The sequence below is a fragment of the Oncorhynchus keta genome, chromosome 34, assembly GCF_023373465.1.
Source record: "Oncorhynchus keta strain PuntledgeMale-10-30-2019 chromosome 34, Oket_V2, whole genome shotgun sequence".
Taxonomy (NCBI): domain Eukaryota; kingdom Metazoa; phylum Chordata; class Actinopteri; order Salmoniformes; family Salmonidae; genus Oncorhynchus; species Oncorhynchus keta.
This window is the reverse complement of record NC_068454.1, coordinates 42,823,354-42,880,286: the sequence shown is the minus strand read 5'-3', so window position 1 is coordinate 42,880,286 and position 56,933 is coordinate 42,823,354. Positions and strand designations below refer to the sequence as shown.

General features: G+C 42.0%; 2 protein-coding genes across 13 annotated transcripts; one reads left to right on the top strand and one right to left on the bottom strand.

Moving 5' to 3' along the window:
- Positions 1-4,881: 4,881 nt before the first annotated feature.
- LOC118367176 (TRAF3-interacting protein 1-like) lies at positions 4,882-42,228 on the bottom strand. Of its 11 annotated transcripts, none has more exons than XM_035750290.2 (18): positions 41,971-42,227; positions 36,860-36,928; positions 30,012-30,173; positions 28,223-28,351; positions 26,610-27,008; positions 26,312-26,386; positions 23,315-23,335; positions 22,619-22,642; positions 22,291-22,314; positions 22,057-22,135; positions 21,940-21,957; positions 21,665-21,749; positions 19,840-19,926; positions 19,380-19,500; positions 17,679-17,715; positions 17,200-17,276; positions 6,744-6,967; positions 4,882-6,214 (listed from the first exon to the last, which is right to left on the bottom strand). In XM_035750290.2, the coding sequence occupies exons 1-18, from the start codon at positions 42,091-42,093 to the stop codon at positions 6,049-6,051; spliced, it is 1,920 nt and encodes a 639-aa protein (XP_035606183.1). In that variant the 5' UTR covers positions 42,094-42,227; the 3' UTR covers positions 4,882-6,048. The 11 variants fall into 11 exon arrangements, with proteins under 11 accessions (XP_035606183.1, XP_035606184.1, XP_035606196.1 ...); XM_035750291.2 differs by having other exon boundaries at positions 21,940-21,954; XM_035750303.2 differs by lacking the exon at positions 30,012-30,173 and having other exon boundaries at positions 41,971-42,228.
- A 1,411-nt stretch (positions 42,229-43,639) lies between these two features.
- LOC118367174 (anterior gradient protein 3-like) lies at positions 43,640-48,729 on the top strand. 2 transcript variants are annotated; one of them, XM_035750289.2, is made up of 8 exons: positions 43,640-43,785; positions 44,636-44,746; positions 45,103-45,166; positions 45,776-45,828; positions 47,257-47,333; positions 47,546-47,609; positions 47,959-48,042; positions 48,556-48,729. In XM_035750289.2, the coding sequence occupies exons 2-8, from the start codon at positions 44,641-44,643 to the stop codon at positions 48,603-48,605; spliced, it is 498 nt and encodes a 165-aa protein (XP_035606182.1). In that variant the 5' UTR covers positions 43,640-43,785; positions 44,636-44,640; the 3' UTR covers positions 48,606-48,729. The 2 variants fall into 2 exon arrangements, with proteins under 2 accessions (XP_035606182.1, XP_052349888.1); XM_052493928.1 differs by lacking the exon at positions 43,640-43,785 and adding an exon at positions 44,367-44,432.
- The last annotated feature ends 8,204 nt before the right edge of the window (positions 48,730-56,933 follow it).

Sequence of the window (56,933 nt, the reverse complement as noted above, 5' to 3'; positions counted from 1 at the left end):
AGCTCAAAGGCAATGGCATTTGCTATCAAGCCATAAACGTGCATAATATCTAACAAGGGGAGCGAGGGCAGGAAAAATTATGAAACGATGATCCACACTGAATGAATCATCTGTCCGTAGTTTGAGAAGTGCGAACGCGCGTCACCTGCTTCTGATCTGCAGCTTTATTGGTCTAATTATGTTGGTAACCAGTTTATAATAGCAAAAATGCACCCAGGGGGGTTGTGGTATATGGCCAATACGGCTGGATACAGCTGTTAATCGATAGAGAAAGGAGAGGCTAGACGGACATGCCTGGTGCCCAAATCAATGGCGTTTGTTGCGCAGCGAGTCGAGATGAACGGATGTTTCTCTGTCAGTCATCCTTTAGTTTATACTTGTGGCTAGAAACTTCAGCGATAATTTGAAACGTTTCTGCCGAAACTGGGATTTGGGAGTGTTCTGAATCTTTCAGTTTTGATCAGTGATTATAATTTTTTTGTAAGAAAATTTTAAACGTTAATGCCGTAACTTTGGACATTTTCGGCGAAAAAGACAATACATCTTTGCCTACACTACCGAGCAACTTCATACTGCGGCAAGAGGGAGCGAAAGACACTGCCCAGTGTTGTGTTGCAGGTATGCAGCTTAAACTCTCCCCATTGAGCAGTCGTAGACTGTATCATGGTGACATCAATGGTTACTATCAATATTACGAGTTATTTCTTGTGTAGGCTGCTATCCTACTCAAAATAAAATCAAGTGGGATGGAACATTTTGGAGATGGTGACCAATACAAGTTATTTATTCCTCTCCCATAAAAATAAACATCACTTTATTTTACAAGTTTTAACTAGTACCATGCTGCTGTTGCTGCCAGCTGGGTCTGGGAAGGGATCTTCAGGATGACAGCCTGAACCAAATACATTAGTCTTCACACTCGACATGCATCATCAATTTGGGCACCAGGTGTGTCCGTATAGTTTATCCCGATAGAAAGGGCCAAGATTATAAAAGGCCAATATCGGTCGTTCTTTTCCATCCTAATGTTAGCAGAGTATACAGTATACCCCAAACCATACTCAATCTCAGACCCTCCTTGCTTATTGTGTAATACGTTTGAACTCTAATGAAAATAATCAAAAGGACATTCATTTCTTTTATTTAAATATAACCATTTCACTCCACAACAAAAATGATACTCATTTGTGAACTGACACGGACTCAAAATATACATCATTGCTGTGAGTATGAAACAAATAGGACCATTTACACTATAAACGTTCTTAAAAATACATGAAAATACTAAGCGTTCCCTAAATGGGCTTTGCAGGAAATTCAGTAAAAAGTTTCCTTGTACAGTACGCCACTCAGTCTAAGACACTGCATCTCAGTGCAAGGGGAATCACTGCAGTATCTGATTCGAATCCAGCCTGTTTCACATCCGGCAGTGATTGGGAGTCCCATAGGGCGGTGCACAATTGGCCCAGCGTCGTCTGGATTTGGCCGGGGTAGGCCATCATTGTAAATAAGAATTTGTCCTTAAATGACTTGCCTAGTTAAATAAAAGGATATATATATAGATATAATATATATATATATATTATATTCCTTTTGGCAATAATTAAGATTCAATTGCTCAAGCACTATATGTATCCTAATACCATAGCAAATGCTCTTACTAAAGAAATTAGTGTTACTACACAGGTTTAAGAGCACATTATTTTAAAGTGTTAATTATTTTGCAGTACAATGTTAACATGTACATTTGATGTGCTAGCTAATAATACTGATATGAAATGGATTAAAATCTGTATACAGTATTACTTGTTTACACTTGTGTAAGAAGGTAAATAACTATTTAAATGTAATAAATGTGCAGTTTGGTTCTGTATCCAATTGAAGTGACCGTTTTGGCTTCGTAAGTGAAACAAGTTCAGCACGAAAACTGTGTTATTTTCAGCATGGACAAATAAACATGTTAGTGTAAAATGTTGGGTTGTTAGGGACTTAGACTGTGATCCACTTGTTTTTGTTTTTCATCTTCACATTTTCATTCATTAACCATATCGTGTATATTCTAGTGCAATTTCACCAGCATAGTATGGCTTCATCTTATAAATCATTTTATAAATCATTGCTTATTAATCTTCTTTTTATTTTTTTAAAATCTATGTAAATTAAACTCCATAAAACATGTCATATTCACTAGGTGGGGATACGTTTTTCCGAAAACCAATTCATATGAAATAGCAATCATGTTATGAACTGGTCCTTCTGTGGCTCAGTTGGTAGAGCATGGCGCTTGTAACGCCAGGGTTGTGGGTTCGATTCCCGGGACCACCCATACGTAGAATGTATGCACACATGACTGTAAGTCGCTTTGGATAAAAGCGTCAGCTAAATGGCATATATTATTATTATTATAACTCTGAAATAAAAGTAAACTATTTCCCACTAGTGTCTACAAATTGTCATCATAAAAACACGAGTGACAACTTATTCAGTTTTGCTAGATTTAGTCAATAAAAAAAAATATATATATATACACTAAAGGTCAAATGTTTTAGAAAACCTACTCATTCAAAGGTTTTTCTTTAATTTACTATTTTCTACATTGTCAAATAATAGTAGACATCAATACTATGAAATAACACATACGGAATCATGTAGTAACCCAACATTTTTAAACAACTCTAAATATATTTTATATTTCGAGATTCTTCAAATAGCCACCCGTCGCCTTGATGACAGCTTTGCACACTGTTGGCATTCTCTAAACCAGCTTCATGAGGTTTAGAGAATGGAATGAATTTCAATTAACAGGTGTGCCTTCTGAAAAGTTAATGCGTTTGAGCCAATCAGCTGTGTATACAGAAGATAGCCCTATTTGGTAAAATGCCAAGTCTATATCATGGGAAGAACCTCAAATAAGCAAAGAGAAACGACAGTCCATCATGACTAAGAAATGGTCAGTCAATATGGAACATTTCAAGAACTTTAAAAGTTCTTACATTTACATTTACATTTAAGTCATTTAGCAGACGCTCTTATCCAGAGCAAAAATTGGTGCATTCACCTTATGACATCCAGTGGAACAGCCACTCAATAGTGCATCTAAATCTTTTAAGGGGAGAAGGATTACTTTATCCTATCCTAGGTAAAAGAGGTGGGGTTTCAAGACAGTCCAAAACCATCAAGCCCTTCTTACCTCTTACTCTGCTGCGGAGGATAAGTTCATTCGAGTTACCAGCCTCAGAAATTGCAGCCCAAATAAAATGTTTCACAGAGTTCAAGTAACAAGTAACTGAACATCAACTGTTCAGAGGAGACTGTGTGAATTAGGCCTTCATGATTGAAATGCTGCAAAGAAAACACTACTAAAGGACACCAATAAGAAGAGACTTGCTTGGCCAAGAAACACGAGCAATGGACATTAGACCGGTGGAAATTTGTCCTTTGGTCTGGAGTCCAAATTGGAGATTTTTAGTTCCAACTGCCGTGTCAGTGTGAGACTGACACGGATGACCTCAGCATGTGTATTTCTCACCGTAAAGTATGGAGGAGGTGTTATGGTGTGGGGGTTGAAAGGGGTTCACCTAGGGGTCATGATAGGGGCTGTACCAAATGTTAGATGATGTTTTGGTCACTTTTGAATGCTGGCAGTGCTTTCACTCTAGTGGTAGCATGAGAAGTCTACAACCTACACAAGTGGCTCAGGTAGTGCAGCTCATCCAGGATGGCACATCAATGCGAGTTGTGGCAAGAAGGTTTGCTGTGTCTGCCAGCGTAGTGTCCAGAGCATGGAGGCGCTACCAGGAGACAGGACAGTACATCAGGAGACGTGGAGGAGGCCGTAGGAGGGCAACAACCCAGCAGCAGGACCGCTACCTCCGCCTTTGTGCAAGGAGGAGCAGGAGGAGCCCTGCAAAATGACCTCCAGCAGGCCACAAATGTGCATGTCTGCTCAAATGGTCAGAAACAGACTCCATGAGGGTGGTAGTATGAGGACCCGACGTCCACAGGTGGGGGTTGTGCTTGCAGCCGAACACCTTGCAGGACGTTTGGCATTTGCCAGAGAACACCAAGATTGGCAAATTTGCCACTGGCGCCCTGTGCTCTTCACAGATGAAAGCAGGTTCACACTGAGCATGTGACAGACGCGACAGAGTCTGGAGACGCCGTGGAGAACGTTCTGCTGCCTGCAACATCCTCCAGCATGACCGCTTTGGTGGTGGGTCAGTCATGGTGTGGAGTGGCATTTCTTTGGGGGGGCCGCACAGCCCTCCATGTGCTCGCCAGAGGTAGCCTGACTGCCATTAGGTACCGAGATCCTCAGACCCCTCGTGAGACCATAGGCTGGTGCGGTTGGCCCTGGGTTCTTCCTAATGCAAGACAATGCTCGACCTCATGTGGCTGGAGTGTGTCAGCAGTTCCTGCAAGAGGAAGGCATTGATGCTATGGACTGGCCTGCCCGTTTCCCAGACCTGAATCCAATTGAGCACATCTGGGACATCATGTCTCGCTCCCATCCACCAACACACACTGCACCACACACTGTCCGGGAGTTGGCGGATGCTTTAATCCAGGTCTGGGAGGAGATCCCTCAGCAGACCATCTGCCACCTCAGGAGTATGCCCAGGTGTTGTAGGGAGGTCATACAGGCACACGGAGGCCACACACACTACTTAGCCTCATTTTGACTTGTTTTAAGGACATTACATCAAAGTTGGATCAGCCTGTAGTGTGGTTTTCCACTTTAATTTTGAGTGTGACTCCAAATCCAGACCTCCATGGATTGATGAATTTGATTTCCATTGATCATTTTTGTGTGATTTTGTTGTCAGCACATTTAACTATGTAAAGAAAAAAGTATTTAAGAATATTTCATTCATTCAGATCTAGGATGTGTTATTTTAGTGTTCCCTTTATTTTTTTGAGCAGTGTACATGATTCCATAGGTGTTATTTTATAGTTTTGATGTCTTCACTATTATTCTACAATGTAGAAAATGGTTAAAAATAAATAAAAACAACAACCTTGAAAGAGTATGACAGGTCGTGTATGTATGTATATATATAATATTTTTTTTTATCTATGAAAGTGTCATGTTACTTTTAACTTCAACGCTACTCTTTCAATGAGTGGACACAGTTCTACACTAACCCAATTTCTCAAAGCACAGTGGTGTTCGACTAACCTGATCCCAGGCCTGTTTTTGATGTCTTGCTGACCTTGGCCAGAACGCACAAACAGATCTGGGACAAGCATAGTGGTTGACAGAAGGAAGAGTCAAAGGACTGCCATGTCTTATGCTCGTGGCGTCCCTAGCTCCTCAGCAAACCTCAGATCTATTGCTTTGTACAGGCTTTGAAGAAGCTTCAGGTAAACAGAATTGTTAATAGACAGACATGTTAAAAAATGACAGTCAAACAACTGTCAAATGTTAGAGGCAGATTATGGTAGAGAAATGTACATTCAATTCTCTGGCAACAGCTCTGGTGGACATTCCTGCAGTCAGCATGCCAATTGCACGCTCCCTTAAAAGTAGAGACAATTGTGGCATTGTGTTGTGTGACAACCCTGCACATTTTAAATTGGCTTTTTATTGTCCACAGCACAAGGTGCACCTGTGTAATAATCATGCTGTTTAATCAGCCTCTTGATATGCCACACCTGTAAGCTGGATGGAGAAATGGAGGAGAAAAGAAGAAATGCACACTAACAGGGATCTAAACAAATTTGTGCATAACATTTGAGAGAACCAAGCTATTAGTTCATATGGATATTTTAATTTAATGAAACATGGGATTCAACACTATACATGTTGCGTTTATATTTTTGTTCAGTGTAGTGTGTGTCAATCACCTTAAAGTGGATGGAGCATGAGGGGGGTTGAATTCGAACCCTCTCTCCCCGAACCAGTCAGTCAGTGTGGGTGTGTGTGTGTAAAAGTGCAGTTGAGGCCTCCATTTCGGACTTCACCAGACTAAGTAAGAACCAGGCTCACCCTGAATGCTCGGTCCTTTTTTAAGGGCGATAATCCTTTATTTAGACCTTGGCTCCCCCTCATATTCGCGAGGAGAAGTTAATGCTGGTTACCATCTTCTGGATCTTGTCCTCATTCTTCAGGATGTTGGACTTGACGGCGCAGATCTTGTCCTGCTGCTCCTTGATCAACTGTTCAAGCTCGGCTAGCTCGGCCTTCAGAGGCTCCACCGCGCTGTCCGTCACTCTGGAAAAGATGTACACACACCAAAATATAAATGTATGCCAAGTCGTGTATGTGTGAGAATGTGTGTGTTGGTGGTCTTACAGATGTGTTGCTGCATCAGGGCCTGTGTGTGCTCCATGTTTTCCTACCTCCAGGCTTTAGTGCAGTGCTCTCCAACCCTGTTCCTGAAGAGCTACCCTCCTGTAGGTTTTCGCTCCAACCCCAGCTGAATCTAACCCGATTCAGCTTATCCACCAATTCATTCTTAGAATCAGGTATCTAGATTAGGATTGGAGCAAAAACCTACAGGATGGTAGCTCTCCAGGAACAGGGTTGGAGTACCCTGCTTTAGTGTGTGTTTGTGTAAGATGTGTGTGTGTGTGTGTGTATAATATAATAATAATAATATATGCCATTTAGCAGACGCTTTTATCCAAAGCGACTTACAGTCATGTGTGCATACATTCTACGTATGGGTGGTCCCGGGAATCGAACCCACTACCCTGGCGTTACAAGCGCCATGCTCTACCAACTGTGTAGCCCATCAAACCTCTGTTCATGCAGCAGGGCCTGCCCATGCTCCTTGTTCTCCCTCCTCCAGGTGTGCAGCTCGTTCTGCATGGCGTCCATGTCCTCCTGGATGTAATCCATGATCTTGCCTAGGGGCAAGGCGCTGCGGCACACCGTCTGGATGGACGAGCGCAGCCGCTCAATCTCCTTAGACACCAGGTCCCGCTCCTTCTTCCTGGACACCTCCGACACCAGGCTCTGGGTCTGGAGAGAAGGAGGGATGATGGATAGATGGAGGGATAGAAAGAAGGGGTAGATAGATGGATGGAGTAGGAGAGAAGCCAAGAAAGATTGTTACAATATAGAAAACTGTATTTTGTATGTTTGTGCTTTTCTAATGAATCATTTTCATGCTTGTGCAAGTGACTGATTGAACAAATCCTCACAATCAGTATCTGCAATTTGGCAGTACACCCAGACCCTTGATTTAAGAACAAACGATCTCTCAGTTTCAAGTTCTCAGAATGAAGCTTAATGATGAATTAATTGAATGATGAATAAAGAAATCATGCCTCGTGATAACTAACGGTACTTGGTCTGTCACATGCAGGAACCAGTGATAATGGATTCATTTAAGATTGACTTAAGAGTGTCCCTGTGTACATGAATGATTGATTCTGCCTGCAGAGCTTTCCAGTGGGGGTCTGCGAGGATAACCGGTAGCGCATTTTATGAAGCGTGACGGAAATTTCCATCTAACCAAAAGACCCGCCCAGACCAGATCCTTACTGTGAGCTGCCCTGGAGGAGACACATTCCCCGCGAGCAATTGAGGGACATGTCTTCTGATTTCAGTAAGTCAATTTAAATGAATTTGTAAAAAAAAAATGCTTTTATTATCCAAATTTCAATCTACAGCAAATCTACAGCAATCTATAAGCACATTTCTATCCTGTTATTATCCCAATTTCAATCAGCTTAACAGTTTCCACTCTCACACAACGTTCACATCTACATTTGACTACACTCACACAATTCACATTCACTTTGTGCTGTCACTTGGAGGAGGGTACCACTAGTCCTACGTCAAGTAACAGCACAAAGTGAATGTGAATTGTGTGAGTGTAGTGAACGTGAAAGCTTTGTGAGAGTGGAAACAATTAAGATAATTGAACATTGGGACAATAGCAGGATAGAAATACTCCTATTAAGCAGATTTAAATTTGGATAATAAAAGCTTGAAATTTGGATATTAAGAAATATTAGCTAAGTGGTTGAAATTTGGATAATATGTACTGAGTTAATGTGTGAAAGTATGTGTGTTATTCTATATGCATAGACTATAGAGTCTATACAAAACAGCATTTATAACTATATAAACTATTGATATGGATGCTATAGGGACGGATAGACACTGTAGAGACTATGGCGACTGTAGAGACTATAGAGGAACCATGGCGGTGATACATATGACAGAAGAAGGTTAGAGCTAATCTTATAGAGAAGGGCAAGTAACGGTACCATGAAAAGCCCCACTGACGTGTCTACATGGGCTGCAGCCACTACTGGTAGCATATGGTGTTATTATATATGTATGTGATACATATGGTGCTGAGATGCACATGGGGTAATTAGGGAGATTACCGAGTGTGTTTGGGAATAGTACTAAGTGAATGTGGATGTGAGAGTTGTGGGAGTGTGGAAAGTACGTGTTAAACGGATTGAAATTTGGATAATAAGATACATTATTACGATTAAGTACCGAGTGAATAAGAGCTGTCAGGAGACTGGCTCCGGTGTGAAAGAGGTAATATAGAAGATTACCGAGTGTGTGTCTGAATGGATAACCCAGCCAGTTCTGTGAGCTGAGTATTTTGATCTATAACGTTATCTACAGTTAATATAAACTCAGCAAAAAAAGAAACGTCCTCTCCCTGTCATCTACGTTTATTTTCAGCAAACTCATTTTGGATATATATCGACAGAATTAATCGAACAAAAAGGACCATTTGTGATGTTTATGGGACATATTGGAGTGCCAACAAAAGAAGCTCGTCAAAGGTAAGGCATGAATTATATTTTTATTTCTGTGTTTTGTGTCACGCCTGCAGGGTTGAAATATGCTTTCTCTCTTTGTTTACGGAGGTGCTATCCTCAGATAATACCATTGTCTGCTTTCGCCGAAAAGCCTTTTTGAAATCTGACATGGCTGGATTCACAACAAGTGTAGCTTTAATTTGGTATCTTACATGTGTGATTTCATGATAGTTTGATTTCTATAGTAATTTATTTGAATTTGGCGCTCTGCATTTTCCCTAGCTTTTGGCCAGGTGGGACGCTAGCGTCCCACATATCCCAGAGAGGTTAACGACCATCCCACAGGTGCATGTTCAATAATTGTTTATGGTTCATTGAACAAGCATGGGAAACAGTGTTTAAACCCTTTACAATGAAGATCTGTGATGTTATTTGGATTTTTACAAATGATCTGTGAAAGACAGGGTCCTGAAAAAAGGGACTTTTCTTTTATTGACGAGTTTATATGTATAGGAAGTGGCGGCAAGCTAGTCTTCAGAGAAGGCTAGAGTGAGGGCAGGAGGCCCCACTGACAATTGTTGGCATTTATAAAGAGAAGTGTCTACGTGGTCTGAAAACCACTGAAGATACATATGGTAAATACCGAAGAAGTGTCTCTGTGTGTCTGCAGCCATTACTAATAGCACAGTATTATTTTATATGTATAGGATGTTGTGGCAAAAGAACCGTTGAAGATACATATGGCATAGGATGTAACGATAGTCTACGTGGTCTGAGAACCACTGATAATCGCACAAGGTGTTACTGTAGGCATTTTGAGTCGTTGAAGATGCACATGAGTGGTGTGATGTCTGTAGGGATTCACGTTGATCTGTAACATTATATAGGGAATCTGTGTATGTGAGAGATATGAAAGGAGAACGTACTATTCCCGAATATGCTGTTAAAGAGAACAACTAGTGTAAATATCTAAACCCCTGAAAGAATAGAACACTAGTCTAAAGGAGGAATTGGTGAAGTATACTGGGTTACTAGAGATTTGATCAAGTAACAATGGAGAAAAATAATAAACAACTTGCACACCCACATGTAGGAGTACGTAAGTGGTGCAAAAAGTATTTTGAGAAATGGTCAGAGTGGTCCCTCTATGGATCATTTGATAAAGAAAAGTTTAAAGCATTGTAGGACTGTCTAAAGGGTCTGGGAAATAGAGTCTCAGACAAAGATTGGCGTATATCCACTTTTGGTAAAGGTACAGGACTTGACTTACCCCTAACCAATAAAACTATAAATAGAAACAATGAATTAATGTTGAACATGATTATGTTAACTAAACTTAAGGCTACAATTTAATGATATCCCAAATTATGACGTTCTAAATCAAATTTGTGAGTAGGAAAAAACGGAAACTGCCTATTTCCCTGTCTATGTTGTCTCAGGTGCCAGTCTTATTATGGGCAGAGTGCACCATCTACAGGGGACTGATACAGTGCCAGTCCAGTGATTGCGAAAGTGATCCCAGAAAGAAACTAGTTGAGCGCTACCTCCAAAGTTTCTCTTCCCTTCTGAATTGGCCGATGCATTTGATAAATTCAGAGCATTACATGTTAATCTTAAAATAGACTTTTAATACATTTCAGTACAAGGTCACACATGTGTTGTGATGTGCTGCAAAGCAACTCTTCATAGCTTTTGGATGTCTGTAATAATGCTAAAATTCTCTACCAAATGTGAATGCACACACTCCTCAACTCTACTTAAACCGAATCACATAAAAAGTATCAAATGTACAGAGCCAGTTGCAGGGCTGCATTTAGTGGTTTAGGATTTCAAGGCTAAAAATGTTAGGCAGGAATTATATAAACCTAGGCTGTGTATATAAATATCAAACGCGTGGCTGAATTATGCTGGCTAATGTGGGGGGACTGGCTGGTGAAGGCCTCTTTATGGTATGTGGCTAGGAAGTCCTGCTCTGCCCCAGTCACCCCTCAGCCCCAGGATGGGAGGGGGGTGGAGGGCCTCCCCTTGGCACAGTGAGGGCCAGGGACGTTTACTCAGCTGGGTCTGCATGCTGGTGTGTGTGGCACTGCAGGCGCGTACACACGCACACTAAATGGCACCCACCCACACTCCTGTGGAATTAAAACCCCTTGTTTATTTTAGTAACAGGCTGTGGCAGTGAAGTTATTTTACTACAGTATTCGGTAACAACTACTACAATTATGTCCCTTTCAAGTTCAACTCTTGGGCCAATGTGTCATTCTGGCCTCGAGATTGAAACACCTGCTTTCACGGGTCTGTAAAAAAAAAATCACATTCCCGCTACATGACAGTGTAAACTAACCAATAACGTCCCCTTCAAAACAGACCAACCATCATAGACTCAGGTATTAGGCCAGATAGGTGGGCAAAACTTCACGTTAAGCGCCACTAATCCAACTTTCATTACGAGCTAGCTTCTTATCATTTCGCTTATAAAAACAAGCCAACTCAATAATTACAGTTTAGAAACACGCTAAACTACATAGAACTAAACTGTAAAAAAAGGTCAACTGTCTTCCTTTCCTTCAGGAAGCCAGCAAAAATGTCTGACAAGCTGCCTCACCCCCCTCCCTTCGCTCTGTGGTTTGCAAAGTGTGCGAGGATTGAAATGTCTAATCGTCGTCTGCAATGTGGGTGGCTTTCCCCCTCGACCCTGTGAACACTGTGGCTACACAAACACGCCGCGGCTCAGTCAGTCCGCTGGCCACGGTGGAGCGCTGCGGAAGCTCCGACGGGCTCCGCGCTGTTTTCTGTCCTCTTGCACAGCCTCAAACCCTCAGAAAACCAGTAATATAAAGAAAACCCGTCCCTGGTCTGCATGGTGCACTCTGTCCGGCCAAGCATATATCAGCACTTTTTCAGGCTCTACAAGTCCAGCGCACTCCTACTTTCTTCTTTTTCACCCCGACCCAAGAACATGATTTGTTTTGAGTCCGGTGGCTGGAGGAAGGGTGAGGAGGGTGTGGGGGCAAGTTCTTCCATTAGCTCATGAAGTCAGTAACGGAAGCGCCGTTGGCCGTGGAGACCAGTGGAGGCTCCTCGGAGGAGGATGGGGAGGACCATCCTACTCACTGAATTTTATCAACAAAATAGTGGAACATTTTATTTGTTAAAGTTGTCCTTTTTATATAAAACTATGTAAAATATATTTACGTCACCATTTAACCTTTATTTAACAAGGCAAGTCAGTTAAGAACATAGTCTTATTTACAATGACAGCCTACACTGGCCAAACGACACTGGGCCAATTGTGCGCCGCCCTATGGGACTCCCAATCACAGCCAGTTGTGATATAGCCTGGAATCGAACCAGGGTGTCTGTAGTGATGCCTCTAGCACTGAGATGCAGTGCCTTAGACCACTGCGACCACTCGGGAGCACAAATTAAAAACACACTGTTTTGCAATGAAGATCTACAGTAGCCTCAACAGCACTCTGTAGGGTAGTACTATTGTGTAGCCGGAGGACAGATATATTCCGGCCTCCCCTGGGTACATTGAATTCAATACAAAACCATGAGCCTCCTAGGTTCTCACCCCCTTCCATAGACCTACACAGTAACAACTTCCATGAATCTAGTACTAAATGCATAAACTACAGTGCATAACATGGTGAATAGTTGACAAAGAGAGAGAAAAACAATAGTTGGACAGTTTTGAACAAATTAATTTCTTTAAAAATTAAGTAGAAGCAGGACAGAGATATTTAGTTTTTAGTTTTTCCAGTTTCACTTACACTATTAATGATATTAATGTTAGCTAGCTGGCTAAGGCTATCCAACACTTCCAATTCAAGCTAAACTTTACATTTTATAAATGTATTGCCAGCGGGGCCTTCCAGTGTAACTGCTAAACTGCTTTCTGTACACTACTGTGGGATTGTACACATGCATTGGATTGTGGGTTTACTAATGCGTTAGTTCTAGTAGCTATGTTGACTATGTTAACTATGGTGACAACAATGCAGGTTGTGTGTAGCGGTTATGGTATGACGTTTTGGCTTGGAGAGGTATTTTCACCTGATCAGACAGCTGTTGTGTTGTGCACTGAGGTCCACAAGCGAAGGGACAACGTAATAGGAGGAAAGCACGTAGATGTGATGTTTGTATATGGCTGTTATAAAGTGACCTGTGTGTGTGGGTGATAAGGGGTTCATTCCACCAATTCTGTTGCAAAACATTTTTTCAACAGAAGCAAACAGCACGAAATGGGGATGGACTACCGTTTTGCAACATTTTGGACTAATGATTACACCCTAGATCATCGAGAAGCAGGCGAGAGTGTGCAAGGCGGTATTGAACGGGTCACTGTCAGTCACCTTGATTACTCCAATTTGTCTCTCGCCCTGTGCACTTATGTTATAAACGTTCATTTGTAGGCTAGGTTGTAGCAACCTCATGATGGGTATAGGGCAAATTTGAGTATCATGTAGTGGCCTAAACCTATCGATGTTACATTGAACTGGGTGAATGGAATATGAAAGAGTCATCCGATATGCTGTAATAAGGCCATGCTCACACAAAAGAAAGAGGAAATCTTAAAACGGCACCGACCGCAACTGGTGGAGACCCGAGCCAATGGCACCCAGAGACAGCTGAGTGTTGAACATCAATTCCCTTTCTATCGGTATTTCATGCTTTTTCCTAGGAGCCCCTAGTCAATCCATACAGATCAGAGCGTGTCAGGGATATGTCATTAATTGCAATCTTGCTTTTCCTTGCAGAAGAAAGTTCCCTCTGGTTTCGCATAGTAAACGATGCGTTGCTGAGTATATCAATCCAAAACGTGCACTCTTGTGCCAGACTGTTTTACCATGTCTTGTGGAAACTCTTGATGGGCATCTAGTCTCATGCCGGCGACTAAGAGCAGGATCTAAACCCCTCACAGACCTGCTAGGCCTGGCTGGCAGGGCAGGCTGCTGCGCTGCAATGTGGAATTCACCCGAACCCTCTGATGCCTCATTTTCTTAAAGGAGGGAACACATGCAAAGCACATGATTTATTGAGCGGTAATAAGGAGCTGGTGAGAGGCGGTGGGAGAATAACTGGCAACAAAGTAAGGCTTTTGAAAAGAAGAATGGGTTGCCGGCGTGAAACCTGTTAAGAGACCTACCAACCTCTTGGGCGTCTTTAATTACATAATTAATTTACCCACCACTGGACCATTTCAGGGCATTTCAGAGTATTGGCTTCCCGACTGATGTAATAAGCCACTTCATCAACCTCAATTGTGGGTCAGCTGAAATGTCCGGCGACAAACATATAAACTGCACACCGCAGCGGTGTAACAACGTTTCCGTGGTGAATGGCATGACACACTTCGGGTATATGACAAATTCAATTTGCAGTGTCGATCAGGTGAACGTACAGCACGTTTCCTCATATTTTCTGATCATTACTACGGTCCCAATAGTGTCAACTGGATTTCCTCGTCTCGTCTTATTTCCTTCATCCCCACGTTATTAATATAAAAAAAAAATTGACAGATGAACAAGTCTTCTGGCTTCTGCGATAGATTTCAAAACATAGTCGTGTTCAGAACAGAGCAGGCAAAGAAAAGGAGATGAGGAGTTGATGACGTCACTTTAGACCCATCCACCTCCTGGCTACTGGCTCTAAGTTGGAGACAATGCAGGCTACCCAAGGGCCCTGAATTGTGTCCCCAGAGAGGGTTTCAGAGGTAGGCTAAGGAGCTAGGTATTACAGCATGATGATGATTAGTCCAGTATTGTTCAGAGGTTAGGGGGAGAGAAAGACATCATCCAAATGTCCAGCCAGATCATAAAAATAACTAGGAGTCAGTGAGGTGAAGAGTGAGGCTAAGGGTGAAAGGGGTTACAGGATGTTAGGGTCAGTGTGTAGCCCCCTGAGGGGGTCACAGCTGAGCCCCCTGCCCTGAACCCAGGGGTACAGGGGGGAACCCCTACCTCTGAAAAAGACTGGGGACAGGGAAAAGGGCTTGATTCAATTGTTTGACCAAGTGGGCTACACCACAAAGGTTGAAACTGCTAAGACCTCTAGCTTGTAAGGTTATGGGGTTTGACTCGATTGGTGTGATCGAAGCAACTTAAGAAAAATAGGACCTACTACGGTTTTCAGAAACCTTTCCTCATTCCACTGGAATCTCAAAGTGCAGCTCTTGCAAGGGCAATATGGCTAATGGAATGCTGCAGGGTCATTTCATTTACGTTTCCACAAAAAAAGGTGAATGTTTACGAAGACAAGGGCCTGGTGGGTATTGGACTATTTATTCTCCTGCCGATTCTGCCGCAAGTATTCTGGCACTCCTCCTCCGTGACTCTAACTCAACCATCCATGTGTGCCACGGGGTTTATTTATACATTGTAAACTTTCATCAAGGCTAATTTGATGGGGTAAGAAAAGGGAGAGACAGTCCGAAAACATTGTGTGAAAACGCAGCTGCTACGAGGGCCCGATTCTGTCTAAATAAAAAGGCCTCAGAAGTATCTTAGAATAATACACAAGTGTTCTGAAAGGTCATGGGGAAGGTCATACCTATAAACAGAGAATAATTTGCTCTATGGTGCACTTTTTGTGTGGCAGGATACGGCAAAACAATTGATAAAGCATTTAAGAAAGAATCACGTCCTGCTGTAATTCCAGACCTCACACCGGGGGATGGGGTAAGCTCAATGTTTACATGTTTTAACCCTCCATGTTCCTCCGTGATTACAAGAGAGCAATGTCTCTATTACACTGACCGTCAACCCTTTCATGTCAGGAAGGAAGCCATTATAGTCCTTCCTACAGCGGACGAGGCAAGGCCAGTAACGAGGGGGGTAGCACATAGCGTGGCTTGTACAAGTACACCTACCTTCCAATCAGACTGCAGAATGCCCCAGCAATACAGACACCACCCCCCCCAATTAGATGCCCTATAATAAGGGGCCTGGAATCCCAAAGCTCATTCAGTCAACTACGATAACCCTGTGGGCTGTGCTAAAGTTGAACCGGAAACTTATTTGGAAACCAAAGGGAAATCCAGTCTGATTATTTTGAAATTAAAACTACAAGGGGCGCGCAGTGAAATCTGACCTATTGGGGCGGGTGGGGGAGCCGTCCATCAGAAGGCAAGCTGGGAATGGGGGACTTCATCTGAGTTGCTATGAGCTAAATGCGCCTCGGAGCCGGAAGAACGGATGGAGCCTGGCGCACAACTTGCAGATAGGAGCACTCATTCTCCCCGCTCATCAGCAGCTGACCAGGGACAGGCGACATCGTTGGGGAAGAAGGATGGGGTCAGGAAAAGGGGGGCTAGACAGAGCCTTTTAGCATGAAAAACAGGCAAAAACCCGGCATCCATCAGAGTCGGGTGGTCAGCTGGGCAGGGAGAGGAGGGAGCAGCACGCTTGGGCAGAAAAGACCACCCAAAACAGGCAGCGCCGTACAACCCTCACCGCTGGAGCATGAAAAGAGGCCTTCACACCGATTCCCTATCCAAATATTGACTGTGGGAGCCCTCTCTGGCCAATAAACACACTCGGGGGAACAGAAGAGGGGCAGCAATATTGGCGTTACATCAGACTGGAAGTCATGTTCAGAGTAATGAAAAATCGATCAACTATGAAATGTGGAGAGAACAGTTTATGGTTGAATCACAGGGAGAGGTAGGGCAGGAGGCCAAGGTAGAAAAGTGGGATATAGCATGGCCCCAAAAAAGGAAGATTTCTTTTCTGAGGAAGACTTAAATCACACCAGAAAGGAAATGTAATTAAGTTTAGTAGTTTTAGTCAAATCCACGTTATTGCTTTTGTCTCTTTAAAATGATGCAGCTGGTGTAAAATCGGTGCAGCCGATTGAAATCTATTTTCCATTATAATGATCAAATGTAATCATTAGGCATGTGAACTAGACAGAAGAAAATAAAACATACTTTCTCTCAAACTGGTTGTTGAAGACATTGAGCAAGATAAGCCAAATTTGGATGCATTTTTTTGCAACGCTCTCTGAGGCCAAAAACACTTCCAAAACATAAAATGAGAAACAACCACATTAAATTACAACAAAGAGGTGTAGATTTTTTGCTGACTTAATCTTCATTCTTCGCTGATGTAATCCACCCGCATGATGCTGTTTTTCTAGCTCCACTGAGGAGATCAAAATGTTCAATGTTTTTTGCAATTTTGCAAACTTTGTCACTCCATTTGCAAGATTCTTTCTTTAGCTAATAGACTGTATGCTATGGGGTTTTGCAACCCCACATGCGTAAGATACTGAATGTCGAGAAAACAACGGTGTGTGTACGCTCCGTGAGAGGTAGTACAATGTCTAGAATTGAGTCACGGGAGAGGAATGAGAGAGGCAAATACTTGGAACACAGTCGTTCGTTATGCTGTCATTGCATTGCCCTCTAGTGGAGATCAAGATCACTACATCCGTAGGACACCATTGACATTTTACCTGGTCTTGGGACTTTGGAGATGATGGTGATGTTTCAAAGTCTTTCTTGGTTTCAAGGATTTTTTTCACCAGCCCACCTGGGGATGAAAAAAGGTTCATTAGTTTTTCAAAATGTTGGCCATGTTTAACCATCCTTAAAGTGGCAATCTGAGGTACAAATAAGTGGGTAACCCTCCACTGTTTTGGTAAATAGCTGAGGAATGGCGCTTGAGAAATGTGACCACTCAAATTCATTGACAGAGGTAAAGATGCAAGGACTGACCATTCATGAGATCAAACTTGCAGTTTATTTATATGTTATATTTTTCAGGAATCAAATCGGTATATCATTAAATATAAAAGTCTGAAAATGGATATAAACAACTGCAGACTGCTCCTTAAGATACAAACCCTGACCAAAGGTCTAGCAATTTGTACTAGAATTATAAGCACCTACAGTGTCAAATGTGAGTGATTGTTTGGCTTGTAGGATTGCTCACCATGATTATCATCGCCTTGGAGATCCACTGTTGGCTCCTGTGGAAGGACCAAATCGTGAAGAAACCATAAGAAAGATGCTGAATGACCAACACTGCTGCTGCCTTCTCTTGAACAGATACAGTGCAGTATATGCTCGTGGGAACAGCACAACCAAATGCAACCTGAATGACCTAGAGTGCAGTCGGACAGTATTCAGACCCCTTTCCTTTTTACACATTTTGTTACGTTACAGCCTTATTCTAAAATGGATCAAATAAAACAAAATTCCTCACCAATCTACATGCAATAACCCATAATGACAAAGAAAAAACAATTTAGAAATTTGTGCAAATGCATTAAAAATAAAAATAAACACAAATACCATAAGTATTCAGACCCTTTGCTATGAGACCCGAAATTGAGCTCAGGTGCATCCTGTTTCCATTGATCATCCTTGAGATGCTTCTACAACTTGATTGGAGTCCACCTGTGGTAAATTCAATTGATTGGATTTGGAAAGGCACACACCTGTCTATATAAGGTCTCACAGTTGACAGTGCATGTCAGAGCAAAAACCAAGCCATGAGGTTGAATGAATTGTCCGTAGAGCTCCAAGACAGATTGTGTTGCGGCACAGATCTGGGGAAGTGTACCAAAATATTTCTGTAGCATTGAAGGTCCCCAAGAACACAGTGGCCTCAATCACTCTTAAAATGGAAGTTTGGAACCACCAAGACTCTTCCTAGAGCTGGCTAGCTGGCCAAACTGAGCAATCGAGGGGAGAAGGGCCTTGGTCAGGGAGGTGAACAAAAACCCAATGGCCACTCTGACAGAGCTCCAGAGTTCCTCTGTGGACATGGGAGACCTTTCCAGAAAAACAACCATCTCTGCAGCACTCCACCAATCAGTCCTTTATGGTAGTGGCCAGATGGAAGCCACTCCTCAGTAAAAGGCACAGCCTACTTGGAGTTTGCCAAAAGGCACCTAAAGATTCTCTGGTCTGATGAAACCAAGATTGAACTCTGGCTTGAATGCCAAGCGTCACGTCTGGAGGAAAACTGGCACCATTCCTACGGTGAAGCATGGTGGTGGCAGCATCTGTGGGGGATGTTTTTCAGCAGCAGGGACTGGGAGACTAGTCAGGATCGAGGGAGAAATGAACGGAGTAAAGTACAGAGAGATCCTTGATTAAAACCTGCACCAGAGCGCCCAGGACCTCAGACTGGGGCGAAGTATCACCTTCCAACAGGAAAATGACCCTAAGCACACAGCCAAGACAACGCAGGAGTGGCTTCGGGACAAGTCTCTGAATGTCCTTGAGTGGCCCAGCCAGAGCCCAGACTTGAACCCGACCGAACATCTCTGGAGAGACCTGAAAATATCTGTGCAGCAACGCCCCCCATCCAACCAGACAGAGCTTGAGAGGATCTGCAGAGAAGACTGGTAGAAACTCCCCAAATGCACGTGTGCCAAGCTTGTAGCGTCATACCCATGAAGACTTGATGCTGTAATCGCTGCCGAAAGGTGCTTCAACAAAAGTACTGAGTAAATGTGATAGTTTTACATTACTTATAAATTAGCAACAAATTCTAAAAACCTGTTTGGATTTGTCATTATGGGGTAAAAACTATTTAATCCATTTTAGAATAAGGCTGTAGCGTAACAAAATGTGGAAAAAGTTAAGAGGACTGAATACTTTCCAAAGGTATGTGCTCTCTCACCATCTCGGGCATGTCGGGGGGAAGAGGGGCGGCCTCCAACACCACAAACTGTTCATCTTCATCCTCAGAAAGCTTTTTCCCCTCCGTGATGACGGCCGCCGGGGGCTTGGCACTGGTCAGCCTTACACACACACACACACACACACACACACACACACACACACACACACACACACACACACACACACACACACATTTAGAGGAAGGAGGCTATGGAGCAAAGTACAACATTTTCTCAGCCTGGTTCTGTAGGTAAACACTGTGGAACGTAGCAGATAGAAATGTCACAAATAGAGCTGATGTGACTCCTAAATCTACATGTCAGAGAGGCATGTTTGTTCTACGTCATATATTTAGAAAAGCTCCAAAATGCTGTGCACTGCTAAATACAGAGCTTCTATGCTGACTACTGTATAATTCATAGTGACACAGGAAGTAAGAAGGTATGAGGGGAAGTCACCTTTCAGCTGGGGTCACGTCAGTGTAGCTCTCCTGCGTCTTGACCCGAGGAGGGGCGGGCCGGGCGCTGCTGGGCCGAGGTATCCTCCTGTTGGGGAGATAAGACGGTCCACACTAATGACCAGCCAGCCAGTAAAGCAACTCTTTCACCAATAGCCTCATTTACAGTGCTTCTCAAAACTGATCCCGGGGACCCGCTATGTACGCTATATTCTTCACCAATTGATTACCAATAATTAGTCATCTGTTTGGATGGTTAAAGACAACCATTTAACCAAGAGACACTGAGAATCACATCTTCAAATAATCACAAATATTCAAAGACCGGTAGACAGGAACAGGACAGGGTACAAAGTTACTGTATTTAGTTGGAATAATCAAATAAAATAGACCAGAGTCTAATGGCTGCATTTGGTGGTAGTGAGAACCTGAACATACAGAGGTTCCCAGGACGAGAGTTGAGAAACCCTGCTGCTCTACTGGCCCTCAACAGTCGACAACACTCACTCTCATTCAGTCAGTCAGTTATTCCACCATGGGATAGTCACGCGTTTGACGTTACACTGAGAAAATGATAAGTGGGGACTAGCGGAGCAATTTGTTGTGGTGTAAAGAGAGAGTACTCCAGCTGAGTGTTGCGGTTGATCAAGAAGAAAGTGGAGGATTTGCGTCAGTGAATGGAGAGCTGTAGCATGCAAACGCACATTGCTGCAAGTTACACAACTTTTTCGGTCACACAGAGGAAATGGGCATCTCTGCATGTCTGGCAGACATATCAGTGTGGATGACGGATCACCACCTCAAGCTGAACCTCGGCAAGACGGAGCTGCTCTTCCTCCCGGGGAAGGACTGCCCGTTCCATGATCTCGCCATCACGGTTGAGAACTCCATTGTGTCCTCCTCCCAGAGCGCTAAGAACCTTGGCGTGATCCTGGACAACACCCTGTCGTTCTCAACTAACATCAAGGCGGAGTTCCTGTAGGTTCATTCTGTCCGCAGTGGTGCCTCACACAGGAGCGGCGCAGGTCCTCCCAGGCACTTGTCATCTCCCGTCTGGATTACTGCAACTCGCTGTTGGCTGGGCTCCTGCCTGTGCCATTAAACCCCTACAACTCATCCAGAACGCCGCAGCCCGTCTGGTGTTCAACCTTCCCAAGTTCTCTCACGTCACCCCGCTGCTCTCTCCACTGGCTTCCAGTTGAAGCTCGCATCCGCTACAAGACCATGGTGCTTGCCTACGGAGCTGTGAGGGGAACATCAGTACCTCCAGGCTCTGATCAGGCCCTACACCCAAACAAGGGCACTGCGTTCATCCACCTCTGGCCTGCTCGCACCACTGAGGAAGTACAGTTCCCGCTCAGCCCAGTCAAAACTGTTCGCTGCTCTGGCCCCCAAATGGTGGAACAAACTCCCTCACGACAGGACAGCGGAGTCAATCACCACCTTCCGGAGACACCTGAAACCCCACCTCTTTAAGGAATACCTAGGATAGGATAAAGTAATCCTTCTCACCCCCCTTAAAAGATTTAGATGCACTATTGTAAAGTGGCTGTTCCACTGGATGTCATAAGGTGAATGCACCAATTTGTAAGTCGCTCTGGATAAGAGCGTCTGCTAAATGACTTAAATGTAATGTAAATGTAAATGGGCAGAAAGACGGTTCAAAGTTGTGAGGTTACAGGAGAGACCGTTTCCATTGTTGCTAAATGTGCAAATCGAGCAGTGCCCTCAAACCCTGCTAATTTGCTTAGTCAGCTGTCGACACACACACACACACACACACACACACACACACACACACACACACACACACACAGAGTACAGACCTGTGGGCCATGTGGGCTGGCACTGCGTCTGTGGCATCTCCGTTCTCCAGGGGAACCGGCCTCTGTGCCAACGGAGTGTCTCCATCTACAACATGATGCTGACATGAGAACACCCCTTCTAACACGTTTTATTGGAACAGCCGATGAACTTGATGGCAAGAACTAGAAATACTGACGGCTAGGGCTTTTAGAACAGAGACGTATAGAAATGTCCACCTGGACTACTAAATGGGAAAAAATTCCAGCACTGTTGGTGCAGTGAGAAAAATACTCACCTTCACTGTCGAACTCTTCTGGAAAAGAGGAAACAGAACAATTATTTGTATCTATTCATATTATGGTGTAAAAAGAAGAATGAAAGGCCGGAGGGGTTGAGGGGTGCTTGGGGTTACCTTGTTGGGCTCCTGCTTTGGGCCAGCGCCTCTGGCCCTTGGCAGATGAAGGCCGAGGTATTCTGGCTGGACTGTCAGACTGAGGAGAGGAGATGGGAGGGGAAGATGACTGGGTAAGTGTGTCCCATTTCGGATGGAGAGCATGCGTACACACTTATAAACATGCACACATGCAGGGTCATTCGTAGGAAAAGGAGGACACAGGCAAGCCCCTCTTTAAAAATAAGAGGTTACCTGCTTGTATGTGACTTCCGCTGTCTACAAACAGAGAAAGACAGCGTTGAGTAAATATCAATGCAGACCTATCTCCAAACCTTCCACCGAGGGGGGCTACAAAGCAAGTAAAACAGTAGGAAAACCAAGCTGCTATGATTATTATAATGTTTTCCTAGAGCATGGAATGACAAGTTATGCTAAGACAGCCAAACAAACTACTGAAGATGCTCACAGCGCTATGTTAAAGTAGGTGAACCTATATCAGGCAGCCATGTTGCACTAGCGAGTTCTAGACAGTTCTGAATCTGCTAAATAGCTAGAGGCGATAGAGGCAAAGGAAGGATACCTCTTCAGATGCATCTTCAATAGGCTTCGGTGGATAATTCCAGCGGTTGCACAGAAGCACAGAATGAACCATTATCACACTAATAGCAGCATAGAAATAGACTATATTAGCCAGTCTAATATGTTATATTGGCCCACTTTTCTATTTCTATGGATGGCACCCTAGTCCTAACCTATGACCATGTGGTACTACATGGGTTCCATCTTAGCGAAGTCAAATATGTGCCACACAACTAAAGCATATTCATCAGCTCATGGACGTAGCAGTAGCCTATATCCGTCTCAGAAACAACAGCAGTGACCACCTAAAATATGACCACCTAAAATATGTGCCATGGTTAGTCTTCCCAAGTATAAATTAAGTTTCTATTTTGTTTTTATAGCAAATATAGGCTAGCATAGACAAATAATGATGGAATTCTACTGAAATGCTGGAGTTGAAAACGGAAGATAAATAGACTGGAAACTCTCACAAACCAAGCGTGTGCTAAATATAACTAATCTCTCAATGACTGCAGAGCGCTGCAGATGACAGCTGTCTTGGTCAAAGTTGCAGAAAAAAAATGAATGTGTTCTATCCTAGCAACAAGCAAGGAGTAAGGGCCCTTGAAGTGAAATGAAGCGAGCGAGCAAATTAGCATCTATGCTAACACAAATGCATTCAGAGCAACTACATTACTATTAGGCATGTAGCTACCTCCTGTTCATCATCTTCAGCCTTGGGGTTGAAGGTGAGAGTATAAATGCATTAAGGCCATGACACACACACGGTGATGGGGCAAGGTTATAAATGGGAGCATAAACAAGGAATTAACATAAGGGTCGTTGCTAAGGCCAAAACAAAAGTGAACAAATTCTTATTCTAAAATGAAAGTAAAACATATAGCTGCAATAAACTATGTCTAAACAATTCAAAGTGTTGTGGCCACCTTTGATTGAATTTTTTAAATCAAACTTTAATGAACCATTTCATTCATTTAATTTGTCCTTAGTTTACTTGCGTAATAAGCCGTTGCTTGCTTCATGCTTTATTTTTACATTTTATCGATTGGCGTCACTCCATAGGACATTATATCACACCGATGGACAATATACAACAGGCAGTCAAATTAACTGAAAGGTCGCTAGTTCAAATCCCTGAGCCGACTAGGTGAACAAGCTGTCAGATGTGCCCTTGAGCAAGGCACTTAACCCCAATTGCTCCTGTAAGTCACTCTGGATGAGATAATAAATGACTCAAATGTATAAAAAAAAATATATATATATATATAAATAAAAATGGACTCCTGTATAGTTATTTTTCATCACTACCTCCCAGGGTCAGGAAAGGGTAATTTGCACACCTAGTGCCTTCCGTGGATGTGGTAGCCGTTTCTTAGGCTCCCTACCCAGAATCAAACCCTGTTTCCCCGTTACCCGTGGTCACCATTGTATGCACAGAAAGTACCACTGAAAGCTGACAGGGCAGACATTTGAATTACATGTCAGTACGTCACCAGTCGAGGCTATAAAGTCACCAAAAGCGTCTGTGGTGCCTGAGAGTAGCCAACATTGATTTTGGGTTTGACCCATGCGCACCGAGGGGGAGGCCCTGACAGCTGATGCAGTGGGAGCCATAGGAGCCGAGGCACGGCTTGATAGGTGTTCCGTTTGAGGGTTTTTGGAGTACACCGTACAATGGAGCCAATGACAGGGTTTGAAAAACACAACGTATCTCTGATGTTGGTGGGTAATAGGGTGACCCCCGTTCCAGGCATCACTGCACTGGCGTGCCATGCCCCGCGCCGGAGAACCATCACAGGAAAACCATCGGAGGAAAACTGAGACACTCAGAGTAAGACCGACTGGGGCGTATAGGAGGCAGGGTGAATAGTCTTCAAAAAAGAAGCTCTGCCAATGGGGGCCCTCCCAGGGGTACTACATATGCCAATCGGTCAGTGGGAGTGAAACTGATTTGACAGAGAGGGATCAAGAGGATGGATGGTCTAATGCAGGGAGTGAAAACCAGGACTTTGAGGCACCACAGCCAGTCCCTAATATGGGCCTGCACCATCACTAGGGCCAGGTAAAATAACCAGACCCTGCCCAAATGGCAGGGTGTGAGAAACCAGACGTGGGAGAATGAAAATGTAAATATTGCACTCAGAACCACTTAAAATGATCAACATTTATACAGGATAAGTCTAATACAAATAGGTGTTATTTGATGAGAAATACATCTCAAAAAGGCAATTACAGAAGCTTATTAATAGGTTATGTCCCCCAGGGTGACAGCTATTTCCTCTGGTGTGTCACCATCTTCAAGTCACACCAAGGGCTTTGGTTGGCTTTATTGTTAACAGTAAGCGTACCATTTGATTTCACCACACATATTTTCATTGCTATTTATACTTAGAATTAATTATTATTTTCAATTATATATTCAAAAGACGTCACACCAAAGGACTAAGGAATTTGCCCCTTTTTATGGTAATGGCAGAAAAGTGTAATATTTTGATAAATATTTTTGATAAAGCTCACAATCTGTCCAGAACAGGTGCTCCAGCAATGACTTCCGTTCTTTCTCATTGTAAGAGAACCCTCCCCCGCGCAATGGTGACCAAATGCTGGGTCGTTCTTTAATCAGAAAAATGTGTCACACCATGTGGACATAGATTTTGAGATCAAAATGTAATCAATCAGAACTATTTTGAAATGTCATGGACTTTGGGACTACGGTTTCCGGGAAATAGACTTACACTCCATGACCAAAAGTATGTGGACTCCTGCATGTCGAACATCTCATTTCAAATTCATGGGTTTTAATATGGAGTTGGTCCCAAACGTGTCACAATTTTAACCAATTTATATTTGAAATAAAAAAAAATGTAATAAAATTCTAAAGGGCATCGCGTCAGGAGGCCAAAGTTCATGTTCACTTGACTGAAAATATAAATGAGCTATTTACACACAGAAGTGCCATATTTCCTTTCACCTACACATAGTGGAGGAATCAGAAAGATAAGTACAGGAATCCCTTTTATTTGGGTCGTCATCAGTAAAAAAGTTCTCATAGCTGGGATAATTTGTCTGACTACCATTAATGCCATAAATTGTGTCTTTCACTTAAACAATGGTGAGGAATCGGAAAGATCAGTTTTAGGCAACTATAATTCTTTGTAGTTTGGTTGTTTTCACTTTTATTTTTTATTTTTTATCACCTGCCCGATGGGGCAACCTCAAAGCATGCTCAATTTGCAGAAATGCTTAGTTCACTTGCCCCAGGTAATAGGTGAACCCTTAAAATCAATCCCTTATCAACACTCTTCTACATACTGCATGTCTTAACCTTAATATCCTCCATTAATATAATGAAAAATCGGACATTTTTAAATATCATGGGTTGACATCACACATTCATATGCTATTGCAACTGCCAAACTGTAAACACGTTATTTATGTTGTTGTGTTTTGCCTTGTCTTCAATGGGACTTGTCGCTATGGACTGTACGATGTTAACGAATGACCAGTCACTTTCATAATGTACTGATTACATTCATTTCCCAAACTAGACTTAACATGAACATGTAGCAAAAATACAACCATGGAAAGGACTGGCATGAGAAATGTAGACATTGGTTGAATATGAAAATGAATTAAAATAGTAGATACTGCTCATTGGAGAGAAAGTGGGTTGGAGTCGTTTAAAGCTTACCGCTGGTTCAGGTTTGGCAGTTTTACTGGGCTCCTCTTGATGTGGTCTGTGTTTTGTGTCCTCTGACACTCTGGCCTAAACACACACACACACACACACACACACACACACACACACACACACACACACACACACACACACACACACACACACACACACACACACACACACACACACACACACACACACACACACACACACACACACACACACCTCAGGATCTCATAGAAGCATTGTTGCGGCCACTTATATTGTGGACCATTTGGCACAAAGCCACAGAATGACAGACATACTCTACCTTTTTGTCACCCTTCTCTGGCACTTTGGTTTTCTCCTCCCCCTGTTTGTGTCTGAGCTCTCTCTCCTTCTCTCGCCGTTTATCCCGGTCTAAATCTTTCTCCTTATCCCTCTCTCGATCTCTCCCTCTGTGCAACTCCTTGTCTTTGCTCTTTTCCCTGTCTCTGTCCCTCTCGCTCTCCTTGTCTCGTTCTCGGTCTTTCTCTCTTTCATTGTCTTTGTCCCGGCTCTTGTCCTTGCCACGGTCTTTGGTACGGTCTCGATCGCGGCTCTTTTTTGACCTTTCTCTCTCGCGGTGGCGCTCCTTTTCCTTGTCGCCCCGTCTGCCCTCTTGCTCTTTGGGCAGGTCTGGGTCCTTCTGCTCCCAACCCCCGGCGCTGTGCTCTCGGATCGCCTTCTCCTGGAGAAACACACACATGTATAGCAAAGCATATACACACACAAAAGCGTACACACACACAGATACATTAATGTGACCATAGGGACACCCTCAAAACACAGTGGCACCAGGCAGACATTAGCCCTGTATGACAAACCTTTACATTAGAGGTTGAAGTTACATACAGAACAATAATTGAATTTACATTTTTTTTAAACGATGGTGACTGATTTCTAGAATTTCACTAAGCTAATGTACACTCCCCTACGTACAGTGAAGGTAAAATGTTACATGTGGCTCTCTCTACACGCCAGCAGTTTGGATTTGAGATCAAACGTTTCATATGAGGCAACAGTACAGAATGTCCCCTTTTATTTGAGGTTATTTTCACGAAAGTGCTTTGTCATAAGTGTTTGGACAAATTCACTCAAAGTGTATTTGGTCTCAAATTCCTAGCACATCAAGGTTGTGACTACTAGCTCGTTGGATGCATTTGCAGTTTGTTTTATGTTTTGCCCAATAGGAACTGAAACGGTGAATGATGACTGGAGTAACTTCCTTTAAGTGAGTAGATAAGAGGTTTCTGAACACTTCTAAATGAATCCTGATAACGCCATGATTAAGAAAAACCATTGAATAATGATGAGTGAGATGCCATTCAGAGGCTACAATAAAACATGCTAACCTCTCATTATTACCAATGAAATGGGGAGCCAAGCGTTTTTTGTGGGGTATGATCATCATCATTCAAAACAACCAAAACAAACTGGAAATGCATCCAACAAGTTCGTAGTCACAAGCTTGATGTAGTCATTGCGTGCTATGAATATGGGACCAAACACTACACTTTTGACTACTTTAATACACAAGTGAATTTGTCCAAATACCTATGACCTCTTCAAATGGAGGGGACTATATACATGAAGTGCTTTCATTTCTAAAACAGTAACACTGATATCTATGGAAATACTTAAATCCAAAATGATGGAGTAGAGAGCAAAATATAAAATCTTTGCTTCACTGTCCCAATAAAGTATGATGGGAATATATCCTGTCCAGTCTGAATTTTGTGTGTCTGGGCCGTATTCGTAAAGCATCTCAGAGTAGTATCGCTTATCTAGGACCAGTTTAGCCTTTGAGATCATAATTAATAAGATTATATGGACAGGTTGGGACCTGATACTATATCAGCATTTCACTTCGAGAGGCTTTGTGGATGGAGCCTCTGGTCTCACCACTTGGTCTCGTTGGCGCTCTCGTCCCTCCCTGTTCTCCTTGTCCTGGGACCGGGAGGAGCTGGCCTTCCCCTTGGGGTCAAGCTTGTCCCCGGCCAGCACCCGCTTTACCGCCTCCTCACTGGACAGCTGGGGACGACATGACACAGGGGACAGATGTGATTGTCAACTCACTTTCAAATCAAAATGTATTTATCACATGCGCCAAATACAACAGGTGTAGACGATACCGTGAAATGCTTGCTTACGAGCCTTACCCAGTGATGCAGAGTAAAAAAAAATAGTAACACAAATTGTAAGCTATATACAGAGATTACCAGTACCAGACCAACATGTGGTATTTGAGGTAGATACAGTATGTACATAAAAGGCATCCACTTCTGCCCTCAGAACAGCCTCAATTCATTGGAGCATGCACTCATCAAGGTGTCGAAAGCGTTCCACACAGATGTTGGCCCATGTTGACTCCAATGCATCATTGCAGTTCTTGACACCGGTGAGCCTGGCACCTACTACCATACCCTGTTCAAAGGTTCTTGAATATTTTATCTTGCCCATTCACCCTTTGGATGGCACACATACATACACACAAGCCATGTCTCAAGTCTTAAAAATCCTTCTTTAACCTGTCTCCTCCCCTTCATCTACACAGATTGAAGTGGATTTAACAAGTGACATTAATAAGGGTTTATAGCTTTCACCTGGTCAGACTGTCATGGAAAGAGGTGTTCCTAATGTTTTGTACACTCAGTGTATATAGTGTGTATAGACTTGAGTATGCATAGAGTCAGTGCAAGATAGGGTCAACGCAGATAGTCCTTCCTACCATATCTATATCTTTGTTTATTGGGATTGAACATTTTTCAAAGTAATTCATTGTAGAAGGAGTGCACATCACTATCACACATCAATCTTTGAGTAGAATGACCTGCCCATCTGTCTGTTCATAATTAATTGAATTAATTTTTATTAGAAATGTCTAACATAGTTGCCGCAGCCATTCGAGTACAACGATACATCAATTATAGAGGATTAAAAAACACAACCAAGTCTAACTGTATTCCCATTGTGGTCCTTGTTAAATGTTGTGCTAACTAGCTAGTTTACATGCATGTGAACAGTTGTCATGACGAGACCCTTCGGGAGGCATGGCAAAGATCCCCTGAGCTCGAAGCCCTTTATTCGAACTGGCTGTCTTCAGGGTCCAATTAAAATGTGCTAGACTGTAATTGATCCTCTTCAGATTTCACCCACAAGCATCATTAGTGTGTGTAAACATGCATGGCCTCATCTGGAGCATTTGGTTTGTGTGTTGATAGGTGACAGCCACTGAAATGCACAAACATATGCTCACAATGTTTGCAGCAAGAGCTACCTTTTCACTTTTCTTTGCGGCTGTGGCTATGTAAAATATTTTATTTCTTGGCAACTTTGGATGTTGTGGACTGAAGATTACGTTACAATTCCACACAAACGTGTCAGCAAATTTGGTTGCATGTGTATGACAATCTGGACAGAGTGCGCGTGCACATGCGTCTGTCTGTCTGTCTGTGAGGGTGTATGTCGTGTAGTTACAGGCGTGCGCATGTGAAACAGATGCCAATGTACAGTTTAACTTCCTCCACTGTCCCTGTCCCCATACCGTGCTCGCCCTCTGCGTCGCAACACACATGACCGCCCTCCTTGACAACGTGTGAACCAACTGAGCTATACAAAAGTTACCAATTTGTAACTCCGTTACACATGTACTCCGTTACACATGTACATGGGTCTTTCCAAGCAAACAGACCTTGTTGAGGCAGCACTTGGCGATGGCCTGTAGCAGCTCGTTGGTCCTCTCAGGCTCATGGCCGGCTACAATGCGCGCTGGCTTGACCGAGAGGGGCTCGCCGTTCACCAGCATCACCACATCTAGGGCCTTCTGCAGGAACGCTATCTTAGCATCCTTATCCTGCAGGAGAGAGGAAGGATGAGAGGGATTGAAAGAAAGAGTGAGAACAACGGCTTTAGGAAGACCGTCTAATGGGAATGTTTTTGTTTTTTCCTCTGAGGTTAGCATAACAAAACTGCTTCGACCGGTTTCTTTGCATCGGTTTTCTTGAGTGAATCCTCCATTAATATCAGAGTACACATGACCACTGGAGAGTTTATGCAGACATGCTTGTGTGAAACCCCTCTTCATCATGTGCACTTGAGGGAATTCTCAACATAACAAGCTCAAAATCCATTCAGCCCCTGAACTCTCCAGGCCCTGTATTTCACAACACAGCTGACATTCAGGCCTGAAAGAAAAGAGTGGTGAACGGGCCAGAGCCAAGAGTACAGTCGCACCCCTAAAAAGAAAACAATTGTCACAAGAAATTAGCTCCCTGGAATACAGAAAATACCAGAGCCCTGAAGAAAACTGGAAAGACGCTCCACCAAACGAAGTCTTCCGACTAGCTTGGAAAGACAGCACCGTGTAACATCGAAGAGCCCTCACGGCTGCTCGATCATCCTATTATTCCAACCTAATTGAGGAGAATAAGGACAATCCGAAATTTATTTTTGACACTATCGCAAAGCTAACTAAAATGCAGCATTCCCCAAGAGAGGGTGGCTTTCACTTCAGCAGTGATGAATTCACAAACTTCTTTGACGAAAAGATCATGATCATTAGAAAGCAAATTACGGATTCTTTAAATCTGCGTATTTCTCCAAACCTCAGTTGTCCTGAGTCTGCACAGAACTGCCAGGACCTAGGACCAACAGAGACTATCAATTTTCTTAATCCTGTCTCTCTTAACATATTCATGAAAATAGTCATGGCCTCTAACCCTAAAAGCTGCATACTGGACCTTATTCCAACTAAACTACTGAAAGAGCTGCTTCCTATGCTTGGCCCTCCTATGTCGAACGTAAATGACTCCCTATCCTCTGTATGTGTACCTAACTCACTAAAAGTGGCAGTAATAAAGCCTGTCATTATAAAGCCATACCTTTGACCTTGAAAATGTCAAAAAAAATAACTCCTATTCCTCTCAATTGTTTTTTGAAAAAGCTGTTGGGCAGCAACTCATTGCCTTCCAGAAGACACATAATGTATATGAAATGCTTCAGTCTGGTTTTAGCCCCCATCATAGCACTGGGACTGCACTCGTGAATGTGGTAAAATACCTTAATGGTGTCAGACCACGGGTCTGCATCTGTCCCCGTGCTCCAAGACCTTAGTGCTGCTTTTGACACCATCAATCACCACATTCTTTTGGAGAGACTGGAAACCCTAATTGGTCAATACGGACAAGTTCTTGCCTGGTTTAGATCTTATCTGACGGAAAGATATCAGTTTGTCTGTGGATGGTTTGTTCTCTGACAATTCAATTGTAAGTTTCAGTGTTCCTCATGGTTCCGTTTTAAGACCACTATTGTTTTCAATATATATTTTACCTCTTGGTGATGTCATTCGGAAACACAATGTCAACTTTCACTGCTATACTGACAACACACAGCTGTACATTTCGATGAAATCCCAAAATTGCCTACCCTGGAAGCCTGTGTTGGAGATTATTATAATATTTTTTTACCTTTATTTAACTAGGCAAGTTAGTTAAGAACACATTTTTATTTTAAATGACGGCCTAGGAACAGTGGGTTAACTGCTTTGTTCAGAGGCAGAACGACAGATTTTTAAATTGTCAGCTCGGGGATTCGATCTTGCAACCTTTCAGTTACTAGTCCAACGCTCTAACCACTGATGCCTAGTGGTTAGCATGGATGGTGGCAAATGTTTTACTTTTAAACTAAGACAAAACAGAAATGCTAGTTCTAAGTCCCAAGAAACAAAGAGATCTGCTGTTGGATCTGACAATTAAATCGTGATGGTTTTACAGTCATCCCAAATAAAACTTAAGGTCCTCTGCATTTACTCTGGATCCTGATCTCTCTTTTGACAAACATATCAAGAATTTTTCAAGGACAGCTTTTTTACATCTCGTAACATTGCAAACATCTGAAACTTTGTGTCAATAAATTTGGCAGAAAAGCAAATACATATTTTGTCACTTCCAGGCTAGACTACTGCAATCCTCTACTTCCGGGCTACCTGGATAAAGCACTAAATAAACTTCAGTTAGTGCTAAACACAGCTGTCAGAATCTTGACTAAAACCAATGCTCCAGTGCCAGCCTCTCTACACTGGCTTCCTGTTAAGGCTAGGGCTGATTTTAAGGTTTTACTGCTAACCTACAAAGCATTACATGGGCTTGCTCCTAACTATCTGTCCGATTTGGTCCTGCCGTACATACCTACATGTACGCTACGATCACAAGATGCAGGCCTCCTTATGCTCTCTAGAATTTCTAAGCAAACATCTGGAGGCAGGGCCTTCTCCTATAGAGCTACATTTTTATAGAATAATCTGCCTATCCATGTAAGAGACGCAGACTCGGTCTCGACCTTTAAGTCTTTATTGAAGAGTCATCTCTTCAGTATGTCCTATGATTGAGTGTAGTCTGGCCCAGCGGTGCGAAGGTGAACGGCAAGGCACTGGAGCAACGAACTGCCCTTGATGTCTCTGCCTGGCCGGCGCCCCTCCATCCATCCCTATTACGGGGGCTGAGTCACTGGCTTACTAGTGCTCTTCCATGCCGTCCCTAGGAGGGGTGCGCCACATGAGTGGATTGAGCCCACGTGATTTCCTGTCCGGTTTTGCGCCCCCTCTGGCTCTTGCAGTGTAGGAGATCTTCATGGGCTATACTCAGCCTGGTCTAAGGGTAGTAAGTTGGTGGTTGATGATATCCCTCTACTGTTGTGGGGGCTGTACTTTGGCAAAATGGGTGGGGTTATATCCTGTCTTTATTTTTTTTGCAAATAAATACATTTGTTAAAAATCCTACAATGTGATTTTCTGGATTTTTTTCTCTCATTTTGTCTGTCATAGTTGAAGTGTACCTATGATGAAAATTACAGGCCTCTCATCTTTTCAAGTGGGAGAACTTGCACAATTGGTGGCTGACTAAATATTTTTTTGCCCCACTGTAGACTCGACACAGAAACATTGAATTGTTAACTGCAAGCTGCGCACACAGCTTTTTTTGAGGACATATTCTGTAACTTAAACGGGTTAAATCTGCAGTTAGAAGGAAGAGGGAAACAGTTGTGGACATGGATAAACTTGAGGCCTTTACTAGGAAGCTTGAGTTGTTTGATTTGGACCAGGCCGCAGCATTGTCACAGAGGTGATGGAAGATTTCATCAAGCAGCTGAGGGACAATTTATCCACCAGATTTGAAGACTTCAGCATGCCTAAGGATATCATTGCGTTTGTACGTGATCCTCTCACAGTCTGCCCAGGTGGAGAATACTTATCCCTTGCTAAGAAAACTACAACCCTCGCTGAATGAGGCCGCAATTCATACTGAGCTAATTCCAGACATCGAGCCAAACCAGGGCTACGCTCAGGAGTGCCGAGTCCCTGTGTGCGTTGGATGCTCAGAGGAATGTTTGGATCGACTTACACCTGCGAGTCCTCATTTCCCTCTATGAACGCAATATAGACTCACGACAGGAACCGGCTTTCACACAAGTCAATCGAGGACTGCCTGCACATCAAAATCACATCCATCCATCAAACCCGACATCCACAAGATTGTGTCAGAGGGGAAATGCAATTTTTCTCATTGAAGAAACTTAGCGGCCGATATGACTGTATTTAGTCAACAAATTCTTATTTTCAATGACGGTCTAGGAGCAGTGGGTTAACTGCCTTGCTCAGTGGCAGAACGACAGATTTGTACTTTGTCAGCTCGGGGGTTTGAACTTGCAACCTTCCGGTTACTAGTCCAACACTCTAACCACTAGGCTACCCTGCCACCCCAAATGTCACATCTGCCCATTTAAAAAGGGCTTTATAAATAAAGGTGATTGATTGATAGGTGTCCCTTTCAGGTGCTGCCAGCCAATTACAGGCTTTGTGTGTGTCCCCTTTCATTATGCATGCTGCTAGGTAAATCCATTTGAATTAAACTTTTTAACAGCACCAGGTTTGATTAGAATGAAGCCTTCCCTACACATAGGTGCTCAAAGTCGACCGATACCATGAGACATCCATGTCTTCATAACTGGAACATTTTAAAATGGTTGAGGGTTATATAATGTAAAAACTTAAACCATTTTATAATTTATTGTTTAGTAAAATCTTTAATTTATCCTTAAAAAGTGCATCAACTCTGATTGTCTTCATATTCGCATATGTGACCCTATCGGAGGTTGTGTTGTGCCTGCCATCGATCGAGACAACATGATCTTGAATACAGGGTGGGTGTCATGTTTTGGCTGATAAATGTACTGAAATGGGATTCAAATGTAAACTTTCAAATGGTATCACAAAGACTGTTGGAGGTCCATGAATCAGAGCACGTTGACTTGAAATGGGAATATCAGTAGTTTTGAATTATACTGTCAATCCCCAATAGGAAGCCTATTGAAGTCTATTGAAGTAGACCGTCATTGTATATAATAATTTGTTCTTAACTGACTTGCCTATTAAATAAAAGGTGAAAAAATGTATTTATTTTTTATTATAGATTTTTAGATATTTGAACGGTGGGTGGACTGGCGGCCATCTTTGCGGTAGTAATTAGAAGTTACAATTTCTATTCAATTTACAGTACCAGTCAAATGTTTGGACACACCTACTCATTCAAGAGTTTTTCTTTTTAAACTATTTTATATTAAATTTATGAAAATTTGCATGTGAAAATCATAACTGGCATGTAGATTGGAAGAAATGGTAAGATACATTGGCATTCCACATGAGAAAGGTTGCCGACTCCTCGTGTAGCCCATTACTGGTAATTTCAGGGGAGTAATGGCAGAAACTGTGAAAGCTAGCACGAGTGGGAGGAGAATAGCTGGGTCAGGTTAAGTTTTTTTTCTTCTTGTTATCTAGATCTCTGGCGCCCTAGAGGCATTTGTCTTATTTCATCAAAATGTAAGCTAAAAGCATATTGTTGATTTTATTAAAACACATAGGGTAAATAGACGTTGTTGTTTTTTAATACCAAATCAGTCGACCAACATATTGTTTTGGTCGGGGACAGCCCTACCTTGTTCCCTCTCTGGGTTTCTATTCTCCTCTTACCACATCTACCTACTGTTCTTAGGCCAGACTCTCATACTGACCTAAGGCCAGTTGGAGAGAGAAGCGCCTGAAAACTGATCTCGACACAGGTTGCGTGTCTGTAATTATGTGGGTGAGTATGGGTTTACTCTTCTAAATTGTATGTGCCAGCTCCAAAAATTACAAGTGGTCTCTCAAACTGATCTTAGGTCAGTTAGGAGGACAGAAGAGGCCACCCTATGGGTTTACAGTCTCCTGCCCTATTGGGTGAGAAGATGGTTGCCTCGCTAAGAATCTGACCCTGATACTGATCCCAGGTCAGTCAGTGGTGTGATAACACAGCAGTGTGACATTACACCACCTCTGATACAGCCCACTCTAGTACTGAGAGTTTTAGGTTATATAACTACGAGAAATAAGAAGAAACCTGCACACTGCTCTTGATAGTATCACTGCTCTTGAATAAGCTATACGTGTCGGCCTCACGGCCTTCGTCAGAGAATTGAGGCCGATACGCAAAGCTTTTTAAAGACCAGTGATACTATCAAGAGCAGTGTGCGGGTTTCAACATTTCTCTCATTTTATTCAACTGTTACCATGAGCCTGCAAAAAAAGATAGCTCAGACGTGCGAGTGCATTTTGACTTATAGGTTATATAACTACACAAGCCGTTTTGGGTTACACTAATCATGTCATGTAATGGATGGATGCTTTTCCAAACCCAGGCAGGGTGCTGGAAGTGATGCACACACAGATGAGTATGGGCAGAAGCACACTTCAGTGAGATGATATCTATCCACTTAGTGTTAAAAAGGCCCCGGCTAATCAGATAGTGAGTGTGATTCATTCCTAGCTCACAGAGCAATCACTGTATGAAACAGGCCTAAAGGTTTCTACATGCGTCGGTTTGGCTGGCACCTAGTCGAACTCAGCTAGCCGAACGAGTCTGCTCGCACACTTAAAGAAGACCTTTGCTTGAAAAATGAGAAAAAAAAGCAGCAATAGCACTGTTTGTCCATTTTGAGACGCCGTAGCCAGTACACACTTCCTCAAATAAGTCGGAATTAATGTAAGATAAAATAAGACAGATCCTTTGAGTTGACGTTTTTGCATTGGAGATCTAACTAAGATGTTTGATGTAGTATTTCCCAAGTAATTATTTTTCTTCATGTAAACGGGTCATCTATTGTTGAATGACAACCAACACTTCATTGAAGAATCCCTACTGTTGACCAATGAAGGGGCTTAGACTTCGACTCCGAAATTGTTGTGAGCACGACCACCCGAAGACCAAAACATCACAATCCGAAGACCAAAACATCACAATTTTGGCATAATATATGAACGAACTGTTCTAGTTGGGAAGCACGCGGACACCTTAAGAGCTAGGCTATGTATAATTTATTTTAAAATTACTAATGACAATTACTCATTAGATCTGTCACAGTGCAGTATAACAATTAGGGGCCTTCAAGATTTCAGTCTGTTCTGGTGTTTCATAAATTCCTCCAAGTGATCAAATGGAGAAAATGTCTTACCTTGACATTGTCTGACTTCATCTCAGTCTCTGCATAGAGTCCCTTCATGAAGCCAGTGGTCCGGATCACCTATAGGAGAAAAGGTTAGGATACATTGCCAAATGAGTCAGCGGTTAGCCACTATATGGTTGTAATTATCAATGCAGTACAGCATGACTGATTTTAAGCCGTTCATTTTGAGCATATTTTTTGTGGAGGGAAAACCAAATAAATAGTCAGTTACAGTGCCTTACGAAAGTATTCGGCCCCCTTGAACTTTGCGACCTTTTGCCACATTTCAGGCTTCAAACATAAAGATATAAAACTGTATTTTTTTTGTGAAGAATCAACAACAAGTGGGACACAATCATGAAGTGGAATGACATTTATTGGATATTTAAAAAAAATTTAACAAATCAAAAACTGAAAAATTGGGCGTGCAAAATTATTATTATAAGGGGTGAAATGTGTCAAAAATATATATATATATATTTCCTGAGCTTTCTTATAACTCCTAGATATAGGAGACACCCTTTCCCACGTGTTGTTTACATTTTACATTTGTTTAGTTACAGCCTTGTTCTAAAAATGGATGAAATAAATAAATAGACACAAAATATATTTTCATTTGTTATTAAACACTTTTTTGGTTGCAACATGATTTCATACACCGTTATTTAATATTTCTGATGTCTTCAATAGTATCTATAATGTAGAAAACAGTAAAAATAAAGAAAAACCCTGGAATGAGTAGGTGTCCAAACATTTGACTTGTAAATATTGGTTTTATAAACAGCAAAAAATAGAAAAATCCTCACTGTCATCTGCATTTATTTTCAGCACACTTAACTATTAACTAAATATACTTAACTAAATATTTGTATGAACATAAGATTCAACAACTGAGACATAACAAGTTCCACAGACATGTGACTAACAGAAATGGGATAATGTGTCCCTGAACAAAGGGGAGGTCAAAATCAAAAGCAAGAGTCAATGTAGCTGGTGGCCACACCAGATACTAAGTACTGCAGTGCATCTCCTCCTCATGGACTGCACCAGATTTGCCATGTCTTGCTGTTAGATGTTACCACAGTCTTCCATCAAGGCACCTGCAAGTTCCCAGACATTTTTGGGGGGAATGGACCTAGCCCTCACCCTCCAATCCAACAGGTCCCAGACGTGCTCAATGGGATTGAGATCTGGGCTCTTCGCTGGCAATGGCAGAACACCTGTCTTGCAGGAAATCACACACAGAACAAGCAGTATGGCTGGTGGCATTGTCATGCTGGAGGGTCATGTCAGGATGAGCCTGCAGGAAGGGTACCACATGAGGGAAGAGGATGTCTTCCCTGTAACGCACAGGGTCGAGATTGCCTGCGAATGACAACAAGCTCAGTTTGATAATGCGGTGACACACCGCCCCAGACCATGACGGACCCTCCACCTCCAAATCGATCCTGCTCCAGAGTACAGGCCTCAGTGTAACGCTCATTCCTACGACGATAAATGCGAATCCAACCATCACCCCCGGTGAGACAAAAAAAACACGACTCATTAGTGAAGAGTACATTTTGCCAGTCCTGTCTGGTCCAGCGACAGTAGTTTGTGCCCATAGGTGACATTGTTGCCGGTCATGTCTGGTGAGGACCTGCCTTAAAACAGGCCTACAAGCCCTCACCAGCATTCCTGGTGTAACTCGGGCAATTGTTTCCATCCTGTACCTGTCCCACAGGTGTGATGTTCGGATGTACCGATCCTGTGCAGGTGTTGTTACACGTGGTCTGCCACTGCGAGGACGATCAGCTGTCCATCCTGTCTCCATGTAGCGAAGTCTTAGGAGTCTCACAGTAGAGACATTGCAATTTATTGCCCTGGCCACAGTCCTCATGCCTCCTTGCAGCATGCCAAAGGCATGTTCACGCAGATGAGCAGGGACCGTGGGCATCTTTCTTTTTGTGTTTTTCAGAGTCAGTAGAAAAGCCTCTTTAAGGTCACAGTTATGAAAACCTAGGACACTAATTGCCTATCGTCTGTAAGCTGTTAGAGTCTTAAAGACCGTTCCACACGTGCATGTTCATTAATTGTTTATGGTTCATTGAACAAGCATGGGAAACAGTGTTTAAACCCTTTACAATGAAGGTCTGTGAAGTTATTTGGATTTTTACAAATTATCTTTGAAAGACAGGGTCCTGAAAAAGGGACGTTTTTGCATTTCCCTAAAAGGGTCCTATAATTCAAAATCGAATCGCTAAAATATCTTTAATGCGATTTAAACATGAGCTTGTCCGAGACGTCGGACTCAACAACAGTTGCTATCCATTGGAACACTGAGATTGGTGCCCTAAATTCTGAGGTGGGGCTTAGCGAAGGGTCAATTGCGTCATCCACGCAAACACACTTATCAAATATGCATGAGCATATACTGAAAGGTGAGAAACTTCACTGGAGGAGGAGAGAGACTACTAATTGAATGGGATTAAGACTGTACTCAGCTCTTCTGCTCGTGGGAACAGCAGTGGCCAAAAACAACCTGAATGACCTTTAAGTCAGACTTGCTCAGAGAGTGTGTTGTGTCCTGAAGATGTTGTAGTCTTGTGCAGGTGGATCTGTCAGTCTGCTCTGCCTGGATAATCTTCGCTGAGCCTGGTATAGCCTGTGGCACAGACCCAGCCACTGGCAAACCTTCTAGCGAGGAAGCCATTCTCAAAGCATTACACCCTATGTTCGTACAGTGCTTCCAGAATGAATCATACCCCTTGACTTATTCCACATGTTGATGTGTTACAGCCTGAATTCAAAATTATTTAAATTTGTTTTCTCATCCACCTACACACACACACACACAATAGCCCATAATGGCAAAGTGAAAACATGTTTTTAGACATAAAAATATAACACAGAAATATGTCATTTAAATAAGTATTCACACCCCTAGGTTAATACTTTGTAGAAGCACATTTGACAACTGGGAGTCTTTCTGGGTAAGTCGGTAAGAGTTTTCCACACCTGGAGTGTGCAACATTTGCCCATTATTCTTTTCAAATTTCTTCAAGCTCTGTCAAATTCAAATTCTCTGTCAAATTGTTGTTGATCATTACTAGACAACCATTTTCAGGTTTTGCCTAAAATCTACTTGAAAATCAAAACTAAAACTTGGCCACTCAGGAATATTCAATGGCTTCTTGGTAAGAAATTCAAATGTAGATTTGGCCTTGTGTTTTAGGATATTGTCCTGCTGAAATGTGAATTAATCTCCCAGTGTCTGGTGGAAAGCAGACAACCTGGATTTCCTCTAGGATTTTGCCTGTGCCTTTTGCCTTTGCCTCCATTAAGTTTATTTTTTATCCTGAAAATCTCCCCAGTCCTTAACGATTACAAAAATAACCATAACATGATGCAGCCACCACTATGTTTGAAAATATGGAGAGTGGTACTCCGTAATGTGTTGTATTGGTTTTCCCCGAAACATAAAACATTTCGTATTCAGGATAAAAAGTTGCTTTGCCACATTTTTTGCATTATTACTTTAGTACCTTGCTGAAAACCAGATGCATGTTTTGGGATATTTGTATTCTGTGCAGGCTTCCTTCTTTTCACTATGTCAATTAGGTTAGTATTGTGACATAACTACAATGTTGTTGATCCATCCTCAATTTTCTTATATCACAGCCATTAAACTCTAACTGTTTTAAAGTCCTCATTGGCCTCATGGTGAAATCCCTGAGTGGTTTCCTTCCTCTCCAGCAACTGATTTAGAAGGACGTCTTGATCTTTGTAGTGAAACCTCTCGTCTTTGTGGTTGAATCTGTTAAATTCACTGCTTGACTGAGGGACCTTACAAATAATTGTATGTGTGGGGTACAGAGATGAGGTAGTCATTCAAAAATCATGTTAAACACCATTATTGCACACAGAGTGAGTCCATGCAATTTATTAAGCAAATGTTTACTCTTGAACATATTTAGGCTTGCCATAACAAAAGGGTTGAATACATGAATCAAGAACAGAAGAAAACACACTTGGAGATTATATGGTTTGGTGTGTAGACCAGTGAAACTGTAATCCATTTGAAATGCAGGCAACATTTTGGAAAAGTCTATGGGTGTAAATACTTTGAAGGCACCATTTATGAGGGCATGTCCCTGCCTGCCCCATGGCTCTGCCATCATGATACTTGTCATGTCAAGTACAAATTACAATGGATTTAGAACCATGATCAGCAGCCTCCTTTTTATATTATTTGGCTATAACAAGCAAGCACCACCCTTCCACAGTGCCATGCCTTCATGTTGCCATCCTAACTAGTTAGTTAGGGAAGAGCCCAATTCAAACAAGCAATCCAGCTGAATTTAGGGATAAGCTCATTGACCCTCACCTAGAATAGAAGGTTGGGAGGTCTCATTTCATAACAGGGATGACACCCTTACAAAACTTCGGTGACAATTAAAATGTAACTGTACCTGCTAACTAACTAGTAAATGTTAACTAGAGTTAACTAGTGCTGGGGCAGAAATGTAATTTGTTGGAGGATAATGTTTTTAACCTTTTCATGAGTAAATACCATTCCAGTGTTTTACTTGCTATATTGTATTTACTTTGCCACCATGGCCTTTTTTGCCTTTACCTCCCTTCCCACCTAATTTGCTCACATTGTATATAGACTTGTTTATACTGTATTATTAACTGTATGTTTGTTTTACTCCATGTGTAACTCTGTGTCGTTGTATCTGTCGAACTGCTTTGCTTTATCTTGGCCAGGTCGCAATTGTAAATTGCCTACCTCAACTTGCCTACCTGGTTAAATAAAGGTGAAATAAAAATAAAAAAATAGCCAAACAGTTAGCAAATAATTTCATATTTTTGTCATAGATACAGTGAAGTCACATTTCCCGGCGCCGCGACTTGGTTTTGTTTACTAAAACAAGCAGACAGGAGTGCCTAGCAACGAATAAAATCTGATTGATGGCTGGCTACTGTTAGGTAAATTGGCTAATTATCATGCCTCAGTCTCAATGCTGAAAGGTTAGTTGGCTGGTTTTGGCAGGGGACAAATGGTAGCTAGCTATCAAATCCAATCTAACTAGCAAGAACTCTTTGTAGCTAGTAGTCAATGTTAGCTAATCACTCACCTCACTGAATATGTCGTGCAGATACCTAAACGGTGGTTTGCTGAGCAGTTTTTCAGTAAGCGGCGGTTTCTTTATAACTCTCCCTAAAGTGTCTTGGGTCTTCTTGGCCACTGACCCGTTCATGGCAGCTGCTGAAATGTCAAATTCCCCAAAGTTATTGATGAAAACAAGACTGTTCTTCAATCGACAATCCTGTCGCTATGTCAATAGCATCCAATCCCACAATGCATCATTCATCTGAAATGCGCTTGTGCTAAATCAGAGATACTGGATATAATGGCGAGATGCTTGAGTCCCATGCCCAACAGTGGGGACGGGACAACTCCGATATAAAGTGTTTTTTCTCAAAGTTGCCGGGATGTCATGTGCACTGGCGACCCGTCATGTGTGGCTTTTGAGCCCCACATTTTTAGCATGCTTGCCTGTTTTTGCATGTTATTTTGGCATTAATACATGTCACGTATCAGTTTGCAAACAATGTAATATATATATATATATCATTGAGTTAATAAAGCCACATACAAACATGGTCTCTTTTTTGTTTTTTTGATGTAAGGCAGCTCCAAAATGCAGGTGTTTCAGCCTAACACAGTGCTTTCTGTGGTGGGGCAAGCCAGCAGAAAATACAGAGTGTTGCTCCGTGATTGGCTCAGTGTTCTGTCACTCATGGGGACACTACGTCACCAACAAGTCAAAGGGTAGACCAAAAAAATTATATCCCCTTGGGTTCTGCAATAGAGTTACATTAGAAGTGCTGATCCAAAAAGGCTCAAGATCATTGGCCACAGATAAAATTATATCAAATCACTTTCTGTCATGTCAACATCATACTTTCAAAATCTCAGCTAGCAGTCACCATCATGAATCACGTCGACAATCTACTGGCACATCCTTTTTAATCCTTGTCATGTGAAGATAAATAATGGCGAGAACGTATAGATAAAATGTATCAGTGCTCATCTGCCATTGGACATAAACATTACACATAAAAATTACACAACAAGTTGGAAATAGCAAATTCAACAATGAGTGGTTTGGAAGGAATCAGTGGCTAACTGCAAGCTTGGCAAAGCAATCACTAGCCTGCTATTCAGTGGTGTGGCTGTGGCGGTGTGGTCCCAAGTCTAAAATTAAGGGTCTCTTTTCCTAGTTTAAATTATAAACATTCAACATTGGCTATGCTGTCAACGAAGCATGATTTGTGACGTGCTCAAAACATCTTAACTAGGAACTCTAATATCTGACTTTAGTGAGTTCAAGACAACTGCGAACCTGGGACAAATGAGCTACGACTGGGAAAATATGTAGGTGTGCTGACTGTGACACACTGGATTTTCAGTTGTCTTGTTTGCTAAATTAACAAATGAAATAGGCAGTGCCATGGTGTACAGTATATAACCATAGAAGCACTGTGATATATGCCTCATTGCAGTCATATTGGCCAGTTAAGACAGTTGCATCCCGCCTATCCTTAAGAGGTTGGCTTATTGGGGATGTGGCGTTCAGGTAATTATTATTGGCAACCCATTCCATGAGAGTGAATGTCATTCCAGTTCATCTCTTCAGTTATATTTGATCAAATATGACTAAACACGTGCACTGCTTTCTATGAATTCTGACGGTGTTTAAGTGTTTAGGCAAAAAGAAAAATGTCCTGTTTGGAACACTGACAAGTAGAGAGAATAAAAAAATAATAATTGGATAGGCCTGGCTTCCCATACCTGTTTGGTGAGTTCTGTTGTCTATAAAAATAACTGCAAATCAAAACCAAGTTACTGTCAGCTTGCAGACACTCCTCCTCTGCCTGTGCAATAGGTAAGATATCAAAATCATTGAACATTTCTTAGTGTAAACTTGTAATATTATTGTGTTGACTTGATGCAGCATTTGAATAACCTGGTTGGTGTACAGGCCTATCTCTGTCAACATTCAATCATGTTAAACTTTCATTTTGCCTTTGGCAATTCGGCCGAAGAAGAAACAGACTGACACCAAAATCGGTTGTTTGAAGTTACACACACATCAATATGATCTGTGCAAACTCTAAAATACTTGTACATGGTTTTATTTTAGAATTTAAAAAATACTAATAGACAAATGACAAATGCCATAATCGAGAAAAGGAGTAGTTTGGGGATATGTGCCACACGTAACCAAACAGGTTTGGCCTGTTTTAGTAAGCAGACGAATATCGCAACTATTCATTGAGGCACTTGTATTGAAATAGGCCTACCCCTAAATGGCACAAGGCAGGTGTTTCTTGGAAGGGGTTCCTTTTTATGGCACTTGGCTTTTATATGGTCAAGGCTAGAGATACATTGCTACGTTTTCATTTATAAAGCCCTTTTTACAAAGAGTCGATCCATACCTAACATCATTACTAAACTTCAGACATACGAGTTACCACACCCGGTCGCAGGGATGGCTAACTTAAGAAATTCCTTTGGTCTCTACTGAGTTAGGTAAATCAGCTTTTAGTTCTCTTGCACCTTATTTGAGGAATGCTCTTTAAAATGTTCTTAAATGTGATGTTCTGGTGCCTCTAGGGCAGTTCATTTTATGACTGTGTTTTTCTTTCTGCTTGCAATTTGTATTTTGCATAAGAACTACATATAAGTATTTTTCAGCAGTTTGACTTGACTGCCTCCTCTTCTCTCTACCTCAGAACGGATGACAACCATGTATCGCTGGTCTCTCTTTGCATTGCTCTTTGTCACCTGTATGGAAGTTTCCCTACAGAAAAAAACAAGGAAAGGCCCTCAAACTCTCTCAAGAGGTAAGAATGATGTCACAATGTATCCTCGCCCCACCCCTAACGTCTATTTGAATTTACTACACTCAGAAAAAAAGGGCTGTTCAGCTGTCCCCATAGGAGAACCTTTTTGGTTCCAGGTAGAACCCATTTGAGTTCCACATAGAACCCACTGTGGAAAGGGTTCCACATAGAAACAAAATGATTCTACCTGGAACAAAAAAATGATTGTTCAAAGGGTTCTCCTATGGGGACAGCTGAATAACTCTTTCATGTTCTAGAAAGCACCTTTTTTTCTGAGTGTACAAAAACATTTCTCCATCCCCATTACATCAACACCAAATCCTTCATTCTGATTTCCATCCTCAATTTTGTCTCAGGATGGGGAGATTACATTGCCTGGGTCAAGACCTACGAGGAAGCCCTGATGACAATGAAAGAAAGGTAAAACAAGATTAGACAAAATACACAACAAGACATCAAATTGCAATTGTGTTGTTTGGTTAATGGCATATGTTTGACAATTAGAGCAGTCTTTCAAATGTCTGAGAGTAAAACATTTCATTAAAGCTATCTGCTTATGTTACAGCCATATCCTCACAATTATTATATTACAATTGGCATTTCAGTCAATTATCAGGCACTTTTATCCAGAGTGACTTACAGTTGGTGCATTCATCTTACGATGACTAGGTGAGAATCACATATCAATGCGCCCCATTAATTCAACATGTCCAATTAAACTAATCAAACTGTAACGGATATCCTCATATTTATTATATGGTTGCATCCCAAAATGGCACAGGCACCATATTCACTAGACAGTGCACTACTTTTGACCAGGGCGCTATCAAAAGTAGTGCACAGAATAGGAAATAGGTTGCCATTTGGGACACACAAAGCCTATTTCTTTTCTTATCTCCATAATGACTCTAGGGACTTACGTTTGGTACAATCCCAGTGACGTTGTACTTCTCTGTAAGCACATCCACTAACTACTTATTCTGCAGTGGAATGTGTTCTTGTTTTGTCTGTGTCCTCATGTTCCCACAGTAAGAAGCCTCTGATGGTCATTCATCACATGGAGGATTGCCCTCATAGCCAAGGTAATACTGCTGTGCTTTCATACTCACACAGAGTACCAGTCAAAAGTTTAGACACACCTAGTCATTCAAGGGTTTTTCTTTATTTATTACATTGTAGAATAATAGTGAAGACATCAAAACTATGAAATAACACATTTGGAATCGTGTAGTAACCAAAAAAGTGTTAAACAAATCAAAATATATTTTATATTTGAGATTCTTCAAAGTAGCCACCCTTTTCCTTGATGATAGCTGCACACTCTTGGCATTCTCTCAAACAGCCTCATGAGGTAGTCACCTAGAATGCATTTCAATTAACAGGTGTGCCTTGTTCAAAGTTAATTTGTAGAATTATTTTCCTTCTTAATGCGTTTGAGCCAATCGGTTGTGTTGTGACAAGGTAGGGGTGGTATGCAAAATATAGACCTATTTGGTGAAATTGTTCAGAGGAGACTGAGTGAATCAGGCCTTCATGGTCAAATTGCTGGAAAGAAACCACTACTAAAGAACATCAATAATAAGAAGAGACTTGCTTGGGCCAAGAAACATGATCAATGGACATTAGACCGGTGGAAATCTGTCCTTTGGTCTGATTAGTCTAAATGTAAGATTTTTTGTTCCAACTGCCATGTCTTTGTGAGACGTAGAGTAGGTGAATGGATCATCTCCGCATTGTGTGGTTCCCACCGTGAAGCATGGATGGTGTGGGGGTGCTTTGCTGGTGACACGGTTTGTGATTTATTTTGAATTCAAGGCACACATAATCAGCATGGCTACCGCAGCATTCTGCAGCGATACGCTATCCCATCTGGTTTGTACGTCGTGGGACTATCATTTGTTTTCAACAGGACAATGACCCAAAACACACCTTCATGATGTGTAAGGGCTATTTGACCAAGAAGGAGAGTGATGGAGTGCTGCGTCAAATGACCTGGTCTCCACAATCACCTGACCTCAACCAAATTGAGATGATTTGGAATGAGTTGGACCGCAGAGTGAAGGAAAAGCAGGCAACAAGTGCTCAGCATATGTGGGAACTCCTTCAAGACTGTTTTTATTTGAAGAATCTCAAATATAAAATGAATTTTGATTTGTTTAACATTTTTGGGGGTTACTAAATGTTTCCATATGTGTTATTTCATAGTTTTGATGTCTGAACTATTATTCTGCAACGTATAAAATAGTAAAAATAAAGAAAAATCATTGAATGACTAGGTGTGTCCAAACTTGACTGGTACTGTACTTCATCTAACCAAGGGACCAACCAAGGTCTTTGTTGCCTTACAGTTGGTCTTGTGGTATCAACATTTCTTTAGACATTATCATTTGTCAAGGCTTGTATGACAAAAGAATAGCAATACATACAAATTCCACTCTGAGGATAAAGTGTGTTGAAGTTAAAAGGTGAGGTTCTCACTGATTATCATTCTGTCACACTTCCCTCCACAGCTCTGAAGAAGGCGTTTGCTGTGGATAAAACCGTACAGAAAATGGCCCAAAAGGATTTTGTTATGTTCAATTTGATGGTAATTGATCATCAAAACAAAACAAAATCAACATACACGCAATGGAAGCAATGAAATTATATAGTTGTAACCATATCCCAATCACATATTGTACATTGCGTCATGCAGTTCATTATTTCATCACTTGGAGGTAAATGTTTGAATTTAGATGTTAAATAGATGATAGTTGATTAGAAATGTACATTTTGATGTCATTTTGATTTATTTTTCAGCATGAGACTACAGACACGAATCTGGCAGCAGATGGCAACTATGTTCCAAGAATCATCTTTGTTGGTGGGCCTCTTCTTCTACCATGCCATCTCACTTAGGAAATAAACCACCACTTATTCTGAATCCCCAACACATCACTCAGGTCCAACGCTTGTTGTGAGATCTTTGATGTAACTGTATTCAGTGCCTCACATGCATTTATTTTAATCAGTAGCAATTTGCCTAAGAACCACCAAATAACTTACAGTACATGTGTGGGTCTTGATCAAGGGATCAATGTCATTTATGGGTCGTCATAGTGTTAGAAATTGAATAGTATGAATAAATCATTACAATGTAGTTATACCTACATAATGATGTATTATGTTTTGAAGTGTTGGCAAAGTCCTCCAAAATATCTCTCCGCCCACAGATCCATCCATGACTGTCCGTTTAGACCTTGTTGGGAAGTACAGTAATCGCCTGTACACCTACAAGCCAAGCGACATCCCATACTGTGAGTGTCCCTCTTCTTCCCTACTGAGGTCCTATGAGAGTCAGATATCCTTCTGTTGCCTCCTTCACACACACACACACACACACACACACACACACACACACACACACACACACACACACACACACACACACACACACACACACACACACACACACACACACACACACACACACACACGTTTTCCAATAACACAGAATGCACTTACTTGGTTCTACTCTTTCTTCCACCCCTTCACCTAATTCACTAACTAGTTGAGAGGAGAGATTTGGGAGATGCAACTGCAAAATAATGAGAATGTATAAGGACAGTTCTTAGCGACTAATGGCTCAAAGTGTAAAAAAATGTATTGCTTGGTCCACTACTATCAGAACAACATAAAGCAAGGTTGGGCCATTTAACTTCAGTCAATTCCCGAATTGAATTCCCAAATCTCTTCCTGACATGAAATGGAATTGACCACTTCCCGGGTAAACAGATTCTTACCCAAGCTTCTTGTCCCTCTCTCCATAGTGGCCAAGAACATGAAAAAAGCCAAGCTTCTACTGCACACTGAACTGTGACCTCACAGCCTTATAAACTCTGTACCAATAGAGCAACAACCAGAGTGGTTCACTGAGTCTTGGACATCCATCTGTTTACACAAAATGTAATACACTTGATGATCAATAAAGATGAATGACAGTGTGCAGTGTTCTGAATTTGTTGATGGTCATTTGCTTTTGACTCAAAATGCTTAAAAAGACTAAATATATACATTTAACATTATATGGATATTCTCTTTGAGGGTTGTTGACATGACTTAATTGTTGCAGAATGCAAGAGGATACAAACATATTCAAATATGAATTTAATAGATTGAAGACTTATCGGCTCAGTGCTTAATAGATTTACAATGAGGGCATGGACAGTGAAGCATTTTTTATTTTGGCTCTGTACTCCATGAGGTGAATGAATCGTGAATAATGTCGTGAATAATCGTGAATGAATCGTGAATAATGATGAGTGAGAAAGTTACAGATGCACAAATATCATACCACCAAGACATGCTGACCTCTCACCATTACAATCACATGGGAGGTTAGCATTTTGGGGGGAATATGATATTTGTGGGTCTAACTTTCTCACTAATCATCATTCATGATTCATTCAGTATTATCTGTAATCAGGGTAGCATCCACATTCATGCTGAAGTGTTTAGAAACATATTCTATTCTTATTTACAATAAAAGTGACTCCAAAATGACACAACACATTATTTACCATTCACAAGCTTGATGCAGTCCATTAATCACGTCATTTCCTGTTGAATGCGGAATGAGGCAGCGTTTGGTATGTTGTTTTGGAAGTGTCTGGAAGTGTTCTATTGGAAAAATTTGGTTACTAGATAGATATACCTTTTGATTTAGGATCCCGCTGCACCGTTGGCATCAGATGCTAGGACCGCTGCGGTCTGTTCGCGGATCATTCCGTCCGAGGGGTAGCTGTCTATAAAGCAAGCAGGGTTTCCTTGAGGGCTGGAATGCAGCCTGAGTCGCAGTTAGCCCTTGTGGCTTTGAGTGCAGATTTTCCCGGGCTTGTGGCTGTCTAGATCCCTACTGTTTGTTGCTGTTCCCATCTTCCCTGTGACCTGCCCTGTCTGGAATTGTGGGGAGTAACAGTGTAACAGCGTAGCCTACGTTGCTACCATGACAAAGACCAAAGCCGGTGGGAGTACCGTGGAGGACAGTGTAATGATACACTATCGCAGTTCTACAAGCAGTTGTTACAACAAGAAAATAGCTTCAACTGTTGTGTCCAAATACTGGTGGAATAAACTAATTTAAAAAATGGACGACCTGACCAGAGAGGTCCAGGACCTGAAGAACAGTTTGCAGTTCTCCCAGGGTCCGCTCGATGAGTTTATACAGGAAAACGGCAAGAAGACAATCTGTAAATCATTGAGAGGACATTAGTTCTGTATGTGAATCCATGATAACAACGACAAATATATCAGATTATCTCCACATGAGACCTGGATGGTGGACAAAGTGAGGGAAAAGATCTTGAAGAAACTGAAGGTGGAGATTGAGTTGGAGCACGCCCAAAATACTGGAAAACCCACCACCGGCCCACGTGACGTCAAGTTCCTGAGGTTCAAGGACAAGGTAGTGGTTCTGGAATGAGTCAAGAACTTGAGGGGAATGTACATCTTCCTCATTGAGGACTATCCTGAAGCTGTGCGCCAGAAGAGAAAATAACTTATCCCGGCCACGAAAGCTGCCAGAGCACAGACATTGCTTACATTCGAATGACTGCCTCATTGTTCACCCTTCCTCCGAAAAGCCTGGAAGGGATGAGAGAGCCAAGCCTATGGGTTTGTAGCTTTAACCCCGCAACACACACACTTACACACACCAACTGATGAATGAATGTTTTTGTTTCTCTTGCTTTGTTTGCTTGTGGAAGGGATGCTGGAAGGGATGAGAACACCAGCTGTTCCGGATGACTGTGTGATCACTGTCTTCGTAACCGATGTCAGCAAGACCTTTAAACAGGTCAACATTCACAAGGCCGCAGGGCCGGACGGATTACTAGGACATGTACTCAGAGCGTGCCCGGACCAACTGGCAAGTGACTTCACTGACATTTTCAACCTCAACCGGAGTCTGTAAAACCGACATGTTTCAAACAGACCCCCATAGTCCCTGTGCCCAAGAAAGCGAAGGTAACCTGCCTAAATGACTACCGCCCTGTAGCACTCACGTCGATAGCCATGGAGTGTTTTGAATGGCTGGTGATGGCTCACATCTACACCATCATCCAGGAAACCCCAGACCCACTCTGATTCAAATACAAACCCAACAGATCCACAGATGACGCAATCTCAATCGCGCATGTACAAAAGTAGCACCTATGTGAGAATGCTGTTCATTGACTACAGCTCAGTGTTCAACACCATAGTGCCCACAAAGCTAATCACTAAGCTAAGGACTCTGGGACTATAAACACCTACCTCTGCAACTGGATCCTGGACTTTCTGACAGGCCACCCCCAGGTGGTAAGGTTAGGCAACAACACATCTGCCACGCTGATCCTCAATACGGGGGCCCTTGAGGGATGCGTGCAATAGTCTCCTCCTGTACTCCTTGTTCACCCACAACTGCGTGGCCAAGCACGACTCTAACACCTTCTTTACGTTTGCTGATGTCACACCGGTGGTTGGTCTGATCACCGACAATGATGAGACAGCCTTATAGGGACGAAGTCAGAGACATGGCAGTGTGTAGATACCACTTGAGGTATAGCATGTTTTAACCACTCCTATGTAAATGGTAGATTATCAGACACTCAACAAGGTCTAATTTCATTATTACTGAAACAGGATACAAGTGGGAAATATAAAGATCAAGTCCATTTAAAAACATTGTAGGCGCCAGTGTTGTGATGAAAAAATGTAGAGAAAAATGTATACCGCATAGAATTTAAAAGTTATTGTCGGACAGTATTCATTCTAATGAGACAGGTTTTTTACATGGACGATACATTGGAGATAATATAAGGCAAGTACTGGAAACAATAGAACACCATGAAAAATCTGGGAAACCCGGCCTGATAAAGTATGACTGACGTTTATAAATAAATGCCTGGAGAATTTTAATTTTGGAGAAAATGGGTTAAAATCATGTATAGTAACTCTAGGTGTAAAACAGTAAATAATGGCTACTTCTCAGAAAGTTTTTCCCGTGCTCCTACTTTTCTATTCTCTTGTACTAGTTCCCCCCAGTTTTGACCTTTGCCTGTTTTCTGTACTCTATTCCCGCCTGCCTGACCATTCTGCCTGACCTGACCTCGAGCCTGCCTGCCGTTCTGTACCCCTGGATCTCTGAACTGGGTTTGACCTTATGCCTGTTCACGACCATTCTCTTGCCTACCCCTTTTGGATTGTTAATAAACATCTTGAACTCCAACCATCTGCCTCCTGTGTCTTGATCTCGCCTTGTTAGCAAAATTAGATAGTTAGCAAAATTAGATAAGATCTTGCTACCATGGAAAGGTAAATACATTTCTATTTGTGGAAAAATCATCCTGATTAACTCTTTAGTTATATCGCAGTTTACCTATTTGCTTATGGTCTTGCCTACACCTAGCAAACAGTTTTTTAAAAATTATATGAGAATTTAAAAAAATATTTGATTTGGAATGGCAAGCCAGACAAAATTAAACGGACCTATTTACAGTGGGGCAAAAAAGTATTTCGTCAGCCACCAATTGTGCAAGTTCTCCCACTTAAAAAGATGAGAGAGGCCTGTAATTTTCATCATAGTACACTTCAACTATGACAGACAAAATGAGAAAAAAATCACATTGTAGGATTTTTAATGAATTTATTTGCAATTTATGGTGGAAAATAAGTATTTGGTCAAAAACAAAAGTTAATCTCAAAACTTTGTTATATACCCTTTGTTGGCAATGACAGAGGTCAAACGTTTTCTGTAAGTCTTCACAAGGTTTTCACACACTGTTGCTGGTATTTTGGCCCATTCCTCCATGCAGATCTCCTCTAGAGCAGTGATGTTTTGGGGCTGTTGCTGGGCAACACGGACTTTCAACTCCCTCCAAAGATTTTCTATGGGGTTGAGATCTGGAGACTGGCTAGGCCACTCCAGGACCTTGAAATGCTTCTTACGAAGCCACTCCTTTGTTGCCCAGGCGGTGTGTTTGGGATCATTGTCATGCTGAAAGACCCAGCCACGTTTCATCTTCAATGCCCTTGCTGATGGAAGGAGGTTGTCACTCAAAATCTCACGATATATGGCCCCATTCATTCTTTCCTTTACATGGCGGGTCAATCGTCCTGGTCCCTTTGCAGAAAAACAGCCCCAATGCATGATGTTTCCACCCCCATGCTTCACAGTAGGTATGGTGTTCTTTGGATGCAACTCAGCATTCTTTGTCCTCCAAACACGACGAGTTGAGTTTTTACCAAAAAGTTATATTTTGGTTTCATCTGACCATATGACATTCTCCCAATCTTCTTCTGGATCATCCAAATGCTCTCTAGCAAACTTCAGACGGGCCTGGACATGTACTGGCTTAAGCAGGGGGACACGTCTGGCACTGCAGGATTTGAGTCCCTGGCGGCGTAGTGTGTTACTGATTGTATGCTTTGGTACATTGGTCTCAGCTCTCTGCAGGTCATTCACTAGGTCCCCCCGTGTGGTTCTGGGATTTTTTGCTCACCGTTCTTGTGATCATTTTGACCCCACGGGGTGAGATCTTGCGTGGAGCCCCAGATCGAGGGAGATTATCAGTGGTCTTGTATGTCTTCCATTTCCTAATAATTGCTCCCACAGTTGATTTCTTCAAACCAAGCTGCTTACCTATTGCTGATTCAGTCTTCCCAGCCTGGTGCAGGTCTACAATTTTGTTTCTGGTGTCCTTTGACAGCTCTTTGGTCTTGGCCATAGTGGAGTTTGGAGTGTGACTGTTTGAGGTTGTGGACAGGTGTATTTTATACTGATAACAAGTTCAAACAGGTGCCATTAATATAGGTAACGAGTGGAGGACAGAGGAGCCTCTTAAAGAAGAAGTTACAGGTCTGTGAGAGCCAGAAATCTAGCTTGTTTGTAGGTGACCAAATACTTATTTTCCACCATAATTTGCAAATAAATTCATTAAAAATCCTACAATGTGGATGCATAATTTTGTCTGTCATAGTTGAAGTGTACCTATGATGAAAATTATAGGCCCCTCATCTTTTTAAGTGGGAGAACTTGGTGGCTGACTAAATACTTTTTTGCACTACTGTATATAATTAAAATGAATTCGGAGGGCAGGGTTTATTAAATATTAAAGCATTAGACCTCTCCCTAAATGCTTTAGTCATGCAAAATGTATACTTAAAACCCGAACTGGTTCTCTAGCAAATTAGTTTGAATGTCTCACCCTATGTTCAAGAAAGGCCATTTTCCCTTTATTCAGACTACAACCTCTCACTTTCAGTTATTTGAAAAGGAAATCATCTCCCAAATATCACTATTTTTAAAACAAGCCATAGAAAGTTGGTTGCAATTTCTATTTAATCCACCAGAAAAGACAGAACAAATAATACAACAAATATTATGGTTAACCTAATGGATAATAAAACATTAAAAACAAAGGTATAATCTTCGTAAATGATATCACAAAGACGGCTGGTGGAGTTATGACATACATGCAGCTAACTAAAACATGTGGAAATGTCTTCTCTACCCAAAATTACAACCAAAAAAATGCAGCAGGAAAGTGGACGGGGGAAAAGTATTGAACTGTTGGCCCTGCATTAAAGACCATAATTGGTTAAAGGAAATTGTGATAAATAAAAAAGTATAATAAGATATACTTTATAATACCTTTGGAAAAAATGTTTAATTTCAACTTTCAATCGAGAATAGAAAGGTTCAGAATTTCTATGAAACATCACAGCACAGTTGGTGTTGAGATATAGATGGTAGGGGTTGAATGGAATTAATAACAACAATATAACTAATGTAAAACATACTGTGTCCGTAAAACGTATATATATCAAAACTATGAAACAACACATATGGAATTATGTAGTAACCAAAAAAGTGTTAAACAAATCAAAATATATTTTTTATTTGAGATTCTTCAAATAGCCCCCCTTTGCCTTGATGACAGCTTTGCACACTCTTGGCATTCTCTCAACCAGCTTTACGTGGAATGCTTTTCCAACAGTCGTGAAGGGGTTCCCACATGTGCTGAGCACTTGTTGGCTGCTTGTCCTTAAATCTGCAGTCCGACTCATTCTAAACCATCTCAATTTGGTTGAGGTAGATGATGCAGCACTCCATCACTCTCCTTCTTGGTAAAACAGCCCTTACACAGCCTGGAGGTGTGTTGGGTCATTGTCCCGTTGAAAACAAATGATAGTCCCATTAAGCGCAAACCAGATGGGATGGTGTATCGCTGCAGAATGCTGTGGTAGCCATGCTGGTTAAGTGTGCCTTGAATTCCACTGGCACAGCACCCCCACACTATAACACCTACTCCTCCATGCTTTACGGTGGGAAATACACATACAGGGATCATCTGTTCACCCACAACGCATCTCACCTAGACATGGTAGTGGGAACCAAATATCTCCAATTTGGACTCCAGACCAAAGGACACATTTCCACCGGTCTAATGTCCATTGCTCATATTTCTCTTTTCTTATTGGTGTCCTTTTAGTTGTGGTTTCTTTGCAGCAATTCGACCATGAAGGCCTGATTCACAAAGTCTCCTCAGTTGATGTTGAGATGTGTCTGTTTCTTTAACTCTGTGAAGAATTTATTGGGGCTGCAATTTCTGAGGCCGGTAACTAATAAACGTATCCTCTGCAGCAGAGATAATTCTGGGTCTTCCATTCCTGTGGCGGTCCTTATGAGAGCCAGTTTCATCAAAGCGTTTGGTGGTTTTTGCGACTGCAAGAAACTTTCAAAGTTCTTGAAATTGTCCATATTGACTGACCTTCATGTCTTAAAGTAATGATGGACTGTCATTTCTCTTTGCTTATTTGAGCTGTTCTTGCCATAATATGAGTCACGCCCTGACCTACTCTACCATAGAAAATAAAGGCTTTCTATGGTCAGGACGTGACATAAGGAGATTTGAATTGAACATTGAGCTTCAGTCAATGCCTACCCATAGTAATGTATGAGTGCCTTTTAATCATGTGTGCTGTGTGTAGTTTACAATGATTTCCTTTCATTTAACTCCTTACATTCTCACGAGTGAATTCGAATTGAAACGCATGGACTATTTTCCATGCTTGTATGGTGTGCTGTGATTTCACAGATTGGCATAGACTAAAGTGACGTTTAGACAGCTATTGAGAACTCCCTATTACCTCTTCCTTCTCCAAACGAATTGCTAAACACGCCCAAGAACTAGTCTAGAGTATAAAAGACCTGGAATTTACCTTCAGGGTGACTACATACAAATGGGACCCGCATGACGCAGCTGTGAGAGGCTACACCCAACGCTACAACCCAGCAGGCCCAGTGCATTGCAAGAGACATCCCAGCAAGCTGCCATCAACAACCAAGCCATGCTACCAAGAGCTCAACTCATACTACGCTATCTATATCTATAACTCCAATGAGTGTGACTCCGATTGTTGGCCAGTACATCAAATCAAATCTAACTTTGTCACATGCGCCAAATACATGTGTAGACCTTACCTTGAAATGCTTAGTCACAAGCCCTTAAACCAACAGTGCACTTCCAGAAAGAGTTAAGAAAATATTTACCAAATAATCTAAAGTAAAAAAATATATAAAAAATAACAATTAAATAACAATAACGAGGTTATATACAGGGGGAACCGGTACTGAGTCAATATGCGAGTGTACAGGTTAGACCAGGTAATTTGTACATGTAGGTAGGGGTGAAGTGACTATGCATGAATAATAAACAGCGTAGCAGCAGTGTAACAAACAAATGAGGGAAGGGGGGTGTCAATGTAAATAGTAAGGTGGCCATTTGATTCATTGTTCAGTAGTCTTATGGCTTGGGGGTAGAAGCTGTTATTAAGGAGCCTTTTGATCCTAGACTTGGCGCTCCGGTACCGCTTGCCGTGCGCTAGCAGAGAAAAACATTCCATGACTTGGGCGACTGGGGTCTTTGGCAATTTTTTGGTGCTTTCCTCTTACACCGCCTAGTATATAGGTCCTGGATGTCAGGACCCTCTTTAGCGCCTTACAGTTAGATGCCGAGCAGTTGCCATACCAGGCAGTGATGCAACTGGTCAGGATGCTCACGATTGTGCAGCTGTAGAACGTTTTGAGGATCTGGGGACCCATGCCAAATCTTTTCAGTCTCCTGAGTGGGAAAAGGTTTTGTTGTGCCCTCTTCATGACTGTCTT

Coding starts and splice junctions, on each gene's coding strand:
- LOC118367176 (XM_035750290.2), bottom strand. CDS start 42,093: ATGAACGGGTCAGTGGCCAAGAAGACCCAAGACACTTTAGGGAGAGTT. Junction 22,315..22,618: donor TTGAAGATGCATCTGAAGAG/GTATCCTTCCTT, acceptor CTCTGTTTGTAG/ACAGCGGAAGTCACATACAA. Junction 6,968..17,199: donor CTCCAAAGTCCCAAGACCAG/GTAAAATGTCAA, acceptor CCTTCTCTCCAG/ACCCAGAGCCTGGTGTCGGA.
- LOC118367174 (XM_035750289.2), top strand. CDS start 44,641: ATGACAACCATGTATCGCTGGTCTCTCTTTGCATTGCTCTTTGTCACC. Junction 47,334..47,545: donor TTGTTATGTTCAATTTGATG/GTAATTGATCAT, acceptor TTTATTTTTCAG/CATGAGACTACAGACACGAA. Junction 47,610..47,958: donor TCCAAGAATCATCTTTGTTG/GTGGGCCTCTTC, acceptor CTCCGCCCACAG/ATCCATCCATGACTGTCCGT.